This window comes from Neovison vison, chromosome 1 (genome assembly GCF_020171115.1).
Source record: "Neovison vison isolate M4711 chromosome 1, ASM_NN_V1, whole genome shotgun sequence".
Lineage (NCBI taxonomy): Eukaryota > Metazoa > Chordata > Mammalia > Carnivora > Mustelidae > Neogale > Neogale vison.
In genome coordinates, this window is record NC_058091.1 from 130,765,106 (window position 1) to 130,825,201 (window position 60,096).

The window sequence follows — 60,096 nt, forward strand, 5'->3', positions numbered from 1 at the left end:
ATTTCATGGATGAGCTCCTCTCAGCTCCATAAAATAGTGAGGTGCTGACATTACAAAACTATTACAAATGGAACAAATATATTAATCCTACTGGGTAAAAGTCACAATATTTTTTTTACCACATTGTTTCCCAATCCCCCCTGTCTCTTGGCATTTGCAACTCTAATTGAGGAAAGATAGTAGAAGTATGCAAAAATAAATAAATAATGAGCTAAGAAAATGCAAAGAAAAAAACGTGTAGTACATGATCAATTGTCAAACGCTTTGAGCTCAGAGGAAAGAGTGGGAGGAGGGAATGGGGAAAGAGAGAGAGAGAAAGAGCTGGGTAATGTGGTGAGAGAGAGTGTGTCACCTAGGAGTGTGGACGTTAAGACAGGTTTTTATAGACTCTTATTCCTGGCTCTGCTAATTACCATGTGAGTGACCAAGGACAGATAACCTGACCCTGCTAAGCCTCCATTTTATCATCAATAAAATCAGGATTTTAATACCTCCCTCAGAGTGTTATTGTGAAGATGACCATGACGAAGTGCTTTCAATGCATTCTGCTACACCCAGTCTACAGTATCTGCCAAGTGAACGGTAGCTACTATTTGTTCTATTAGATTGTCAATCCTGCCAGCATCAGAAGGATGACTTCTTTATGTTTGCTTCCCTAGAATCTAGCAAAAGCACAATGCCAGACTCATCATAAGTACTCAAAAACAAAACAAAACAACCAGTGTTTGCTGAATGAAGGAATGGAAGAGTAGACAGTAGATGGTGAGATGAATTTTGAAAAGGAACTACAGGCTTTGGTGACCTGGGAGGGGCTCATGAAGAAGCAATATTTGAGGTGAACTTAGAAGAATGTGTGGAAAAGGTAGGAGGGCATTGCAATGGGGGATGGATGTGAACCAAGGTACAGAAGTGAGAAAACACAATATTTGTAGAGAGTAGATTGGGATACAGTTGTAGAGGGCATGGAATGCCAGGCTGGGGATTATGTATCTTATCTGCTGACAGTGGGGAGTCAGTGAAGAGTTTGATAATGATATGGGGAGGACTTTCCGGAAGGTTAGTCTGGTGCTGGTGTGTGGTTGGAGTGGATAAAGGAATGGCCCAATCTACTCTACAGCAGGTGCTGGATGGCTTCTCTGGTGATAGAGGGCACAAGTGAAGCCTGGTGAGGTGAGAGCCAGACCACTCCTCACTCCTGGTGAGGAGTGAGAGGCCACTCCTCCTTCTCCTGTCACTAGGGTGGTCTTGTGGACTTCTCCTTGCCACTCTGTTTTCATTTGACCAGAAGCAAGAAGGTGGAGCCTGGGAAGTAGAGTCAGAGAAAGCTGCTTGCTCTTCTTACATTTCCAAGAAAGAGGTCTGTCTCTGTGGAGGAAATTATTTTTCCCGGATAAAGGAACGATCTCTGGGAAGAAACACAGAGAAAGGAAGAAAAAAGAAGGAAGGGAGGGAGGGGGGAAGGAAGGAAGGGAGGGCGAGAGGAAGGGAGAAAGAGGGAGGAAAGAAAAAAGGAAAGTGCACTCTTTTCTCCTTAGGAGAATTCATTCATTTACTTATTATGTCTGTTAAATTAAAAGAAATATCTACTTTCCTCTTCTAATAAACACCATGTTTACTGACCGCTGACTGTGTTTCTGCAGTAACTCTCTGAGAACCATAATGCACTTTTTTTTTCCTGCACTGGGGACCAAACAAGAAGAGTGTTTAACTCCCTAAATGCTCTTATCTAAAATCTGGAGAATGTCCTGATTACCGAAAGTTTCATAAAACATACAAAGAACCAGAGTAGCTTTGGACCTTTCCGAAAGCAGCTCTGCAAACAGAAGGGAGCAATGCTTCTGACAATCTGAGGGAAAGTGATTTCCAGGCTAGAGTTCTATACCCAGCTAAATAATCAGTCAAGTATGTCGTGGAATAAGGATATTTTCAAACACACAAGTTCTCCAGAAAGGTATTTCCCATGCACTTCTTCTCAGTAAAGTTGGTGGAATGTGAGTGCTATCAAAACGAGGGAATAAAACAAGAGAGTAAAACACATGGGATCCAGAAAACAGACGGTACAACAAACATGGCAGGGAAAAGAAGTGAAGGGAGCTCCCAGGTAGACTGTAGAGAAGCAGGTCTGAAGAGCTGTCGCTCAGATTAGAGCAAGTCAGAAGATTTCAGGAAGGAATTTTTTTTTTTTTCTGATTATATAGCTACGGAACATCCATCACCACACAGAGTTACAAAAAATTTTTTTTCTTGCAATGGGAAATTTAAAGATCTACTCTTTTAGCACCTTTTATAATTGTAACACAGTATTATTAAGTATAGTCACCAGGCTGTATCTTGCATCCTCATGACTTATTTATTTTGAATCTGCAAGTTGGTACATTTTGATCCCCTTCTCTGATTTCACCCACCTCCCACCTCCCCAACCAGGAAGGATTTTTTTTAACGATTTTATTTATTTATTTGAGAGAGAGAGTGAGAGAGAGAGAGAGAGAGAGTACATGAGCAGGGGTAGAGGGAGAGGGAGAAGCAGACTCCCCTGCTGAGCAGGGAACCCAATGCAGGACTCCATCCCAGGACCCTGGGATCATGATCCAAGCCAAAGGCAAATGCTTAACCCACTGAGAAACCCAGGCACCCCAGGAAGGGTTTTTTTTTTAAGCAGATGAAATTAATAGAATACTTGTTGTGAATCTTTGTGTTGAGAAAATATTTACTCAACTAGGGGAGAGTTGAGGAACAAATTAATGATAATAGATAACTAAGCAAAAGCAAAAAAAAAGTACAGTTATGAATTCTGGGAGGAGGGGGAAGTTGTAAGAATAAGAATAAGTTTATAATAATTTTACTACTTAAAAAACAACATAGGAAAAGAATAAGTTTATAATAATTTTACTACTTAAAAGAACAACACAGTAGCATTATTCACAATAGCCTAAAGGCTATCAACAGATGAATGGGTAAACAAAATGTGCTCATTACATACAGTGGAATATTATGCAGCCTTTAAAAAGCAGGGAGTTATAACCCATGCTACAACATGGGTGAAGCTTGAAGATGTTATGCTAAATAAAATAAGCCAGACCAAAAAAATAAAAAATATTGTATGATTCACTTACATGAGGAACCTAGAACAGTCAAATTTATAGAGACAGAAAATAGAAGAGGAGTTAGGAGTTCCCAGGGGCTGGGTTAGGGGAAGGGAGGAAGGTATAGTGTTCCATGGGGACAGGGTTTCTGTTTGGGATGATGAGAAAGTTCTGGAGACAGATGGTGGTGTGGTGGTGATGGAGGGATGATTCACACACGTTGTGAATGTTCATAATCCCACTGAACTGTACACTCAAAAATGGTTAAAAGGATGAATTTTATGCCATATATGTATTTTTTATTATAATTTTTAAAACTGAAGAAAACCCCTGTAAGGTTCTGTACAATAAATGGAATTAGAATGATTATTCTCAGATTGTTGAATACTAAAATTTTAAGACTCAGGTATTGGGGAATCTCACTTTCCTTTTCAAAGCTAGATACAAAAGCTACCTTTTCCCTACAAAATCGCATACCTTTATTTTATAGTTCTATTATGAGAAATGTATATTCTAACAAGCAGACTCCACACTAAGCTAGGAGACGCACGTGGGGCTCAATCTCACCACCCTGAGAGATGACCAGAGAGGAAACCAAGAGTCAGATGCTTAACTGATTGAGGCATCCAGGGGCCCCTCTAACCCATACATTTTAATGTAAACAATCTGATCACACTATATATTTGGCTTAAAATTTGCCTTTAAAAAAAAAAAAAGAATGACTCTTGAAATATTTATTTATTTATTTATTTATTTATTCTTTTTAAGTAGACTCCACACCCAGCATGGGGTTCGACCTCCCAGCCCTGGCATCAAGTGTTGCTCACTGCACCGACTAAGCCAGCCAAAGGCCCCCAATTTTTTGTTTGTTTGTTTTACTTTACAATGCGTTTGTCTTCTTTCTACATTGATGACTATCTGAATGGACTACATCCATTTTCTTAACATTTATTTTTAATGATAACAATGGGATCAAGATATTTTCCATGTTAATGTAGTTCCCTCTTACAAAGACAAATCCCTTTGTAGTTATAAAAAAAAAAGAGGCTTAAAAAAACCCTTTGGTATATTACCAAACTCAATATATTATATTTAAGAAAATCCTTTGGCATAGTACATATTTTCTCAGGGCTACGAACCCAAGAGAGATATTGATTTTTGTTTTAAGAATACAGTAATTCTAATGTTAAATCATGAGATTATTTTTTCCTTATTTGGTAAAACAAAATAAAAGGTTGTTTAGAGATGACGGGTGACATTTCTCCTCAGTACCTTGGTGGGAAAGGACTCCAGATGCTTCACTCGATTCCACCTGAAGCCAAATTACCAAGCAGGTAAAACTCCAGGGAGCTGCCAGACAGGTTTAGCGAGAATGATGTGTAGCTCTCCACACCCACCTTTGCAAGACCAAACTGCTTCACGGGGTTTGTTGAAACTGCCATGGAACTGCGCTATAATGATTTTCTAAATTTGAAACCTTTCTGTCTGATGTCAGCATGGCTTAAATGTTTCAGGTGAAAATTCTGCAAATCATGAAAAATGTACAAATCAAATCCAGTTAGGATTCTTGCAATGAGCTCTCATTTACAGCAGAAGAAACAGTCCTATAGGTTCTCCTCCTGATTTGCCTGATTTTTTTCTTGAATTCAAATCTTGCTGAAGGGAAGGTTTCTCGTTTGGAGGTGAGTGTTCAGTTCATTCAGTTCTGGGGAGCTGATTAAGGAAACCAGAAATAGCCCAGGCTCTTAGAGCTTCCGAAGTTTGAATGTCTATGGATTACTAAAGGTTTTAGGAGAAAAACCTCTGGTTTCAGATGTCTGCAACCCTTATACCGGGCACGACAGAGAGATTGCTGGAAGACCCTGCAAGGACTTGCTGCCCCCACCCTCCATAGGGCAGGATTGTTTTCTTAAACATGTTTGGTGGCTATTGTAACTGCCTTCCTTAAGATGATGGCTCACTGCTTCAGATCTGCCTCTCCCTGTCTCATTTCCCAGCCACAGTGGATGCTATTTGGTATTGATGTGAAAAATTCTAGAATGGCGTGAATCACTCCTACTGGAAGCTTCAGGATATGCGCCTTGCCACTTTAAAAGATCCTTTTTAAAAACAAACAACAAAATGGCATGCATCTTTTAAAGCATTGCCGATAAGACATTTTAAATGAGGTTGGAAAACGCTCACGGTATAATGCTAAATTAAGAAGCTGGATACAAATTTGTATCTAGAATCTGACATCAGGTTAAAAAAAAATTCACTGAAAAAAAACTGGAAGGAAATCTACCCAAAATGCGTAGTGTGATTGCCTCATTCAGATGGTGTAGTTATAGATGAAATTTTCTTAGCTTCTCTGCATCCCACGTTTTCTGAGTTTTTTACAGCAAACAAACAAACTTTTACAGTTGTCAGGGGGAAAACCCCAACTTAAGATTCATCCTTCTAAGCAAGCCTTTTCCGTGATTTGCTAGCAAACTCTCATGTCACATCTAGGTTTTACCCCCCGCCCCATTCCCCACAGGCAGGACCCTGATAAGGACTGCAACTTCTCATTACCTTGGTTGTTTCTGTGGGCAGTGCAAGAGTTTGAACAGAGTTTCTTCCCTGAGATGTGTGATCTGACCAAGTCTCTGACAAAATGAAACTATTGGGACCCTAGATTATGAGAATGCGTTAAAGCTGAGAATTTTCCCCACCAGCGCCTGTTCTATTGAGAAGCTCACTCTTGGATTTTTGTTACTACTAGCACTTGGTTTAGGTTTCGTATTTTGTCTCCTGTGTTAGATGCTTCAGATGTCAAGATAATTAAAGACAGGAGCTAATTCTTTAAACTCCCTTTATTCTTTAAACCCATGCGGACATTTCTCTCTGCAGCAAGGAAACAACGGAAGTACAATAAATCCTTCCTGATGATAAAATGATAATGGTTGCAGGAATGTCCTATTTTACCTATGAATGTCTGGAATTTTGGAAGATGGTCACTTCAGAGACTAGGTGACATGTCCTTTGCGTCATTCTCTCCTCAAAGTTAGATGGGAGATCATTTACAGCTTCATTCCCATTCTGATTTTAGGTTGTTTGTATAGGAACCCCTAATTTCACTTTTTCTAAATGATGGAAGCTGTATTTATACAAAAATCAACCCAAACAAAACAGAAACATGCACTGTGATTTGCTGACACCAAGTAAAGCACTCACCTCACCTATAGGAATAGGACTAAAAATAATGACTAAACTTTTTTTGGTGTGACTTTTGCAGAACAGGCTGATGATTTTATAGTGACTGCTTTTCCAGACATCCTATGTGTCTAGTGTAGGAAAATAACAATTAATCGGATTGTTCCTTGGTTTTAAATTGATACCAAATTACTGCTCAGAAATGTATGCTTTCATGTCTGATTGTGCAGGAATTTTGACATAGTGAAAAGGGCATGAGGCCAGAAATAGAATTGTAATATTTTAGATATTAAGTAACTCAGAAAAGGTTCTTAACCTGTCTGGGACTCACTATTTTCTTTTATTAAAATGTGGGTTTTGGGGGCGCCTGGGTGGCTCAGTTTGGTTGGGCGCCGTCGTATCGGGCTCCACGCTCAGCGAGGAGTCTGCATCTCTCTCTCCCGCTGCCCTTCCCCCTCCCCACAGCTCATACTCGCGCGTGCTCTCTCTCAAAAAAATGATTAGAAAAATCTTAATAAAGTAAAATAAAATGTGGGTTTTGATTTATATGGCACTTGACTTGGGGAAATCTTTCTGGGGCCACAGCACTAGAAGGCATAGGGCAGGTGCTGTGGGGGGGACAGTGGGCTCACCCCAAGCTATTACCAGTCTGACACTATGAGCACCTGTTCTCGCTGTTGGCTGTTTCTCACAGGGCTTCCTTTGTAAAGAGAGTTCCGAGGCTCTTAAAATTTTGAGAACAACCGGTATAAAGACTCTTTAAGACAGCTTTTATTTCTGAAATTCTCCATGGAACATCAGTTTGGAATTCCTTCCATAAAAGCTAAGTAGCTATTCATAATTTTCTTCACGTGGCTATTAGCACATGATGAATCCATGCGGTGTTTGGGGATAACTGGGTTTACCAGCAATCTTCTGCATCTTGACTTATTTATAGAAGTTTCAGTAAGTGTTCCTGTCCCGATGTGGTGGACAGACAGTTCCTCACAATCATGATAAGCTTAAAATATTACTTTGAGGGCATATTTAAAAGGCTAACTTACTTGGCACCTATATTATATTTATTGACTGCGTGTCTTATCCACTAAAAATTAGTGAGCTATTGTTTAGCGTGGTAGGTGAGAAGTCATTTGGCCAAGGGTGTGAATGGTCCCTATGTGGTCCAAAGCTGTGCTCACCATCATCCATACCCTTAACCTCCAGCCACTCAACCTTGCAGCTTGGGGTCTTAAAGCAAAAGAGGTTTGGGCAGGAAAGCCTGAGTGGATCCCCAATATCTGTGCTATCCAGTTAGAGGCAGTCAAAAGAAAAAAACCAAAAAAAAAAAAACCAAACCAAAGCAAAACAACCCCCCCAAAACAAAAACCAACCCCCCCAAACCCCAAAACCAAAACCAAAACCAAAACCAAACAAAAACCAGACTCTTAAAACATAAAAGATAGCACCATTTATTAGATATGACCTGTGCGAAAACCAAAACAAGTGCCAACAACAACAAAGAATCTTTTCACTACAGTGACAGAAAACGTATTTGAGAAGTTTCTCTCAGTTTTTAATGTTTTTAAAAGTTAACCCCCTTCCCTTGGTAAAATCAAATAAAAAAATTCTCCTATTCCAGAAGGACATTTGAACCAAGGATAATAAAGAGAGTTCTGGGCTAATGTATATGTTTTGCCAACATTTTCCTACTTCCGAAATGAAATTTATGTGGTTTATCAAATTGCTTTCTTGAATGAGTAGTTTCTAAGGAGGAGAGCTCAATTTTATTTTGGGGATTCTGAGAACCCAGATTTAATGATTTCTGGAGGATTGTAATTTACTCACAAGAAAGAAAAAGCAAAGATTAAACCATCTGATATTTTAATAGGCATTTTCTTTACCTCACGTTATAGTTCCAATCCTAGCTTCTGTAGTTATGATTTGTTAAAATACCACTTCCCTGGCAGAAGAAACAGCTATTTTAACTCATGGGCTGTAAATCTTTTCTGTGGCCCAGGGATATCATTTCACCAACAAAGAGATATGAGAGAGTTCCCATGGGGTTTTGAGCAAGTAAATGATCCCTTCTAATCTCATTGAAATCAAGGTGCTCCGTTTAGTTTTAAAAATATGCTCAGGATCTGACTGATGCCTCTTAGCTAACCACAAGGTCATCTCTAAGGTCAGCCAGAGAGAAAGTTACATGTCAGTGATCTGTCTCTAACAGTACAAGGGGAGGTATCTACAAGTGGCCGGGGGAAAAAATAGCTGACCTTAGTTAGGTCAGCTAGTGAGGGCTTTGCCAGATTTTGGATGGGGCACTTTATAAGCCTCATTGTAAGAAATAAGCTAAACCCTTCTGCTGTGCTCCCAGGATTCTATAAACATGTGTTTGTAATAATGTATCAAATGTACTGGAATGATTTGTTTTCATATGGCAGGCTTGATATCCTACAGAAAGGGAGTCCCGCCTTATTCATCTTCCTGTGATCATTCGCTGAGCCTATTGTGAAGCGCATAGTAGATGTTTATCTTTTTTTTTTTTTTAAGATTTTATTTATTTATTTGTCAGAGAAAGAGAACACATGCTGGGAGAGAGACAAGTGGAGCAGGCAGAGGAAGAAGCAGACTCCCCTCCCTGAGCAAGAAGCCCAATGCAGGACTCCATCCCAGGATGCTGGGATCAGGACCTGAGCTGTAGGCGGGTGCTTAACTTATTAAGCCACCCAGGCTTCTCACATTGTGGATGTTTAATAACTGCTTTTTTTTTTTTAAGATTTTATTTATTTATTTGACAGATCACAAGTAGGCAGAGAGGCAGGCAGAGAGACAGAGGAGGAAGCAGGCTCCCCGCGGAGCAGAGATCTGGAAGCGGGGATCAATTCCAGGACCCTGAGATCATGACCTGAGCCAAAGGCAGAGGCTCAACCCACTGAGCCACCCAGGCGCCCCTAATAACTGCTTTTTAAGTGAATGAAGGTTAAACATCTGCAAAAGGGAGTTTTATTGATTCATGGGGGATTAAACACTAAAAGCTAAGATTTCTATCTAGTCAAAAGCTTTTGATTTATACCTTAGCTTAGCTTTATACAATGTTTCTGCTTTCAAGAATGTTCATATATTATAAAATTAGCAGGGCAAGATTATTATTTCCATTCTGCATGTGAAGAAATTGATCTCCTGCCCAAATAAATTGTAGCACTCAGATCAGAACTCTGATTTTCTGATCTCCAGCCTTCAATGTGGGACCTTCCACGAGGTGAGCTTATTTAGACAACTCATGTGTATATGTCTGGATTCCATCTATCATGTCAATCTTTTATTTCATCTATTTATCTTCCTTTATCATCCTTGGAGAAAGATAAACGGAAGCCATTGTCTTCCCAAACCTGATATGTTTGGTTAGCTGAAAGCAATCCCCTTCCTGGAAATGCCCTAAAGGAGCTCAGGAATCTGTAGGATAGGCTACCAAGTAACGGTAGCCAGAGGTGTGTAATTGGTGGGTTGTACTTTTCACCTCTTCCCCTGTTTGTAAAGACATGGAACAGCCCTGTGAGTCTGGGTGGCGTTTGGGTCCAGTGTGAGTTAGGTGGAGCTTTTGTCATGAATGGGCTGTGGTTTACAGATTTGTCTCGTTTTTTAAGGAGAATTTTCCTGTGCAATTGCATGATCTTCTCATTACACAGCATAAGAATAAAGAAATCCCTGAGGATTTTAAATTGAAGATTTACTATATTTTTTCAGGGCGGTGACAATGCCTCATTCATCTTCGTATTTTCCAAAATCTAACTCCGGCCCTCCATACAGTAGGTTATAATTATTTGCTGAACCAATGAGACACAGAGAGGTAACAAAACACCCCAAATTAAATTACGTGCCTTATGCACCCCAAATGGCTTTTCTTCCCTCCAGCCAATGGATATTATGGGCCATTTGTGCTGATAAAGACTTTGAGCTAAAGAGTCAATGTTCAGAAGAAACACCGTTCTTGTCTGTACATCAGAGCTTGTGTGATCATTTGAATTTGAACTTTATCATATTCCCATTTATTAAAAAGGAGTCTAAACTGAGACAGTGATGGGAATTACTGAGTGTGCTAACAGTGGTAAACTTTGACCTCATGGTATTTAATCTGGTCAACTCTGAGGTTGATTGAGAAGAACAAGAACAGCACGTTTTGTTGGAGATTTGTGCCTAAAGAGTGAGGTGTGATTCGGGGTGCTATAATATGGGAACTTTTAGAAAACTTCCTATTGCCTTTAGGACATGTAAATGTAGTTCCATTTTCGTTCTTTCCAGTTCACATTTTGGGATATATTGTGTAGGAAGGTAAGTTAATGGGCATTGCTTGGGAAGAGGATAAATATTTATTATAAAGATCTTTAAATGGTGTTTATTAAAAAGTAATCTAACAGTTCTCCAGATGATAAAAGCAGTTTTTTGCGGATTGCCTGACTGGGTCTGCATCTCAGCCCTGGTCTCAGAGACTACAGTGTGTTTCACACCTAACTAAGAGGGGCCCTGGAGCAAGTTGCTGGAAGGTTCTGACTTACTCATCTGTACCAAGTGGATATCTCTGTCCAGGATTCTTTGCTGTTCTCATACTGAAGTCCCAGGAAGGCCACTGACTTGTGGGAAAAGCTGATTTTCGAAAGGGATGGATCCTGGGAGAAGGTGCTCAGGGGCGTGAGACAAACGTTCAGGGACGTGAAAAAAAACTTATTTTTTTTTTTTTTTAAGGTTCTTTTAAAAAAACCAAACAACTGGATGTGAAGGTGGAAGTCTTTGCAACTTATTCAAAATGACCACCAACAGGCAAAGTAAAATAAATGACAATGTGTATTTTCCTTTTACTTACTGCAAAATGATTAGTGTGTTCTTTTTAATCTTCACAACAAAGAAATTAACTATTTATGGGGAAGACTTCCCCAGGAAGTGGTGGCTCGTTTTACACATCGGGAATCGGACTTTTGAGACAACTTTTCTGAAATCCCGGAATAAAAGAAGATTCCAAAAAAAGTTCCCTAAAATGAAACCTCACCATCTAAGCGTGCTCTTCTCAATTATGTTTCTGTTCAAAGCTTGGCTGGCACCGTTTCCAGGAATTAGCAAAAGTATGTGTTTAATAAGTAACCCTCCAATCGAATGGCCCTTATTTTTTTTTCGTCTTATTTCCGCCCCAGGGACCGAGGAAATCCTGAAAAGCAGGGGCCGCGCTGGCCCGGCCGCCGCAGCCACAGCGCTGAGCAAAAGGCCTCCGGCGCCGCACGCCCTCCCCTCGGTCGCCGCGCCAGGGGCGCTCGGGTCTCGGGGACCCCGCCCCTGCCGGCGTTCCCCGGGCCTCGGAGGCGCAGGGCGGAGCCTCGGGCCGGCGGGCGCAGGTGGGGAGGGGCGGCCCGAGCGCGTCGGTGACACCCGCGGTGGGGCGGGGAGGCGCAGCGGCCGCACCCCGCCCTGGGAAGAAACCCGCCAGGTGTGGCCTGGGCGCCGGGTGCCAGCGGGGAGGAGACTCGCGCCCCCACCGACCAACACCAACACCCAGCCGCGAGCCCGCTCCTCTGCGCCCTCGCCGCCCTCCGAGCCACAGCTCTTGCGCCGCTCCTGCTCCCCGCCCGTCGTCGTCCCCGCGCCCGACCTCCGTCCGCCGCACCGCGCTCGCAGCGGCCAGGACGGCCCTGGTGGCCAGGAGCGTCCCCGCGACCTACTGCGCGCCCGCCCCGGTTCCCAGTTTGGGGGCCTTTCCTTCGAACCCCCCACCCCACATTCTCCGAGCCCGCTCGCCCTCGCTTATGCCTCGGCGCTGAGCTGCTCTCTGAGTGCCCGCCGACATGAGCTGCAACGGAGGCTCTCACCCGCGGATCAACACGCTGGGCCGCATGACCCGCGCGGAGTCCGGTCCCGACCTGCGCTACGAGGTGACCTGCGGCGGCGGCGGCGGTGGGGGCGGCGGCGGCGGCGGGGGCACCAGCAGGATGTACTACTCCCGGCGCTGCACGGTCACCGACCAGAACTCGGACGGCTACTGGTGGGTACCGGCCGGCGGGCAGACACCGGGCGCCCGGGCCCGCGGGGTCTCCGTGCTCTCCTCTCCGAACCCCAGCACGCTGGGACAGGGAGGGACGAGCTCTCCTCTGGTCGACGAAAAGAAAACAGGTCCTGGCGGAGGAAAGTGGTTTTGCTCGAGTTCGTGAAAGCACTTCCTGCTGGCGCTGGGCAGCAGCCCGGTGTCCTCCCGCCCAGTGCGCAGCTCACACCCGGGTGGGTGGGTGTGCGAGCCCGGAGAGGAGCGGTCCTTCCCCGCAAGCGGGTTCTCCGTCCCAACCTTCTCGCTTCCCGCGAGCCGGGGCAGGAGGGTGGCCGGCGAGCGGTGCAGGAGGACGCAGCGGGCGTGCGGGTCACAGGGGTCTCTGCCTCCAGGACTCCTCCCCTCCACCCCCTGCGCCGCGGGGCCCAGCGGGCATCCCCTTTGTCCCGGCCGGCAGGTGGGAGGTCGGGCGGGGCTGTGACAACAAAACCCAACCTAACCTACTATTACCAAAAGTAGAACAGTAAACGAGCGGGGATTCCGGCCTGACCTGTAGGCAGGGCTCGGATTCGGGGCTCCTCCGCCTCTGGTGGCTTATCCTAAATTCCTGGTCACCCCGAGACCACCCCTCTCAGGCGCCTGGCGGCTCCGCCACCCAGGGCTTTTGTAAGGAGGCTGCGCGTCCGGAGGCTCTGGGTCGCGTCTCAAGTCAGAAGGCCCCGCCTCGGTCTCCCCTGCTACCCAAACTGAGCTTTCGGGCCGGAGCAGTCGCCAGGCCCCAGGTCCGGGCTCAGCCAGAACACGCCTGCCCCCTTGCCCCGCTGCGCCGCAGCCCCCGTACCTGTGGCCCTGAGCCTGCGCCCTTGGTTTCCTCCTTTTAAAAAAGCCCAGGAGGAAGGACCTCGGTGTATTATTGGTAGCCGAGTGCGGGCGCAGGGTCTTCGGGTGGCAGCGGGGACATGTGGCGGGGTGGGCGCTGCTTCCCATCCGCGCCAGCCCGCGACGCTGGGGGCCTCTCCCGATTCAGGTACCCCGGAGGGACCCCCGGGATGTGGGGAGGGTCTGTTTCTCAGAATCATTGCGGAAACCGATCGCGGGGGTCGTTTGGGAGGTCGGGGGAAGATAATGAGGCTGCTTTTACTGGGTCCGCAGAGCTGGTTGCCAGATGCCCACGGGAACCGTGAGAATTTTGCGGTCGGCGCCCTCCCCGCTCCCCTGCGAGCCTTTCCCCAGCAGGGCTTTTGGGAAACTGGCCTGCGTTCCAGAAAATTATTTACCTTGCCTGTGGCCTTAGGCTGGGGAGGAGCAGCCTGAATACACTCCAGGAGTTTTTTGTTTTACCAGCAGATTTGAACGCAGGGACTGCTCGAGTTGCAACCTGTTTTCTGCTTCGGTTTATTTATGTCTTTATTTTCCCCGAGCATCTTGGCAATTGATTTCCTCTTTTTGAGTTAGCAAAGAATTGTCTCGATCTTGGAGCTCTTGTTTTTTGGACATAATGCACCCCGGGGAATTCCAGGAGATACGTACCGAGTACTAGGAAAAATGGGGAGAAAGTTTTACCAGTTATTACTTTGGTTTTTAAGTTTGTTTTAGTTTGTTTTAAAACTTAGCCAACCGATTAAATCTGACACTTTACTTTTCCCTCCCAGTCTTCCTGTATTTGGGAAGCACGTTCTTTTAACCCACACATTTATAGTCAAGTCGTAATTTCGAAAGGATTCTTGGGCAGCAATTTTTCTTTTCCGGCATTTTATGAATCAAGTATTTCATTTTGATTTTGTATTTAAAAAAAAATGATTGTGTTCATTCAGAGTCCGAGTTTTTTTTTTTTAATTGACAATAAGCATTACTGGTTATTGGACTATTTTGCTCCCTCGGCCTCTTGTAGAGGTAAATTTGTGAAGAATTATGTATCCGCTAACGAACTGTAAGGATCCTTCACGGAGACACTAAGTTTTGAGGAGGATCAATGTTTTCCCATAGTATTATACCTTGTGTTCTGTTTTTCCAGCCTAAAAGCTGTTTATGAGTATGTCAAGTTTTACCTCTCAGGGAAGGGAAGACAGACTGAAGTTTTGAATTACGTAATTTGGGGGAAAGGCGTTTCTTTCTGTGCTTTGAAAGAAAGCCTCCCCCCTCCCCCCCCCTCCCCCGCCTTCCCCCCCTCCTCCGGCAGCGGGAAGTCTTGCTTGGGGGCTGGAGTCATCGTGGGGCCCTTCTTTCTTGATCCAGTAATGGGGATTCTCCCAGCATGCCTGGCCAGCCCATGGTGCGGCTGACCCCTCTGGAAAGAGAATTAGCACACACATACACACACACACACACACACACACCCAGCAACTGCTGACTTGTGGATCTTAAAAATAAGGAGAACTGACTGAAGAGAGACAGGACTTGCCCTGACACTTTTTTTTCTGGTGTTTTTAATGGTTTTGCACGGAGGGACTTGTTGTCCCAGACCATGTACTTTGTAGAAGGAGGATTTCATCTCTGACCCGACTGCCCCCAAATGAAGGAGGATTAAGAATTCACTAAGTGCTTTTCTGCCCCCAAAGTCTTTCTAAATAAAGGTTTTTGTTTCTTTTTAAGGCACAAAAACTGGCATGGAAGCTGTTGGTTGAATTTAAGCTTGTCTATTTAAACTGCCACTTTATTGTCTGAGTGATTATTTTTTTAAATAAGTGCAATTTTAAAGAATTGGTGTTTGTATCTAACCTTTCCCTAAGTAAACTAATTTGAGTGTGTAAAGAGCCTAAATCTCCTTTTTACTTTCTAAGATGACTTTAAAACATCTTCCTGTGTCTGTGCTTTATATTAAGAACACTGTCAGTTCTTAAGACAGTATTTTATCTCATTTGTGGTTCTTCCTCCTTCCCTGCCCACCCATCTTTTGTGTTTTCTTTATTGTAGGCTGAATGGAATCAAAACTACTTTCATTTCTTTTTCTTTACTCAGTGTTTGAAAGTTCGGTAAATGTTATGTGCTTGATGATGTAAGAAGTATATTTTTGAAAATTTAAACTGTGGATTTTGGTTGTATAGGATGTTATACTAATATGCTTTTCAATTTAGGCAGATCTACCCCAGTCTTGTTCCTTCGGTTAAAAGAAATGACAAACCTGTAGTGAAATTTGGAGGCCAAGCGACAAAGTCCCACAGTTGTATATTTCCCTGATCAAAGTGTGGATATTATTGGAGGATTAAAAGCCAAATAGGGTGATTAAGCTTCAGAAATATGTGGTCATAAAGTTAATGCTTACTTTTCTCCAGAACTCGTGATTTCAAAGCCAAAATACACGTGAACCTTACTTGATACAAAGTTTGTTTTAAACTATCTTTTAGGGGCGCCTGGGTGGCTCAGTGGGTTAAAGCCTCTGCCTTTGGCTCATGTCATGATCCCAAGGTTCTGGGATCAAGCCCCACATCGGGCTCTCTGCCCAGCAGGGAGACTGCTTCCACCTCTCTCTCTCTGCCTGCCTCTCTGCCTGTCAAATAAATAAATTAATTAAATTAAATAAAAAATAAACTGTCTTTTAAAAAGAAGCCTCTTCCTTAGTGAGAGATACACGGGTCCATTTGCACTGAATTTTAAGGCTGTGGAGGGTGCAAAGGTGTACAGAAGCGTCATTCTTCCACTTTGGAGACCAGTAGAGTAAGACTTGCCCTAAATCCCCAAGTCCACTCATGGCGAAGTTGGCTAGGAAACTCAAGGCTACTCCCCTCTGCCCTCCTGTGAGCCTGTGCCTTTAGACCATGTATCTTTTGTAGTAAACTGGACAGCCCTGTACTTAAACAATGGAAGTATCTCAGTTCCACTCATTCATTCATTCATTCATTCAGTAAATATGGAACATGTGGTGAGTGTTAGGTGTCAAAGAGAGTCAAAGGTGAAAATACAAAAACTTTTTTTTTTTCCCATGACAAAGACTTCTTGAAAGAAATGGAGTTCCTTAAAGGAAAATAAGCACCATGATACAAAAGGATGATGGACAGGAGAGTATCAGTGATTCCAAGGCTTCCTAAAGATAACATCTGTAGTGGCGGCACTAGTGAGATTTTATAAAGAAAGTGATGCTGAATTAGACTTGGGAGTGTTTCAGCAGGTCAGGATGGATGGGCAAAGAACATTCCAGAAGGAGAGAGGAGCATGAGAAAAATCTGGGAGGCAAAAGACCAGGAGCACATTCAAGGCCTGTAGAACAGTCTCCTTTCTGAGTGGGAAGCTGTAAGACATCAAGGAGGAAGGGCAGGTTGGGACCAGCCCTTGGGACACCTTGACTCCATGGTGGGGAATGTGCATAGGCAGAGGGGAGCCATTGCAGGTTTTCACGGAAGCCGAGGGGTAGTGTCCTGCACTGAAGGAGCAGGGAGCTCAGACTGTCCAAGTGAGCTGTAGGATGGTTTCTGTGCAGCTGTGTGCTGGGTCTGGAGGAAGGTGGCTTAAGGAATCCATCAGGCAGTGAAGGAGAGAGGTGATGAAAGTCTGCTTGAGGGTGGTGGCCTGACCGTGGGACAGGAAAGTGGTTGCGGCCGGTGGAGTGGCGGCTGCCCCTGATAGCTGGATGCGAGAAGCCAGGGAGAGTCTGAGAAAACAGGCTTGGAGTCCAGTGACTCACAGCAGGGATCTTCTCAATATTTTTCCGGGAAGCGATTGCAAAGTAAGATTCAGTTTAGCTTAATCTAGAGCAGATAACACTGACATGGTTATTAACTTTGAGTAAGTTCCATCTTTTATAAAAGTATCAGATCAGTGGTTAATAATAGTTACCATCACCCGGGAGACACCTGTGATGTGCCAGGTATCTTCTGTCCATTATTGGAAGGTTCCCATTGTACAGATAGTAAACTGAGGTTAAAGCAGTGACTGTGACGTGGCCCGGGTCACACAGCTAGTGAGTGGTTGAGCTGCGTTTGAATCCAGGATACCGCAGTGGGTCAAGAAATGATCAAAAACCTTGGCTATTAGAATTATTTTTTGTACTTGAAAACTCTTCTAGCTAAAATGCTTTTACTCTGTTGCGTTCCTGTGAAATATTTATTTCGTAACCATTGTACTCTTCTGTTATTCCTCTGGTAGGGTTTCCATCTGCTTAGGAAGAAACACAGTGTGATGCTGCCTTCAGCCAATGCCTGTTGGTCAGCCCTACAGAACAGCTTTCAACAGCAGTTAACTTGGTCCTCTAAATATGGGCATAATTTCATCGTAGTTCAGGTGACTGAAATGTCTTGGGAAAGAGAAAAAACCTGCTGATGGCCCTGATGGCTCAGAGCTGACTACCTAGGGTGGAGCAAAGGCGGGCTTGGGTGTGACTTGGGGAGTCCAGCTCAATCCTCAGCCAACCAGTCTTTCCAGATGAGGAGGTTCTAGAAGGCGTGCTTCAGTCTGGAGGCCATGCTGCTTACGGCCTGGCCCCACCCTTCCCTTTTCTCTTTCTCTGTCCTGCACTCCATGGGAACCAGTAGGTGTGGTTCTGATAGTGAAGGTACCGCCCCACAGACCCCCAAGTCTCAGTGGGCCTCTCCTTTGGGGCAACATCCTGGAGAAATGTTAGCACAGCCCAACCATTTACTTCTTAGCGCCCGCACCTGGGACTGGACGGGTCCAGTACCTGGGAAGGGCCTCTTGAAGGTGAAATCCACACTTCATGAAATTGATGATGCTTTAGCAAACAGATTTTAAGGGCTTGCTTGGAATCACATTGACAATTTTTTATTTATTTGTTTTTTAAAGTTTATTTATTTAGTAATCTGTATACCCAGCGTGGGGCTCGAACTCACAACCCCACGATCAAGAGTTTCATGCTCTTCCAATTGAGCCAGCCCGCTGCCCCTGGAATGAAATTTTTTTGACATGCAAACATAACGTCCATTGCTTCATCTGGCACCTCAAAAAAGTTGAAAAGGAGCTGACTTCGTGAGGAATAACCAGATAACCTATAAATATATATATTTTTTTTCCTCAGAATGAATGGGAGGTTTCTCATAGGGGAATAATTCAAAATAGAAATTCTTATGGCATTAAGGACCAAATATCCATGTGTCATCCCCACTTAATGAAGGAAAAGAGGGCATCTTTTTCGGAATTTTCTTATCCCTTTAGTAAGTTTTGTGCTCTTAAAATGTGTCACTCTCTTTAAATCATCTCAAACTTTTAATTTCAGGTCTTGTAATAATTTTAGGAACATGTGAAATGCCTCATATTTAATACCTAATCCATTTCTTCTTTCTTATGTTTTTGTTTTGTTTGGTTTGGTTTTTGTTTTGTTTTTCTTTTTTGCTTCTCACCTTATCCCAATTGGTGCAAAGTATCCTTGGGCAAACCTCAGAATTACACACTGAGACAAAAATACAAAATGCAAGATAAAATCGAAATCTCAAAATCCTATCCTCCTCACGGCAGCTGCAGTGAGGACTGGGTTTGTGCGGGACGTGGCCAACCTTCCTGGCTCCCCTTAAGAATCCCGTCGAGCCCAGAAGGTGGGTGTGTTCCTGTGTGTTGCAGAGGCAAAAACTCCAGGCATGGTGAGTTAAGTCATTTGCTCCGAGTCACAGGCTGTACAAGCAGGAGTGGCTGAGCAGGGAAAGGACTCTTGGTCTACCGACCTCAGAGTATTCATGAAATTAATGTTATGTCTTCTGTTTGTCCCACAATGCTCCAATCCACTGAAAGCAGTGTGAGAATCATAAAATGGAAAGGAAGTGGAGCTTTTATTACAGACGGCTTCCAAAGCTCCCGGGTGAGGACAAAATGAAGGCTTGGAGAAGACCCTATTTCTAAAATTTATAGGAAAAAACCCTTTTCTCACATCGTTGGGGTGGGAATGGGGGGTAGGGGACAGGGCAGGTGCGCTACCTGACTTGGATTTGGAAATCAGGGTAAGGACATGGTGGTCATATCCTTGGATCAGTCTTTTATTTACCTTTGTTTTTCTTTTTCGTTACTAAACCAAACAAACATGCATTAACTACCTTCTGTCTGCAAAACGAGGTTGTTAGGTGCATGGAGGAGTCAAGGGTGACTAAGATATGGGACTTTGCTCTCCAGGACTGGGGTACGCAGGTGTGTAATAACTAGTGCAGAATAAGGGCAGAGGTGGGAACACAAGAGCTCCAGGCAGGCGGCATGTGGTCTGTGACTTCCAAAGGATGGACACATGACCTCTCCGCTGCGTAGCACATTTGATGTGTCTTGGAGGTGTGATACCGTCCTTCTGTGAAAAAGTAAAATGATCACTTTTTCCTCTTTCAAGATCCTTGAAAGAAACTCAAATAGTACATGTTAAAATGCTTTGAAAATTATAAAGAGCTTAGCAAATGGGCTTTAAGATCCCTATAAATGCATCACACAATTCTAATTTCCAACCAGTATTTATGGAGCTTTTCTAAGGTCACTATTCATTGAACCTGAATATATAAGGAAACATAAAATGCCATTTCTGGTACTTGTTCAGGATCCTAGGTTGATGGAATGAACGAAAGAAAGGCAAGAGATAAAGATGGTGGCAGAGAGAGAGAGAGAGGGAGGAAGGGAGACAGAGGAAGGAAGAAGAGGAGTCCAATAGGAGAAAAAGTGTATCCACAAAAAGAAATGCAGAATTCATTGGCATGGGCCACGTGTGTAATGAACAGCATAGATATTATAAAATGACTTTAAAAAACAAAAAGTAAATATTTTAAAAAATTACCTTGTAATGCTGCATGCCTCTGTTCAAAATATTTGTCTTCTGGTTTTTTTCCTATAGTATTCTTGGCAGTGTTAAACTAATGTCTTAAAACAGCTAGTTCTGAAGTCCTATTTTTTTTTTAAAGAAAAAAATGTTTTTTGTCGGTAGTAAAATAAAAGATAACTGTCTAATATTATTCACATATTCGTGTGCTTTGTCCCTAATATTTGGATTAAAATCCAGAATGCATTTTCCGTTTAGCCATTGTTGAAGGGATCTTTATGTAAACTGAACCACTACTTGCTTAAACAAGTTTCAGAATGAATTTTTTTTTAAGGATTTGTGTAGGCAGGTTCTTTGTTGTATGAATCGTTTGCCTTTGTAAGTTTGAAGATAAAAACCAGAATTTCAGAAAAGTTGAGGACAAATGTTATTTTTTTAAGGACAGCTATTAATTTTAGAAGTCAGTATTTTTTGACTGATCTGACCCAAGTGAGTTTTGTTTTCTTGTAGGCCTTTTTTTTTCCCCCCACATGACATTTTTCATCTTCCATGTCACTGAGTCACTGAAATGGGATTTAAAACGTGAACTTTGAGCTTGTTAGTTCAATTCCCACCGTGGTTTAAAATCTCTGCACCCCAACACCTATATGTACCCGTAGTGGAAAGTTCTTTCCGGCCAGGGATTTTTAAAATCTTTCCATGCTTGTTAAATAAGTACATTTATTTAAAAATTATTTCTTCACCTATGATAGAATTGTGCATTTTCCCAATCCCTGGATGAACTTAAGAGGAAACTTCCCTGCCATGAGACAGAACAAACGTGTATAACATTCTCGGTAGGAAGGAGTTCATTTGGTAGTTTTAAGAAACAGTTACAGAAGAGTGAACTAAAGACATCTTAGGTATCATCTTGCCTAGTGGATGAGAAAACCCAGGTCTAGACATTTCTGATGTTAAAAGAAAAAAAGTTCCAGAATTGTTATGTGATCAATACAAAATATGATTTGACTCAAAAAGCTGTGAAGGGCGCACAACTGTAAAAAAAACACACATGTTCCCCGAAGCCAGCCCTCCCGGCTCTCCTGCTGAAGAATCCTGCACCGCACAAGGTCAGGGGCCTGATGCCAGACCCACTCCATGAGTCACAATCCTTTTGCCTGCCCTTCCTCCTTGATTTCAGTAGATCCATTTCTATGGGGATCTTCCCTTGGGCCAGAGACCCTCAAACGGAACAGGAAAGTGGATTCTCTTATCCCTAGTCACCAAACCTCCGTGGGCCCAAGTCTCCCTCCCTTTGTCTCCTGTTGACAGACTGACCTGTGGGAAAAAGCGTACACCCAGTTCCCTTTCTCACCTAGCTCTGTTTCCAAAGGTTGTTCTGGGCCACACGTCGGACCGAAGTGAGAGTCTTAACAGATTAAAGAGGGGATGTGTAGATCTTGCTTTAAGAGCCAGGCACAGTCTTGAGAAGTAGTGTGTCAGATGGAACTTGGTTAATTAGGTCATATTTTTCCTATATACAAACAGCAAGGCCAAAGAGTCTCTGTTACGTTGTTCTGACACTTAGCTTTTCCTTTTTTGTTGACCCTTAAAAAGATTCGATTTTCATGCATTTCTCTTGCTGTATAGTTGTCAGTGTATTCACTTAATTGCCAAGCGACACATATGGGGTTTTAGTGGCTATCTAGGGCATGTGTGGTGAACATAGGCAGGTCCTTTTGCAAAGCGTGAAGACCTTTTTTTGAGAATTATTAGCAGCATGAAGTTACCTGGGTTTTTGTTGTTGTTGTTGGTTTTTGTTGTTGTTGTTGTTTTAATTTAAATTCAGATGTGTGCAGGGGAGAGGAAGCAGTGAAGATGGCTTCTTAATTTATAGAGATGTCCACTGCTGTCCAGACAAATGTCTTCTAAAAGTAGGAGGGAACCAAAAAAATGTAGAAAGTCCATCAGTATTTTAATCCAACATATAAGTTCCTCACCTCCCTTTTTGCTGGATACAGTTCACTTTTGTGTCATGTAACTAATAATTGGTTTTGAAGAAGCTGGTGAGTTTTATATTTTGTCAAGTGAGCTTAGAATTGAGTGTCATAAACTCACCCTTCAAAAGACTTGTATGTACACTGTGGTCCATTCATTCACAGCTGAGTTGGCCTCCCTGCCTTTCTCTCTCTCTCTCTCTTTTAAGATTTTATTTATTTATTTGACAGAGAGAGATCACAAATAGGCAGAGAGGCAGGCAGAGAGAGAGGAGGAAGCGGGCTCCCTGCTGAGCAGAGAGCCCGATGATGCGATGCAGGGCTCAATCCCAGGACCCTGGGATCATGACCTGAGCCGAAGGCAGAGGCTTTAACCCACTGAGCCACCCAGGCGCCCCCTCTCTCTTTTTTTAATGCATTTTTATTTTGGAATGATTTCACATTTACAGAAAATTTGTAAAGCTACTGGAGAATTTTCCTGGACCCTTCACCCAGTTTGCGATACTTTTTACAAGAGCACAAGTTATTAAGTCTTTTAAGGGACTCTGACTTTCCATTGCCCAAAGAGATAGCCCTTTCGTTTGTATGCTGGGGACTGGCTTTCTTTGTGGGAATCACTCTGTGAACAGGATCGCTGAAAATGCTTCCAAACAAAGGTACTCTCATCCCCGTTCAAGAAAGAAAACAAAGATAATTACACAGGACCTTCCTGATTCCTTTTCCATCCTAGGGTTCTAAATGAGCTTTCTGTATTTCCCAGTTTTTTTTTTCCCTTTGTCTCTTGAATTTCTTTCCTGTGATTCTAAGGCGATTGGAATTTTGCACAAGTTTTGACAACTGATGGAGTCCTGCTTACATCTCAGCGATGTAATGTGCCAGATTTCCTGTATCATTCAGCATGGAAGGAAGAGAAGGCCGCATTCATGGGGGGTGGGGGGTGGGGTGTGCTGGTTTTGATGGGTGGGCAGTCCGGGCTGCGCTCTGCCCGGGCCTGCCTGGACCAGCGGTGTCATCACCCAGGAGTGGTTCCCAGGGAGAACTTGGGTCCTCACCCACATACATCAGCTAGTGCTGGCTTGTAGGAGCCTCGCTTCCAGGGAGGGACGGCAAGATGTGGCAGGGAAAGTCAGTGCTTCTCCAGTGTGAAAAGATGTAGAATCAGGTGCCATGGAAGAAATTTCTTGCGATTTCACCCCATCTGTGCATAATAGTATAGCCTGGATTTTACAACACCCCCCTTTTATTAAACAGTGAAAATCTTTCTTTACAGCACACACAGACACACACCCCAGCCCCCAGGTACACACACTTGTAGGAGAAAGTGAATGCATCAAACAGGCGTCGAAGAGTTTTTTTCTGCAGGTGTAGGCTTGCCCTGTCCAAGGGGCCTGGGTGCCTCCAGGGCCCTGTGAGGGACTCAGGCTTCTTGCAATGCATTTGGGAGACCTTTTCCTGAACATTAAACCATAATTCAACATGCATTAAATCTCTCTTAAGCTAAGCTATAGGAGGCTGTGCCATGATTTAGAGTATCCCGGCAAATGATCAAGCAGGACTATTTTTATCATACCTTTTCTTTTGACTTCTATCTGGAACACATTACATTCCTGGCATCTCTTTCTTTAAAATATAGTACATCTACATTTCACCACCTTTCTTTTAAGATTTCTGAATCTACCAGAAAAGTGTTTTGGGGACACACCTGGGTGGCTTTCTCTGTTAAGCACCTGCCTTTGGCTCAGATCATGATCCTGGGGTCCTGGGATCGAATCCCCAGTCCGCTCCCTGCTCAGCAGGGAGTCTGCTTCTCCGTCTCCTTCTGTCCCTTCTACCCAGCTCATTCTCTCTCCCACTCTGTCTCAAACAAAATCTTTAAAAAAGAGGGTTTCATTTGAGAGATACATTTGGGTGATTGTCCTTGTAGAGAAGAATATTCCATAGGGCCATCTTGGAAGGAAAAGTGACTTGTTTTTGTGTTAGAGTTGTTTACATTTCCCTTCACTTTCCTGACACCGTATTTCTTCATCATTATTGTCTCATTGTGATAGCAGAAAATACTTCTTTAGAATAAGCTCATCTTGTGCCTCTAGCAGTTTTCCTCAGCCAGACTGGCCAGTGAAACTTTCATACTCTGGGTCTGATCCGTTGAGGTCTTCCCTTGGAGGGGCTTGTGCAAATAATCCTCATTGTGGATTATTGGGGGATGAAGCGGGAAAGGTGATAGATAAGCTGCTAGAAATGTGTTTTTACAACTCAAGGGACTATTTCTAGGTTGGATCTTAGACCCGGAAAAAAAAAACCTTTAGTAATTATTAGGCTAGTTAGTAAAATTAAAAAATGTTCTATAGATTAGCCAATCATATTCAGTTTTAAATGTCCTGATTTTGATAATTCTACTGTGGTTATGTAATAGAAAGTCTTTATTCTTAGGAAACATATGCTGAAATATTTTGGCTTAAAAGCTTATGATGATCTTCAAGTGGTTCAGACAAGCGTGGGGATCTATAGGTAAATACACCTGCAGAGAGGGAAGAGGAGGATACAGGAAACATGTTAGCATTTCTGGCTGAAGGGTCTATAGGAGTGTTTTTGTTGCATTTTTGCAACTTTTCTGAAAGTTTGAAATTGTTTTGAAACCGGAAAAAAAAATTCATGCCTGCTTTTTTGTGTTTGCTTCATCAGTCAAACAGGGACGATGTCCAGGCACCAGAACCAGAACACCATCCAGGAGCTTCTCCAGAACTGCTCGGACTGCCTGATGCGGGCAGAGCTGATCGTGCAGCCGGTGAGCTTGCTTGTCCCGCTCCATTGGCCACATCTCGCTTTGTTCCCCGTTAGCGTCGCCTTATCCTTCTGACCTGTGCTTCCTCACTCACAACCCTCCTTCTCATACTTAGGGTTTAGAGATTATCTTTTTCTAAACGGACTAGAGAGGGGTGTGTATCTTCCTAACCTAGTGGCGATGTTGGTTTAACAATGGAAACTGGGGCTCGCAGGGTTTCCCCCAGCAAATATTTACACAGATGCCCACCCTTTTGGCTTTGCAACAGCTCCTCATTTATTATTGTTTGCTTGATTATTGTAGCGCTTTCTCTTCCTAGAAATGCAGCCTGACTTGTGTATATTGCGGGTTTGTGTTGTACACCATCAATTTAAGAAGTTAGCTTTTTTCTTTAGGAAAAATTACCATATTGGGAGAACAATTCTGTTTGAGAAACAAAGGAAGGAAGGAAGGAAGGAAGGAAAATGAGAGAAAAAAGAAGGAAGAAAGAAAGAAAGGGAAAAAAAGAAAATGCAATTGAAAATTGAGGAAAATGGTAGCATTTAACAAAAACCTTCCAGTATTTCTGGATATTAGCTTAGATTCTCATTGAAACAGGCTTAGAAATCCTGGACACTGTGAGGTTGTATGTGTCAAGTTTTTATTTTGAAACACTGTAGCTAGCATTCAAATTTGCTAAAACTAGACTAGAGAGTGGTGGGGCCATAGACCCCTTCTCTCTCCTTCCCCTGATTTATTGCACGTCCCCGTGAAGGGACTGAGTTCTAGCCTCCCCGATGCGGACCGGGAATCTGGCCCATCACAAAGTACCCCGTTAAATAAATATAAAGAAGGATTTTAACCAAGTGAATTTGCAAGGTTCTGTTTGGAGAATATCTTAATGTTCCAATTTCTCAATTTTGGAGATTTGGGGTGGATTCTGGTCTATTTCACCCAGTTAAAAAAATAACTTAACTTTAGTCCCTGTAAAAGGATATTTGGGACTTGGCAAATGAGCTTGGTTCTAGTTCGGGTCGTTTCAAGTCTCTGACTTGGAACGCACTCCTTCTCACAGAGCCGTGATTCCTTTACCTAGAGCAAAACGGGAAACTCCTGCGACTCAGACTGAACACGTGCACGCCCCAGACCTGGACACGAGGTGTAGTGGCTATGGAAATGCTTTCCATGTGGTTTCGAAAATTTACATGGCATCACGTTCTCAGTGTATTTTTACTTATGTGCACGGAAGTGGAATAACGTCAGGGAAATGTAGTGTGTTTGCTGCCATTTCTGTTAAGAGAAAGAAGGTTCATTTGGCTGAAGCCCGATTAAAGCAGCAAATGTAAAATTCTAGGGAAAGCTCCTATATGGCCCTGTGGCAGCAGGCTTTTGCATGGGAAAAGAGGGTGGTTTCCTTTTCTAAAACAATTTTTAATTAGAAAATATTGATAGCCTCACAAGAAATTGTAAAAATAGTACAGAGCACTTCTCGTGTGCCCATCACCCCTCCCCCAAAGGTGACATCTCACATAAGGGTCACATGTCATCAGAAGCAGGAGATTGATTGGCCCAAGACAATGAATTAGATAGCCTCCTTTTTTTTTTTTTTTTTTTAAAATTTTACTTATTTATTTGACAGACAGAAATCACAAGTAGGCAGAGAGGCAGGCAGAGAGAGAGGGGGAGGCAGGCTCCCTGCCGAGCAGAGAGCCCTATGCGGGCCTCGATCCCAGGACCCTGAGATCATGACCTGAGCTAAAGGCAGAGGTTCAACCCACTAAGCCCCCCAGGCGCCCCGATAGCTTTTTTTTTAAGAACGGAAAAACTTTGTTCCCATAAGACGGAGGAAAATCGCAGTTCGTGTGTAAAAGACCTTATCTAGCATAATAGTACTATGTTCTTACCCCAGTGAAATTCCCATTGGCCGAATGTTGTTTGTAAACAGGAAAGATAGCATTTAACACATTGAAGAAAGGGAAAACTCACTGTTCCATAAATATACTTTTAAAAGCCTAGTAAAAATTTAAAATACAGTCCACAAATTTTGCTTCATGAATCTTCCTCTATTTACCCACCTCTCTCAAATTAATAAGGTAATTTCCAGGCAGGAATACTTTGCAGTCACGTGCAAAATGGAAACTTACACTGTTAAGTTCACAGCAGACGCTTTTGCTGCCATTAACAAAAGTGAAGCTTCTCTCTCCAGCATTTTCTGCTCTAGTGTGAACACCCGTGAAGCTGTCTCTCCACGTTTCCTTCATGTGAATTCTTTCCTTTAGGAGCTGAAATACGGAGATGGAATACAGCTGGCTCGGAGCAGAGAACTGGATGAGTGTTTCGCCCAGGCCAATGATCAGATGGAAATTACCGATAGCTTGATCAGAGAGATGCGACAGATGGGCCAGCCGTGTGATGCTTATCAGAAAAGGTGTTGCCTTTACCCCAGAGCCTAAATGCAGGCGTCATAAACCCACTTTCGCCCGATCCCGTGGCCCAGGTCCTCCCTTGAAGGGAGCACAGCTATTCTAGGGGGAGGGCTCCCTTGCCTTGCTGTTCCGTAGCTACTGTGTACAGACGGACGGCACTCACTGCTTCCATCTTATGAGGCTGCCATGAAAAGAATCAGACAGACCCGCCCAAAGGAGCTGGCTTGTGTTGAAGGGTTGAGTTTGTTCCGTGATGTTTGCTGGACTTCCATCTGGGGAGCAGCAATGGCCTTTGGTACAGCATTTGCCTTTCAAGGGTCCAATACCAAGTCAGGCTCAGTTTCATGTGTACAAAAATGAGACCTGTAGAGTTGGAAAAGCAGTTTAAAGCAGAAACGGGCTGTCTTGATTTTGTTGTCATGGTACGTGGGGCCCAGGATACGAGGCAAATTCCCAGGGTGAAATTTAGGGGGAAAGCAGAGGTTGCTACCAGGTTAGGCAAAGCCAGCTACACTTGCCGTGATGTTTCAGGCTCTGACCATCACAGTAGTGAGGTTTTTATATGGGATTGCAATTCAAGTCAGATGGTAAAGAATTCTCCAAATCCAACATTTGTGACCTCCATCCTGGCAATGAAGGAGATTCAGAAAGGGGGACATTTGCCTAGAACATGAGCCCATAGGCAGTTTTCCTGCAACAGTGTGATTGTTTTCCTTTCTTTTCAGACTGCTGCAGCTCCAGGAGCAGATGCGAGCCCTTTATAAAGCCATCAGCGCCCCTCGAGTCCGAAGGGCCAGCTCCAAGGGTGGTGGAGGGTACACCTGTCAGAGTGGCTCTGGCTGGGATGAATTCACCAAGCGCGTCACCAGCGAATGTCTGGGATGGATGAGGCAGCAGAGGGTAAGCACCTTCCTGATGAGGTTGGTTCTCGAATGTTCCAAGCCTGAGTGGGGCAGAGGTATAGAACGTGGCAGGCTCAGCCCCTGCGGTCTGGCCACAGAGTGGTCTGGGATTTCAGCCAGCGGCGGAAACCTGGCATTTTCCGTAGTTTCCTTATATATAATTTATTTGTAATTTTTTATTTTTTAGAGAGAGAGAGTGGTGCATACTCACGAACAAGTCGGGGAGGGATAGAGGAAAAGAGACTGAGAATCCGAGGCAGGCTCCATGTTCAGTGTGGAGCCCAATGTGGGGCTTGATCTCACAATCCTGAGATCATGACCTGAACCAAAATCAAGAGTCGGATGCCTAATTGACTGAGCCTCGCAGGTGCCCTGCCTTGTGTACAATTTAAATCGAAGGCTTCTATTTTGAAATAAATAAAACTTCCGACAGGTTTTTTTTTTTTTTTTTTTTCCCCTCTCTTGTGGCTTGGGGTAGGAGCCTCATGGTTTTCTGGTCAAAACTTCTCTCACAGGTAACACTTAGATATAATTTAATTAGTAGATTTTGAATGTCTAGCTTTTACGATTCACAACCTGAAAATGTGTTGGCCTTTATGCACCAAAAAACCTCATTGTTCTATTCATTGTTCTATCTGAATGGTAGGTGACCCCATCTGTGTTAGTGATAGGTACTTAAAAAAACGTGTTGTGGAGATGCATTTAAAATGGTAAATCCGAGAGCTGGAAACGGTAAAACTGGATATTCTGGTTTGGGCTCATCGGTTGCTTCCCTTATATTTTTGAGGTGTCAGTTGTTCTTAGGCAACCCTTACGGCACAGGTGTGGGAGGGGAGCGAAATAATGGCGACCGGAGTCTATGCTGAGCCTTTCCCCGCCATGGCAGTTTCTACAAAGTGTTTCCCCTGCTAATTATTGTTTTGTTGTTTTATGTGGTCATTATGCCCTTTAATGAACAGGTGGCATTAGAAATATGCCTTAATCTCGTCGCTGGGAATTGTATCATGCAAACTGCCTGCCAATGAGCCACCCTTCTCTGGAGATGGGGGATGTGTTAGGTTGATTGATCGGACAGACATCATTTGTGGTGCCATGCGGTCATAGTCGTAAGAAGCATTAGTCTTACTGTTTGTCGTCAGCCCAGTTTAGTAGCGGTTCTAAAGTTTTCAGCCACTCGAGATTTGGGGGGATGTATTCTTTCCTAAGTGGGTTTATGAGTCTACATGTTCATTCATTCAGTTAGTTAAGCTTTCCCCCTCCGTGTTATAAAGACGGTGCGGCCCTATCACAGAAGGTAGGGCTTCTAGAAGAGAAAAGTCCATTGTAATCCCAGAAACCAGACTAGAGTCCTAGTTTTCAGATTCCCTTTTGATCTTTGAACACACATTTCTAGAACTCTCTATATGTACTGGAACCTTACCAGAAAGTGAGTGTTCAGAAATTCTTGAAAGTGGATATGATTGACGAAAACATGGACACCCACATGCCACATTTCTATCCAGAGCACGCAGGGTTAATTGCTATTGGAGCTGTAATAAAATCCTGAGCAGCTAGGGCTGGGGGAGGGGTGGTGCTCCAGTCCCTGGGGAAGGAAGGGAGCCCTGAAAAGAAGACTTGGCAGAGCTGATGGGGCTTAAACTACGTAGGTGATGTTAGGTGAGACCACCTTTGAACCGAATTACTTAGGAAACCTCCAGTCCCTTAATTTCTTCTTAGTCAGTATGACAGTTACCTGGAAGGACAGCTCATAATTGGTCATTTTCTGCCTGCATGTTGGGTGTAGGTTCGTGACACTCCCTTGTTGCGAAGGCTCAGCATTTTTTAAGTTTTGGGAAACTTAAAAATGGCCTCGTCTCCTGGACTCAGTTTTGTGTCAGGCAGGGGAGTGTTTTTTAATAGGTGCAATTCATGAGCGAAGCTCTTCAGATCAGCTGGCCTCCAGGGTTTCAAGGGAACTAAAACTTGTTCGATCACTTCCTGCCCGTTTGCTCTGGGATTCTCTGGGGCCCTTTCCCTCTTATCCTTCTTCCCCCAAGCATAGCCCGCATTCTTTCTCACTCCCCTGAGGGACTGAGCTGCAGGCCAGGCCAGCTGATAAGGGAGCAGTGTTCCTCCTCATGATCTGTAGGCAGTCACACATCTCCTGTGCCAGGCTTTTGTTTTGTTTCCCTGATTTGTGCTTCTGCTGATGGACGGGTCAGATACTGCACCCCTGGCTGGTAATGAGGGGCGGGCACGGGAGCCTGGTCATCTCATTAACTTCCCAAGTGCACTCACCTGTTTCTGCTTGCCGAGGAAGAGAAAGGGCGAAGTCCTAGGTAACTTTCGGCAGTCTGGCTGAAATGGCTCCCCTCTCTGAAGGCTTGCCAAGTGTATTAGGACATGGATGTGGCTTAGAACAATGTGTGTTATGTTCTTGCCGCAATACCAGACTGGAATGTTTGCCCTTGGCATGTCTAAGAGATGACACAGGTGATTTGGAAATTTACATGAGCTCATGCGAAAGACCGATGAGCTGATAGACTTGTGGATCAGAATGCTTGATTCTTATTATGGGATGTTCTTAAATTCAAAGTAGGGGAGACTCAAATTGGAAAGGGAGTCAGATTTAATGTTTAAAGAGTTCACATACACCCACCATCTTAATATTGCCAGCATTAATTGAAATGAGCTTTGAGTATGCTCTGTAGCAACTTCTCTTTGAAATGGGCTACAGAGAGTTCGGCATCCTGAAAGATGATGGGAAACACTGAATTTAAAGCGTTGACAATTACAGGGATCAAAACAATTTAAAGGAATAAACAATGCAAAATACTTTTAGGTAGGTTGTTTAGCTTGGGCCATAGTACATGACTAAGCTTAATGAATTATCTCACGGTTGAAAATGACTGAGTATAGAAACTTCTGTCAGTAATTTCTAATGTGTCATACATAGATATGCACACCTATTACACACACATACACACACACACCCTGCTTGTACACAGGTAGATTTTTTGGTCCCCCCCCCCCGCCAAAGGACATGATGTAGCTTTCAGGAATCTCATTCCTCCATCATCTCTCTTCAGCTGTGTTGAGCTGGGGTTCAACAAGTGGGGGGAAGTATTGGGCCAGCCCCGTTCTCTGTTGGAGAGTTCCAAGCCTTTACACAATTTTTTTTTGGTTTTGAAAATACTGAATATATACATCTTCGGTTTTATCAGAATGGGAGTTATATATGTCCCTTGGTGCTCGGACCCCTGATGCGAGGGGTAGGGTGAGTTGGATGCAAAGCATCGGGCATGAAGGCACACTCTCTTTCCCCCGGCAGGCGGAGATGGACATGGTGGCCTGGGGCGTGGACCTGGCCTCTGTGGAGCAGCACATCGACAGCCACAGGAGCATCCACAACGCCATCGGGGACTACCGCTGGCAGCTGGACAAGATCAAAGCCGACCTGGTACTTGGAGATGTTTCAGTTGTCGAGTCTTGGAAAAGCATACCGAAGCATTGTGTCGTTCCTCAATCCTGGGCATTTTTGGCTGAGATATTAGCCCAAGATGGCTCCCCCAATGGACTGGAAATTTCTAAAAATCCCATTTCATAAATGGGGAAGTGGACTCGGTAGACCTAGTAGAGATTGTGTTAACTCTTAAGGAAGACATAAGCAAAAGGCAAAGGGCGTACCCGCCCTTTGGTTTTGTGCATAGTTTGTAGATGAGTGTTTTTGAGGTGGGGGGGGGATGGTGGGGTGTTTTTGTTTGTTGTTTTCAGCAAGCAGAGCATCTCTTCAAATAGAGCACAGCAATTGTAGAGTTTGAGTTTTGTGGGCTTGGCAAATCCTTTCTTATATGTCTCTTACCGACACTCTTCCTTGAAGCTGGGTCAAGAATTGCATCATGAAATAATCACCTGGTTTTTATTTTTTTTTAATCTTTTGAAAAAAGAATTTATTTATTTATTTATTTGTCCCAGAGAGAGAGAGAGGGCAGGGCGCACAAGCAGGCAAAGTGCCAGGCAGAGGCGGAGAGAGAAGTAGGCTCCCTGCCAAGCAAGGACTCGATCCTAGGACCCTGGGATCATGACCTTAGCTGAAGGCAGTGGTTAACCAACTGAGCCACCCAGGCGCACACTACCCCCCACCTTTTTTTTTTTTTAAGTTTTTATAATCACCTGGTTTTTAGTGCCCGGTTCCTACCCAGGTCTCCATGCTTTTAAATCCCTCTTTTTTTTTTCCTTTTCTTTTTTTTTTTTTTTTTTTTTTACTTTGACCAGAGATACTCATGCTCACTTGTACTGCCTTTTTTTTTCTCCCCTTACTTTTGTCCCCCTAAGTCTCTGACAAATTTCTCCCTCTTTTCTCTAAGATCTGGGGAGTTCTAAATTATATTGTCACACTTAACATTTTTCAACAAGTGAGTCCTCACGTGACAGTGATCGACCCTCTACTTTGTGGAGATGGTACCACTGCGCCAGCGCAGGGAGAGGCTTGCCTTCAAGTCCAACCGGGAAAAGGTCCCTGTGGGTAAACGTTTCTATAGAGCAAACACTTCTTTCTACCGAGTGATCTGAAGTCATTATCTGACAAAAGGGAGGTTCAGAAGGGCTGTGGTTGGTATACACACCCACAAGGGGAATTAAATAATTACTCACTGTTTGCCTTCTAGCGGGAGAAATCTGCCATCTACCAGTTGGAGGAGGAGTATGAAAACCTGCTGGTAAGCTGACTGACTGCTGCAGTCTCTGTGTTCAGTCTGGTTCCGTTCCATTAAAATGCAGCCCGCCTGGGCGAGAGGAACCTGACGGCCGAGGGAGTATCTGGGTATATGTGCGGTGCCTGGAGATGCTACTTCTGGTCTCCTGGCCGGTTTCCTTGAGAAGTGAGTGTTAGACTGTTTTCTGGAAACCGTACCCGGTGCTGTTCTATCCTAAGTTGAGAGTCACGTAGATAGCACCTATTTTAAGTACTTAGAGTTAAAGAAATAAAGCTTTTCCACTTGTGACTTGCAACCTTTTTTTGAAGTATAAGCAAAAATAAGACTCGTTTTCCCCAGAGAGGGGTTTCTTAGCCCATTATCATCATTTTTTAAAAAAAGATTTTATTTATTTATTTGAGAGAGACAGAGATCACAAGTAGGCAGAGAGGCAGGCAGAGAGAGAGGAGGAAGCAGGCTCCCCGCTGAGCAGGGAGCCCGATGCGGGGCTCGATCCCAGGACCCTGGGATCATGACCTGAGCCGAAGGCAGAGACTTAACCCACTGAGCCACCCAGGTGCCCCCATGATCACCATTTTATGACAAAGTGGGAATCAATTCACTGGTCTGGTAAGAAGAAGAGCTGTTGTCTTTTTTGTTTTTTTTTAACCTATTTGTGTCACCTTCACCTTTTCAGTATTTCCTTGTGGTAGTGATCCTTTGTATTGATTGATTGATTTTAAAGATTTATTTAATTTTTGAGAGAGAGAGACAGAGAGAGAGAGAGCGTGAGTCAGGGGAAAGGCAGGGGGAGAGGGAGAGAGAGAGAGAAGCCGCAGAGCCTGACTCGAGACTTGATCCCAGGACCCCGAGATCATGACCCCAGCTGAAATCAAGAGTGGGACGCTCAACTGACACAGCCACCCAGGTGCCCTGGCGGTGATCCTTTTTAAATAGTGTAACTAGCAGGGACACAAGTGTCCTATCAAGTCTGGCCGTGGCTGACCGTCCCTTGAATTTTGGGGGTGCGGAAGAGGGCAGGAAAAGCTTTATTTATCTTTTTAAGATTTGAATTTTCCCCTTGTAATCTGAAACTAATTATTAAACCCAAACCTCAGTGTCTGGGTCAAGATCCTTCTGAATTAGGCTCTTCCAATAATCTAAAATTGTTCCCTTGTTCGTCGTAGGTTTGGATGGGTCTTTTTTACATACTAGAGGGTCACTGAACATTTTATTGGTTCATGTGATTTAATTGGTTAATTAATTAATTAATTAAATTATTTTTTGGTGAAAGGGACCACACAGACCAATCTCTGGAATCTGCAGAGAATCCCATTAACGTGCCGGCTGTCACCCTAACGCTGCTTTTGAACTTCCCGTGCAGAAAGCGTCCTTCGAGAGGATGGATCACCTGCGGCAGCTGCAGAACATCATCCAGGCCACATCCCGAGAGATCATGTGGATCAATGACTGCGAGGAGGAGGAGCTTCTGTACGACTGGAGTGACCGCAACACCAACATCGCCCAGAAGCAGGAGGCCTTCTCTGTAAGCTCGCCCCTCCCGCCCGTAGACGTGAGGCTCCTGCCTGGGGATGGATGGGGATGAACCCAATCAGCTACTTGGAATCCAGCCTCTGCTGAAGTGGTCTTGGGGAGCCATTCCTTTCTGGAAGCTTTTCAGGGACTCCAGAGAGGCGATGCATTGCTTAATATCCCGGAAGCCCGTAGAGAGGGTCATCAGGCATTCCGATATCCCAGAGTATGGGTAGCACAGTAGGAGGGGGATTAGAACCCACAATTAGAAGATCTCTGCGTTACTTGTCACCGTCCCTTTACCTCCATTACCTGTGGATTTGGGCAAGAAATGTCACCAGTATGCCCTCTGCCAGGTACTGGGTGACCTCAGACATTCTCTTTGGTCTTTTTTTTTTTAAAGATTTTATTTATTTATTTGACAGAGGGAGATCACAAGCAGGCAGAGAAGCAGGCAGAGAGAGAGGAGGAAGCAGGCTCCCTGCTGAGCAGAGAGCCCGATGTGGGACTCGATCCCAGGACCCTGAGATCATGACCTGAGCCGAAGGCAGCGGCTTAACCCACTGAGCCACCCAGGCGCCCCCATTCTCTTTGGTCTTAAAACTGCTCTGATTCTGAAGGAAACCATAACATGATTCTTTGAGTTGTTAATTTCCACAGCGCAGTTTTGAGTTCTGACTTCCCTTGAATACGGCAGAAATGCTGGAAGGCTAATGGTGACTTGCTTTGAAGGGTCGGTTTTTCTCTCATTTACAGATACGCATGAGCCAACTGGAGGTTAAGGAAAAAGAGCTCAATAAACTTAAACAAGAAAGTGACCAGCTTGTCCTCAATCAGCATCCGGCTTCAGACAAAATTGAGGTAGGCTTCATGTGATTTATATTTTTAATTAGAGGAAAAAAAAGGGAACTTTTCATATATATTTTGGGATCAACACCCTAGATTGGCAGTTGGCAAGTTTTTCTGGAAAGGACCAAATAATACACATTTTAGGTTTGCAGACCATTTGGTTTCTGTTGAAATTACGTGACTCTGTCATTATAGTATGAAAGCAGTCATAACAATATGTAAGTGAAGGAGCATGGCTGTGTTCCAATAAAACTTTATTTATAAATGCAGGCAGTGGGCCAGATGTGGCCCTGGGGCTATGGCTTGCTGACCCCTGCCCTGCAGAGGCTGCCATCTGTGGGCTGTGCTCAAGGCTGACATTAGCTGGTATGACATCAACTGTTATGGCCATACTGGTTGTTAAAGAACAAAACAAAGTGTTTTCCTATCAGTTGGTGAGAGTCACTGCCTTAAGACCCATAAGCCCTCTGCATGGGTTCCTCGGACGTACCCATCATCTAGCGGCAGAATAGGGACAGGGTGTCCTGGAGCGACCCTGTGACAGTTCTGCCTCTAGTTTCTGCTCTAATTCTGATTAGTCAGTGGCTATGCCATTTGAGTGAGTATTTTGACCAATACTCCTAATGGTATCTATTTGCTAAAACTGGTTTTTAGGTTGAATTGCTACCATACCATGAGTTCCCTGTTGGGAAATTCTGTTTTCACTCTTTAGAAAAACGTTTGCTTGAGTGGGTATTCTATAAAGAAATGTTTTGTAGATTTTACTGGGGGTCACATACCTGTGAAAGGACAGATGTCCTTATATGCCTGAGCGGTGACGTGACAGCGGATGTTTTCTTGCTTCAGGCCTATATGGACACTCTTCAGACTCAGTGGAGCTGGATTCTTCAGATCACCAAGTGCATTGACGTTCACCTCAAAGAAAATGCTGCCTACTTTCAGGTTTTTATGCTTAGTTGTAATTTAATTGTCGTTTAGGTCCTAATACCTTATTTTTTGGAATGTATTTTGTAAAAGCACGAAAAACAACCTTGGAAATATTTTACAAATACCACTTATTGGCTTTCAGTTTAGAAGAGCATAGATTGGTGACCTGGGCACCCGTCGCTCAGATGGCTCTTACTGTCACATGACTTAATACCGTTTCTTAAGCCACCTGTTAACTAGACCCCAGAAAGGTAGTCCTTGACCTGGAAGTACTGGAAATAGTAGGAAATACTAGACATTGCTGAGTGCCTTTTCATGAACACGCAATCATGCTCATCTTTATTTATCATCTTTATTTTTCTCAAGATTTTATTTATTTGACTGAGAGAGATAGCGAGAGAGGGAACACAAACAGGGGGCATGGGAGAGGGAGAAGCTGAGCAGGGAGCCTTAGGCGGGGCTCGATCCCAGGACCCTGGGATCATGACCTGAGAGGAAGGCAGACGCTTAACGACTGTCACGCTCATCATCAACAGTTCTTTGAAGAGGCCCAGTCAACCGAAGCCTACCTGAAAGGCCTTCAAGACTCCATCAGAAAGAAGTACCCCTGTGACAAGAACATGCCCCTGCAGCGCCTGCTGGACCAGATCAAGGAGCTGGAGGTACCATCGCCAAATGAAAACAGAGAGAATACTGATTACTTGATGTGGAAGTTCCTTTGGGAAAAAGCATGCTTCAAATTCTAGCCCCTTAGGCTTTTCACGCAATGACGTTCTTTCCAGCCCACTTACTTCCCAGCTCTGTAGCTTCCGAAGTGGCTAAAAGTCCCTGCAAAGGGGTTAGTTTGTGGCTTTTTGGAGCTCATGCCACGTGAGCAATGTCTCATCTGTCATGTCGTAGCAGCTGGGCTGCTGTCCCTTACAGGTCTTCTGTGACGTTCACAGAGTTATCGGCGTGATGAAAATACGATCTTATTTGCAATTGCAGAAAGAACGAGAGAAAATCCTCGAATACAAGCGTCAGGTACAGAACTTGGTCAACAAGTCCAAGAAGATCGTGCAGCTGAAACCACGGAACCCGGACTATAGGAGCAACAAACCCATTATTCTCAGGGCTCTCTGTGACTACAAACAAGATCAGGTGGGCACCGTTATTTGGGGGTGAAGCCCAAGTTTTCCCCTTTCTTTACAGTGAGAGTTTTGCCAAAGAGGGAGGAGAGTTTAATCCAGGTTTCAGTGGGCAGCACAGTAAATACCTTTCTTTCATACACAAAGCAGCAAGCCGTGGAAATGCAGCAGCTCTGTCCAGAGTCCTTATCAGAGTCTTTAGGACAGCAAGTATTTAAGGGCTATTTTATTTTTAATTAAAAAAAATTTTTTTTTTGGTAAAGATTTTGTTTCTTTGAAAGACCAGAGGGAACAGAAGCGGAAGGAGGGGCAGTGGGGGGGACAGACTCCTCACTGAGCAGGGAGCCCCACGAGTTGGGGGGAGCTTCCCAGGACCCTGGGATCATGACCTGAGCCTAAGGCAGATGCTTAACTGACTGAGCCACCCAGGTGCCCCTAGACTATTCATTTTAAGTCTTAATACTTCTCTTCTTCTAATACACAAAACTTTATCTGTGAGTATTCTTTAAATCTTAAATTCTAAAATCTTTAAGTTTCTTGAAATCTCTTTTAATTTCTGACATAAAAGAAATGAGAGATATGACCATTATGCTGCAGGGGAAGTGACGATCAGTGCAGATTTTCTGTCATCACAGAACACATCAATTCTGTGGGCTCTGCAGTACCTACAAGCATCTATATGGAACGATGACTTGGTTTTACTAATTATTTGTGTAATTCCCACAGCTCTGATTTTTTTTTTTAAGATTTTATTTATTTATTTGACAGAGATCACAAGCAGGCAGAGAGGCAGGCAGAGAGAGAGGAGGAAGCAGGCTCCCTGCTGAGCAGAGAGCCCGATGCAGGACTCGATCCCAGGACGCTGGGATCATGACCTGAGCTGAAGGCAGAGGTTTTAACCCACTGAGCCACCCAGGTGCCCCCACAGCTCTGATTTCTTATAAGAATTATGGAGGGTTTAAGAAACATGATCAGTTGCTTAGATGAGTGTTGTAAAACAGTGGGGTTTATTCTGGCAGGAAGAAATATTTTAAGAACTTACATGGAGAGGAGAAGTCGAAATACAGATTGAAATACGTAAATATCAAGCTCGTTACATTTACCAGTGAGGACAGTTGTCATATCCAAAGTGTACCCCTTTCAAGAAGCCAGGGAGTTAATTTAGAAAGTGAGGTGTTCTGATGTTGGAGTTAATTTAGAAAGTTGTTTTTCTGGGGGACCTGATGCCAGAATTTCTTGTTTTTACTTCTAAATTTTAAGAGAGAATACATGTGCCAAGTGAGTCCCACATCGTAGATCTAATATGTAAAATATGAACTCACAAAAATAGGAAAGCTATGGGGTGAGTTTTTGCTTTACGAAAGGATTTCTCACTTTATAAATGGATTCTCTGGGCTTTCTTTGGAAAGTTACTTTACCTAAATCACTATAGACAGCTTTTAGGCTCCTGTGCATTGTTTAATGCATCAGTATTGTTGGAATGTGTAAAGATCATCTTCATTTAAAGAAATATAACAAGGGCCACCTGGGTGGCTCAGTCAGTTAAGCATCTGACTCTTGATTTCAGCCCGGGTCTTGTTCTCACTGTTGTGAGTTCAAGCCCCACGCTGGGCTCCATGATGGGCGTGGAGCTTATTTAAAAAAAAATAAAATAGAAAAAGAAAAATAATAAGGTAAAAGCTCAAATGGTTTGTACAGTTTTATCTCTAGTTCTTTCTTTGAGAAAAAAAGGTAATCATGTGTACTCATGAGTAAAGCCAAAACACGGGGCCGCTTGCCTTACAGAAAATCGTGCACAAAGGGGATGAGTGCATCCTGAAGGACAATAATGAGCGCAGCAAGTGGTATGTGACGGGTCCCGGAGGCGTGGACATGCTCGTCCCTTCCGTTGGTCTGATCATCCCTCCTCCAAACCCTCTGGCCGTAGACCTCTCGTGCAAGTAAGTTGTTGAAGTTTCTAGTAGCCACAACAGGAATTTGAGTGTGGAAAAATAGGGCACATGCTTGTACAAGAAACACAGACATGCCCTGTTTCACAAAAATCCCCTCCCATGAAAAAAGGAGCTTCAGGAAGGTCCCTTGCATTGTCATGCAACTTTATGTTGAAGAACTCTAGTTTTTATTGGAAGGTAAAAGAGAATGTCTGACTGTAGGGGGGCTGGAGGAAACTTTTTAAAATACTGAATATTTAATATGTAAATATTAAACAATACAGTACTGCCCAAGCAGTGGGCCAAATTAGAAATCAAACAGCAAACCAAAATATGTCTCAAAACAAAAGAAAAACTCCACAATATTCCAAAACCTATGGGGTGCAGCAAAAGGAGATATAGTAGTAAAATTTATCTATAAATGCTGATATTAAGAAAAAAAGTTCAAATAAACAACATTATACCACAGGGAACTAGAAAAAGAAACTTAGCTGTAATTTACTAGAGGGAGGAAAAAACAAAGAAAAACAGAAATAAATAAAATAAAGACTAGAATAAACAATAACATAATATTGAAAGTTGATGATTAGTTTTTCTAAAAAGAGGAACAAAATTAGCAGTACTTTAACTACAGTAGCTAAGGGGAAAAAAAGAGAGAAGACTCAAAAATCAAAATTAGAAATGGAAGAGAAAACAGTATAAAAATTAACTACAGAAATATGTAGTATGATTAACAGATTGCTGTAAAGAATCATATACTAACAAATCAGATAACTTAAGGAAAAAAACCCAGATAATTCCTAAAAAATGCACAAGTTACCAAGAGTGAATCATGAATCTTGAATCCAAGTAACAGGAAATTTTCTTAGACCAGTAACAAGAGTGAAAGTGGAATTAGGAATTAAAAATCTCCCAGCACAGAAAAGCTCAAGACCACATGGTTTCATTGGTGAATTCTACCAAACATTTAAAAAATTAATTAATGACAATCTTTATCAAGATCTTACAAATAATGGAATAGAGGAAACAGATCCAAAATCATTCCATGAGGACCTTACGACCCTGACCAAAGCAGGATAAAAATAACATAAGAACAAAACAGTCTAGTTTGTCCCATATAAGAATTGCTACTCTGACTTTCTTTTGAAATTTACATAATAAATGTTTTTTATTTGCATAATGTTTCTCTGCCTTCTCACTTTCAATCTGCAGGTGTATTTCAGTCTAAAATGAGTCTCTTGTAGGAAGCATATAGATGGGTCTCCTTTTTTTTTTTTCCATTCTGACACCCTGTGTATTTTGATTGGAATATTTAGTCTGTTTACAGTCAAAGTAATTATTGATAGATATTTATTTATTGCCATTTTATTACTTGTTTTGTCATTGTTTTTGGAGATGTTCTCAGATTCTTTCTTGAGTTTGTGACTTTTTGTCTCTTCTTTGTGCACAAAGAGTCTCCTTTAATATTTCCTGCAGGTCTGGGTTAGTGGTCATCAACTCCTTTAGTTTTTGTTTGTCTGGGAAACTCTTTATCTCTCCTATTCTGAATGATAGCCTTGCTGGATAGAATATTCTTGGCTGCAGATTTTTCCTATTCAGCACTTTGACTATATCATGTCACTCCCTTCTGGCTTGCCAAGTTTCTGTTGAGAAATCTTCGGCTAACCTTACAGGTTTTCCTTTGTAAGTTAAGGACTTCTTTGTCTTGCTGCTTTTAAGATTTTTTTCTTTCTCACTATATTTTATGAATTTAATTACAATATGTCTTTGTGTTGGCCTGCTTTTGTTGATTTTGGTGGGGGTTCTCTATGCCTCCTGGATCTGGATGTCCGTGAAGAAACAATTCTTACCATGTTATCTTGAAGGCATTGTTTCAAAGTTCTTCTTCCATTCTTAGACTATCACTAATTTTGCAGGTAGCCACAAATATAAAAAGCCCTTCGTTTTAATACCTGCTCATGAGCATGGAAGTAGAGCTTTCATTGTACAGATTGCCCCTGGCAGATTCTTGTCTATTTTTTATCATGGAAATCCTCAGCCTTACACGGAATAGGAAGGGTAGCAAAATGAGCCCATATGCTCATTTCCAAGCTGCAGTAGCCATCGGCATCCCATGACTGGTTTCTCCCTGTCATCCTGCATGGTGTTAGACCTCTGTCAATTAAAAAGTTGCTGACAAACAACACGAGAACAAAGAAATGTATATTTTGACCCAAAGTTCGTTATCTCTACTAATGTAGATCATCGAGAATGAGCTTTGGGGAAGCAACTTAGTCCAGATCCATTGAAATGTTGAGTGTTTAAAAAATATACATTTAAAAAACATACATTTACTCTCTTCATTCTTGTTGTAGTTTTCTATGTGGTGTGTAAGCATGGCAAGGTTTCCTGTTTGGGTCAGGGTTTGAAAGGCGGGCTTCAGCGTGTTTTCTTTCCCCTTGTGCCTTCTAGGATCGAGCAGTACTATGAGGCCATCTTAGCTCTGTGGAACCAGCTGTACATCAACATGAAGAGCCTGGTGTCCTGGCACTACTGCATGATTGACATCGAGAAAATCAGGGCCATGACCATCGCCAAGGTACATCCTTAGGACCATTCAGGCTGCTGGCGGGTGCCCCACGCTATTCCCCAGGGTGCTTGTTCCTGCCAGACACACCGACTAGCAGCTGAGGCTTTGGTATTTCATCTGGAGAGTTAGCTCAGCCTGCCTGAGTGGTTAAGGTCCATCCCACAAAGGATGGGAGGGAGTCACACGCAGCTGGCTCTGGTACAGATGGAAGTACAAATTAAAGTTGCCTGGCAACCAAGTAACAGAAGGGCCCATGGAAAAGGCATGAGGTCCTGTAATACCCTGGATCTGATTCTCCTTTGAAGTAATAGAAAGCTAGGTCATCGATTATTAACTGGATATCTCAGAAGTGAAAGGTGGAGTAGAGTTCTCAGAATAACACCCAAAACATTAGTTCTATAGACCAGTGGTTTTCGAGTTGTGGTCTGAAGAATTCCAGCTTCAGGGGGCTCCTCTAGCAATGACAGGGCCAGCAGAGAGGAGAGAGGCACAGAATGGATAAGTCTATTACTCCCCCTTTTCTCCATTTTCAGTTATTGCAGCTTTGCTGGAACCTGCTTTAGATTTGCAACTTCTCAGTAATATTTCCTGTGACGAATAAAATTCTGTAGAAAAAAAATAGACAATGCACTGCTGTAGCCCTTAGGAGTAATCTTGGAGTTCTCAAGGTCTATATGTGTGTGTGTGTGTATAAAATATAATGCAATATATATATACATATATATTGTATCTCTCAAATAAATAAGTAAATATATATATACATATATGTATATATATGCACATACATGTATATATGTATGTATATATATACATATGTACAATAAGTAAATAAATAAGTAAATATATATACATATATGTATATATAAGTAAATAAGTATATAAGTATATAAATAAGTAAATAAGTATATGTATATATGTAAATATATACATATATATGTATATATATGCACATACATGTATATATATGTATGTATGTATATACATATATACAATAAGTAAATAAATAAGTAAATATACACATATGTATATATATTTACTTATTTATTTATATATATTTACTTATTTACTTATATATATACATATACATACATATATACATACATACATATACATATATACATGTATGTGTATATATATATACATACAGATATGTATATATATATATTTACATATTTATTTGAGAGAGAGAGAGAGCACACACTATAGGGGGAAGGGGCAGAGGGAGAGGGAGTCTCAGGCTGACTCCGCACAGAGCCTGATGTGGGACTCAATCTCACAAGCTTGAGATTGTGACCTGAGCCAAAACCAAGAGTCAGATACTTAACCAACTGTGCCACCGAGGTGCCCCAAAGACCTTTTGTATCCTAATGGGCCTCTGACAAGTATTGCCTTAAGGCCCCTCTAGCATAGGGCATTTTCTGGCACTTTTCTTGTTCACGGCATGGGGACGATCCAACACTCCTGCCTGGTTTACTTCCAGCTGAAAACCATGCGGCAGGAAGATTACATGAAGACAATATCTGACCTTGAGCTGCATTACCAAGAGTTCATCAGAAACAGCCAGGGCTCAGAGATGTTTGGAGATGACGACAAGCGGAAGATGCAGTCTCAGTTCACGGACGCCCAGAAGCACTACCAGACCCTGGTGATCCAGCTCCCCGGCCACCCCCAGCACCAGACAGGTTTGGGGCATCTTTTTCTTTGTCTCAACCACACACACACCCATCTCCAACAGAAAGTAATTTGCATACAACTAGTTTCAGAATCCAAAATAACATATCTAAAGTCACTTATACTCTAAATATTCAGAATCAAATCAAAGGAGGGAGCTACAGTTTGTGCAGTATGGGTAGTTTTTGAGGCCAAGCACCCTTCTAGCTAGGAATTCTCTGACGTTTGCGGTCCTAACATCTTTTTACAGTCACCACCACTGAAATCACTCATACTTCCTGCCAAGATCTCAACCATAATAAAGTGATTGAAACCAACCGAGAAAATGACAAGCAAGAAACATGGCTGCTGATGGAGCTCCAGAAGATTCGCAGGCAGATGGAGCACTGTGAGGGCAGAATGACCCTTAAAAACATGCTCCTCGCAGACCAGGGGTCTACGCACCACATCACAGTGAAAATAAATGAGCTGAAGGTAGGCCTCCAGCATTGTTTCAACCAATACTAGCTATATTTGTATTTATCTGTGAACTAATTAAAAAACCAATTGGTTTAAATATTTATAGAGAAGAAGCATGAATTTTCAAGAAAACAGGCTTCTGGCAGGATTTCCTTTTTTATCTCCTCTGCTTTCAGTTTGTAGAAGGTTACCAGGCTGGGGATTAAGCCACCTTTTTGTTCGTTTGTGGGTTGCTGGATCAGGGTACAGCATTTCCCTTTGTGGGACATAGGGAAAGTTTTCATAGACATTAATTTGGTTGCTGCCTGATACCACCTATGGTATGGGCTAAACAGATAGAATTATTTTTATTTATAGACAGAAGACTGACACGGAGAGATTCGATGGGGTGAGGCAGGTGTTGGTAAAAGCTCAAAGCCATGGACAGATCTGGGACTGCAGCCTCGGTGTTTGAACTCCCCTCTCCGTGATCTTTTCTGCTCAGCCATGCCTGGGCACTGCACTGGGAAGTGCAAGTTACATACCCTACAGAAGAGGGCCATGTTTACACCGTGCTGATAAGGCCTCCCCAAAGAATGAAATGAAATGTCAACTCTGTCTCTCGAGGCTTTTCCATTTAGTGGGCTTGTTCGGGGCAAAAAAAAAAAAGGACCCTAAGAATCGAATGGCTACATCTAGCACTTTCCTTCTTTTTTTTGAACAGAGTGTGCAGAACGATTCTCAAGCAATTGCTGAGGTTCTCAACCAGCTGAAAGACATGCTAGCGAACTTCAGAGGTTCGGAAAAATACTGCTACTTACAGAATGAGGTCTTTGGGCTGTTCCAGAAACTGGAAAATATCAACGGTGTGACAGATGGCTACTTAAACAGGTAAACGTGAGTGACCTCGGTCAGTCACACACATTCTGCTGTTCTCAGGCTTCATTTTGTCACAGTTCATTTGCATTCTCTGCCTGACTCACTGCAGCCTTGCCTCCCAATTACTCGGTTCACTACAGGCTCCCTCACATTCTTCTGTGCCTCAGGAAGAGGGTCCTCCAGCCTCGGTGTTCCTTCCACCAAGGTGAAATCTAATGTGTCTTACAGCTGAGGTATATCTGTAAGAGTCAGGACTTTGAAATCTTCAGTGAACACACAATGGCTGTCTGAATCGTGGTGCAGGGGTGGGGTAGGGGAGGGAGTCTGTTGCTCCTGCAGTTGGTGCAGGGGTGGGGCGTGGGGAGTCTGTTGCTCCTGCAGTTGTAGAATAGGCAAAATGAATTTTTTATCGGCTGTAACATTCTTTCATTAATAGCAGCCAGAGCCAAATGTTCAAAGTCTAATTATGTCACGGACAATGTTCTTGGCCTCCTTGGCTCCTTGCAGCTTATGCACAGTGAGAGCTCTACTCCAGGCTATCCTGCAGACAGAAGACATGCTGAAGGTGTACGAAGCCAGACTCACCGAAGAGGAAACCGTGTGCCTGGATCTGGATAAAGTGGAAGCTTACCGCTGTGGACTGAAGGTAACTACAAGTCACAGTCCGTTATCACAGTGCCAGGGGTTAAAGGAAATAATGCAGGACTGCTCAGTGCCCGATCCCGAGGCTTTGGTAACTTTGTAAGGAGTCTTGAGGATTTTTGGATTTCGCTGGCCACACGTGGTTGACGTTGGTCATTATCTCTAGAACACTTGCTTTCCAGAGTGCGCTAGCAGGAACTATGTGCACAGGTAATTTGTGGTGAGATTAGTTTGCGGAATGCAGAGTTAAACATAATTAAACTGGTCTCTTTATGACAGGACTTTTCTTCCTCTTCAAGAACGTTCGTATGTGTTATAATTATTTAGGAATGGAATACAGTATGGTATTTAGCATTTCTCAAACAAATGAATTTCTCACACTGAATCTTTTGTCAATGGGGTAGCATCAGGAACTAGATCATGGACATAAATATTGGAAAATGCAATCAGTGACTATGTCTTCCTGGATTGATTAGCACTTAAAAATACAAGTGTTCCAAGAGATTAACTTGTACTCTTTTCTTTCTCCTGTGACAGAAAATCAAAAATGACTTGAACTTGAAGAAGTCCTTGCTGGCCACCATGAAGACAGAGCTACAGAAAGCCCAGCAGATCCACTCCCAGACCTCACAGCAGTATCCACTCTATGACCTGGATCTGGGCAAGTTCAGTGACAAAGTCACACAGCTGACAGACCGCTGGCAAAAAATAGATAAACAGATAGACTACAGGTGTGCCAACCTCTTTCCCTGCTTTCTTCCCGTTTGCTTGTTCCAAGATAACATCACTTGAAGTGATCACTGTCAAAGTAGTGGTTTGGTTTGGTTTGGTGTGTAAGTTAGGAACAAGGGGCACTCTGTTTTTGGAGGCAGCTTTGTTGGAAATGGGAAGTGGGTACATCACAACAGCCCAGCTTGCATCAACCCCTAACAGGTGCTTTCCAGGCTCTTAGAAAAAAAATGGAAGCCATTGATCAGGTTCTTGTAGGCCCTATGAACTCTTGTTAGGACGGTTGGAAGGAGCAGATGCTTTGAGTGAGTGTTCTTCTGAAATTTAAGAAAATTGTGTCTTCTACCCCCTCATTCCAAATGAGGATTTAAAAGTATCCTGAATTGTGATGTCGTTCCTTTTAGTAACTGCTTTTTAAAAATATCTTTATTGACTAAAAAAGAACACAGCCCTCTTTATTGATAGCTAGTTCACATGGCACACAATTCCCCACTGGCAGTGTACAGTCTAGTGAATTTTAGTGCATCAGAAGGGCATCACCATCACCACAATCTACGTCTACAACATTTTCTTTACCCTGAGAAAAAAAAGCTCTGTTCCCATTAGTAGTCATTCCCTGTTACCTCCCAACCCTCTGGCCCCAAGCAACCACCCGTCTTCCCTCTGTCTCTGTATATTTGCCTATTCCAGACATTTTGTAGGAATGGACTCAGCCCATATGTGGTCCTTTTTGAGTTTTTCCCCACTCATCATAATGTTTTCAAGGTTCCTCCTTGGGCCAGCATGTCTCCGTACTTCATTCCTTTTTATGGTTGAATAATACTTTATCGTACGGTTGTACCACATTTTATTTATTCCTTCATCCATTGGTGACTTTTGGCTATCATGAAAGATGTCCCTAGGAACATTCATGGATAACTTTTTGTATGGGTGCATGTTTCCAGTTCTGAGCATGTAGCAGGTAGAATTACTGAGCGATAACGTGTGATATCATGTGATAACTCTGTTAAATACTTTCAGGAAAGGTAGCATTGGTTTAATAATTTTATTCTTTCTGTTTCCTCCAGACTGTGGGACCTCGAGAAACAAATCAAGCAACTGAGGAATTACCGTGATAACTATCAGGCTTTCTGCAAGTGGCTCTATGATGCTAAACGCCGCCAGGATGCCTTGGAATCCATGAAGTTTGGTGACTCCAACACAGTCATGCGATTTTTGAATGAGCAGAAGGTACAAGCCAGTATGTCATTCCCTTAGAGAACGCTGCGCGTAAGCTGTTATTTTCCTCTGGTTTTCTCAGCAGTACCGAGGTTCGAAAGGGTATTTAATAATATTTCTAGTTCATCTTGTGACTGGCTGGCAGATGGCCCAAAGGAAAAATAATCGAGATACTTACAAAGAAATCAATTATTAACTAGAAATAATGTAACATTATAGTAAAGTATCTTTATAAGTTGAGTCCTTAGGATCAGAGAAGAGCACAGATTAGAAAGCTTCCTCTTAGAGAAAAAAAAGGTGACAATTGTGCTTCTCTTTGCTGAAGAGAAAACACCCTCATCTCCTAAGGTTTAGCTGTGAGAATGTGAGGTCACTGAATGTAGTAATAAACTGAGGGAAAACAGTTGTTTATCCATGTAATAATATTTATATAAAATTATTTGTACACCTTATTGTTTATAAATATTTTATTTTTGTATAGAACTTGCATAATGAAATATGTGGGAAACGAGACAAATCAGAAGAAGTGCAAAAAATTGCCGAACTTTGTGCAAATTCAATTAAGGTATGCTGGTTTCACAAAGAATGTTGGCATTTCATCAAGAATAATATTAACTGTGTTTACTTCAGCAGCACATGGACTGGAATTGGAGTGAGACAGAGAATATTAGCATGGCTCTTGCACAGGGATGACATGCAAATTTGTGAAGTGTTTTATATTTTAAAAATCTATACTATTAACTGCATTATTTTCTGATTTACTTTAAAGTGTGCACACCTCTTTTTTTAAATTTTAAAGATTTCTTTTTTTTTTTTTTTTAGAGAGCATACACACATATGCACATGCTTGAGCAGGGGGAAGGGCAAAGGGAGAGGGAGAGAGAGAATCCCAAGCAGACTCCAGGCTAAGCACAGAGCTTGATGTGGCGCTCAATCTCATGACCCTGAGATCATGACCCGAACCAAAATCAGTACTCAGATACTTAACCAACTGAGTTACCCCGGCGCCCCAAAAACTATAAACTTCTTGAGGATAGCAATTAGGCTTTCATGTAGTCTTTCCTGAACAGACCATAAAAATTTGTTAACCTTTAACTTGAATTCACTGCACATGGGCAACATCTGTGGGGGTGGGCTGGTCTTCATTCTTTACACTGGTAGTATGTGTAAAAATCTCCGTTTAGGATATAAAGATGTACCATTTGGTTTAATAATGTAACATTAGCTACTTGGACACTATCCGTTCATGATAGCCTCTGGGTTTGGTCATTAGAAATACAGCTTGTGATTAAAAACCATGCAACTGTAGCTGTCAGTGACTTGTTTGGGTCCATTAGGTATGTTTATCTTAAATTTTTTATTCGGCAGGATTATGAACTCCAGCTGGCATCATACACCTCAGGCTTGGAAACTCTCCTGAACATACCTATCAAGAGAACCATGGTTCAGTCTCCCTCTGGGGTGATTCTGCAAGAGGTAGATATGTCATTACCTGTTTCCTAGTTGTCCCCCCTACATCTTTTTTCCCTGCCCCTTTCCTCTCTTCCCTGCAGACCCCGAATTCACTGTTTGTTCCAGGGGGTCCACTCAAAACAGGTTTAAAAACAGTTTATGCTCCCTTAGTGTAGGTCATCAATATGTGATGCATTTTAGGAAATGGTCAGTGGAAGTCTGAATCTAGAGTTTATATGCTAAAATCTTTGCAGGACCTGGGTTAAAATTCAAGGCTTAATGAGGGAGGCTCTTAACAAGTGGAAAATGTCTAGCAGATTTTTAAAAGACAGCTTCTTCCCAAAGACATCAGAGAGCCTCACTGGTCAGATGGCTTCAGAGAAACACCCTAGGGTTGTGAGGTTGGAATACAATATTATCATCCCTTGGTTGTACCTCTAGATTTTGGAATTAGCACACATGAACAAGGGGAGTTCTCTCTTTAAACGATCATTTCAATTTTCAATTAAAATTCCTTTCACTCCTTTTTTTGCAAGGCTGCAGATATCCACGCTCGGTACATAGAACTACTTACAAGGTCTGGAGACTACTATAGATTCTTAAGTGAGATGCTGAAGAGTTTGGAAGATCTGAAGGTAATTTACTTACTTGATTTCCTTGGAGGATCAGAAAAGAAAAAGGAATAGAACCTATTATTATTGCCTCATTATAATCTGGATTTGGACACACTCACTGTAAACACTCACTGGTACATAGTTTGTTCATAAGTCAGGTGTGAGTTCTGTGATCTGGGATGAGGCTGTGAATGGAGTTAGGTAATATTTATAAAATTCTAGCTATATTACCTTACAAAAAAAGCCAGTAATTTCCTTTATTGTTTGGTTAAGGGATTTGCTTTATTTACTTTGTTCGTGTGTGTGTTCAGTTAAGGAAGAGAATGTCCTGGATTGGCTGGATTTGGAATTTTTATGTTGAGTAATTGTTTCATTTACTCCTCATTTCTTTTTTTTCTTTTTTTGACTTTTTAAATTATTATTATTTTTTAAAATATTTTTTTATTTTTATTTTTTTAAATAAACATATAATGTATTTTTATCCCCAGGGGTACAGGTCTGTGACTCGCCAGGTTTACACACTTCACAGCACTCACCATAGCACATACCCTCCCCAACGTCCATAACCCCACCCCCCTCTCCCAACCCCCTCCCCCCAGCAACCTTCAGTTTATTTTGTTAGATTAAGAGTCACTTATGGTTTGTCTCCCTCCCAGTCCCATTTTGTTTCATTTATCTTCTCCTGCCCCCTTAACCCCCCCTATGTTGCATCTCCACTTGCTCATATCAGGGAGATCATATGATAGTTGTCTTTCTCTGATTCACTTATTTCGCTAAGCATGATACTCTCTAGTTCCATCCACGTCGTCATAAATGGCAAAATTTCATTTCTTTTGATGGCTGCATAGTATTCCATTGTGTATATATACCACATCTTCTTTATCCATTCATCTGTTGATGGACATCTAGGTTCTTTCCACAGTTTGGCTTACTCCTCATTTCCAATACACACATTGAGTTTCTATGGAAACTTTCTACCTTGAGAGGAAACATAATTCGTGAAACCTCAAGCTTTTGATCTTGGAAGAGATGGGCTCACTTACAGACGAGGCAGGGGAAACTCAGGGTGTTGTATCATTTGCTAAGATTGTACAGATGGTTGATGGAAGAATTATGATGAGAATAGAGATCTCATGAATTTTTGTGTAGTAGCTCTCGCCTTGTATCACTCTGTATGTGTGCTTCTGTGTGTGTGTGGTGTGTGTGTGTGCCCACGTGCAGGTGTGTAAAGAGAGAGGAGACCCCAGGATGGGCTGGGAGGGGCGACGAGCAGTTTCCGTCTTACAACGGGAGATGTTTTTCTTTCAACCTAATTTCTGCTTTTACTTCCCCAGCTGAAAAATACCAAGATCGAAGTTTTGGAAGAGGAGCTCAGGTTGGCCCGGGATGCCAACTCTGAAAACTGCAACAAGAACAAATTCCTGGATCAGAACCTGCAGAAATACCAGGCGGAATGTTCCCAGTTCAAAGCCAAGCTCGTGAGCTTGGAGGAGCTGAAGAGGCAAGCGGAGCTGGATGGAAAGTCTGCGAAGCAAAACCTGGACAAGTGCTACGGCCAAATAAAAGAACTGAACGAGAAGATCACCCGGCTGACTTACGAGATCGAAGACGAGAAGCGGAGGAGGAAGGCAGTGGAAGACAGGTTTGACCAGCAGAAGAGTGACTATGACCAGCTGCAGAAGGCCAGGCAGTGCGAGAAGGAGAGCCTGGGCTGGCAGAAGATGGAGTCTGAGAAAGCCATCAAGGAGAAGGAGTACGAAATAGAGAGGTTGAGGGTTCTTCTGCAGGAGGAGGGCGCCCGGAAGAGAGAATATGAAAATGAGCTGGCAAAGGTAAGAAACCACTATAATGAGGAGATGAGTAATTTAAGGAACAAGTATGAAACAGAGATTAACATTACGAAGACCACCATCAAGGAGATCTCCATGCAGAAGGAGGACGATTCCAAAAACCTGAGGAACCAGCTTGACCGCCTCTCGAGGGAAAACCGCGACCTGAAGGATGAGATCGTCCGGCTCAACGACAGCATCCTGCAGACCACGGAGCAGCGGCGGCGGGCCGAGGAGGACGCCCTGCAGCAGAAAGCCTGCGGCTCCGAGATGCTGCAGAAGAAGCAGCACCTGGAGCTGGAGCTGAAGCAGGTCCTCCAGCAGCGCTCCGAGGACAACGCTCGACACAAGCAGTCCCTGGAGGAGGCGGCAAAGACCATCCAGGACAAGAACAAGGAGATCGAGAGACTCAAAGCCGAGTTTCAGGAGGAGGCCAAGCGCCGCTGGGAGTATGAGAATGAACTGGCAAAGGTAAGGAACAGTTACGATGAGGAGATCATCAGCTTGAAGAACCAGTTCGAGACGGAGATCAACATCACCAAGACCACCATCCACCAGCTCACCATGCAGAAGGAGGAGGACACCAGCGGCTACCGAGCCCAGATCGACGCCCTCACCCGGGAGAACCGGAGCCTGTCCGAGGAGGTGAAGCGGCTGAAGGACACGCTGGCCCAGACCACGGAGACGCTCCGGAGGGTGGAGGAGAGTGCCCAGCAGCAGAAGGCCACCGGCACCGAGGTGTCGCAGAGGAAGCAGCAGCTGGAGATCGAGCTGCGCCAGGTCACCCAGATGCGCACGGAGGAGAGCCTGCGCTACAAGCAGTCTCTCGATGATGCCGCCAAGACGATCCAGGACAAAAACAAGGAGATAGAAAGGCTCAAACAGCTGATCGACTCGGAAACCGGCGCGCGGAAGTGCCTGGAGGAGGAGAATGCGAAGCTGCAGAGGACCCAGTACGAGCTGCAGAAAGCCAACAGCAGCGCCGCCGAGACGATCGGGAAGCTGAAGCTGCAGGAGCAGGAGCTCTCGCGGCTGCGGATCGACTACGAGAGGGTGTCCCAGGAGAGGACCGTGAAGGACCAGGACATCGCACGGTTCCAGAGCTCCCTGAAGGACCTGCAGCTGCAGAAGCAGAAGGTGGAAGACGAGCTGGCCCGGCTGCGGAGGACCGCCTGCGAGGACTCGTCCAAGAGGAAGAAGCTGGAGGAGGAGCTGGAAGGCATGAGGCGGTCCCTGAAGGAGCAGGCGATCAAGATCACCAGCCTGACGCAGCAGCTGGAGCAGGCGTCCATCGTGAAGAAACGCAGCGAGGATGACCTGCGGCAGCAGAGGGACGTGCTGGAGGGCCACCTGCGGGACAAGCAGCGGACGCAGGAGGAGCTGAGAAGGCTCTCTGGCGAGGTGGAGGCCCTCCGGCGGCAGCTGCTCCAGGAGCAGGACAACGTCAAGCAGGCTCACCTGAGGAACGAGCACTTCCAGAAGGCAATCGAGGACAAGAGCCGGAGCTTGAACGAGAGCAAGATCGAAATCGAGAGGCTGCAGTCGCTCACGGAGAACCTGACCAAGGAGCACCTGATGCTGGAGGAGGAGCTGCGAAACCTGCGGCTGGAGTACGACGACCTCAGGAGGAGCCGGAGCGAGGCGGACAGCGACAAAAACACCACCATCTCCGAGCTCCGCAGCCAGCTCCAGCTGAGCAACAGCCGGACCCTGGAGCTGCAGGGGCTCATTAATGATTTACAGAGAGAGAGGGAAAATTTGAGACAGGAAATTGAGAAATTCCAAAAGCAGGCTTTAGAGGTACTCACAAATATTTGATCACAGCTTCACTGTCTTTTAAATCGTTCGCTCTTCTTCCAGCGGGTCTCGGCCATGCTCCTGCTCCCGGGAGTGGATACCCCCGGACTCTCTGCTTTTTCTGCTGCTTGCTGCGCTGCTCCCTGTCGTAACCCAGGCCACTGCTCTGCCCTAGTGTAATTTCAGTGCCGTGTGCCCTTCTCTGCTCCCCTTGCTTTGATGCCCCTCTGAGTGGAACCGCTGTCTGGCCATGCCTTTCGAACAGTAGTGTAACAGCTCAGAGCTTGTCTCCTGAACGGTCCACTCTATTTTCTAGAAGATAGCTCTTCACTTAATGAGCTCTAACCTGCATTTTTCATGAATGTTTCTGATAAAAGCCATATTAAAGGGGCTTAAAAATCACCTTTTCTTTTTTGCTTACGCGCTTTTTCTGCATGCATTATCCAATTCTCTTTTGATCATTATTCAAATCTATTTTGATCACCACCCTAATATGTTTCTTTTTGTTTGCCTTTTCTTCTTTTAACCCCTAATTTACAAATACCTTCTTTAAGTTCTAATATGATTGGCTTCTGTAGACAATATTTGTGTGGGGCTGGGTGTGGGGTGTGCATACATCTGTGGATGTATTTTGCTTTATTAAATATGTTAGTGTAGAGGTAACAGGTGGGATATAGGTGTTAGCAGGTGCGATAACCGGGAAACAAAACTCCCTATATTTTTTCAAACTGTAATTCCTGTTAAGAACAAGAGAGGTCTACAGCTTCTCCTAGTTCCTTCTAGAACAATAGTAAGTATGAAGCCATTTATCAAAGTGGCAACCTATATTTACGGAACTTTTATTTTGTACATTTATAAGATAAAATAGCAGTATATCAGGGAACACCGAGGAAGGGAAAATAAGTAAACAAGTTTTTTTTTTTTTTAATGTAGGAAAAGAGATTGAATTATGATCACCATATGATACAATCACAACATTATTTCTTCCCATTTCTCTCTTTTTAAATTGCAGGCATCGAACAGGATTCAGGAATCCAAGAACCAGTGCACTCAGGTGGTGCAGGAAAGGGAGAGCCTTCTGGTGAAGATCAAAGTTCTGGAGCAGGACAAGAGCCGGCTGCAGAGGCTGGAGGACGAGCTCAACCGCCTGAAAACAGCGCTGGAGGCGGAAAGCAGGCTGAAGCAGCGCCTGGAGTGCGAGAAGCAGCAGATCCAGAATGACCTCAACCAGTGGAAAACCCAGTACTCCCGCAAGGAAGAGACCATTAGGAAGATCGAGTCGGAGAGAGAAAAGAGCGAGAGGGAGAAGAACAGCTTCCGGAGCGAGATCGAGAGACTGCAGGCCGAGATCAAGAGGATCGAGGAGCGGTACAGACGCAAGCTGGAGGACTCCACCAGGGAGACGCAGTCGCAGCTGGAAACGGAGCGCTCCCGCCTTCAGAGGGAGATCGACAGGCTCAAGCAGCGTCCCTACGGCTCCCACCGGGAGACCCAGACTGAGTACGAGTGGACCGTCGACTCCTCCAAGCTGGTGTTCGATGGACTGCGGAAGAAGGTGACGGCCATGCAGCTCTACGAGTGCCAACTGATTGACAAAACAACCTTGGACAAACTGTTAAAGGGGAAGAAGTCCGTGGAGGAGGTTGCCTCTGAAATCCAACCTTTCCTTCGGGGTGCGGGAGCCATCGCCGGAGCATCTGCTTCCCCAAAGGAGAAGTATTCCCTGGTGGAGGCCAAGAGGAAGAAGTTAATCACCCCAGAATCCACAGTCATGCTCCTGGAGGCCCAGGCAGCTACAGGCGGTATAATCGACCCCCACAGGAACGAGAAGCTGACTGTGGACAACGCCATCGCTCGGGACCTCATCGACTTCGATGACCGCCAGCAGATATACACAGCAGAGAAAGCTGTCACTGGTTTTGACGACCCGTTCTCCGGCAAGACGGTCTCTGTTTCGGAAGCCATCAAGAAAAACCTGATCGACAGAGAAACCGGAATGCGCCTGCTGGAAGCCCAGATTGCTTCGGGGGGTGTGGTGGACCCCGTGAATAGTGTCTTTTTGCCAAAAGATGTAGCGTTGGCCCGTGGGCTGATTGACAGAGATTTGTATCGGTCCCTGAATGATCCCCGAGATAGTCAGAAAAACTTTGTGGATCCAGTCACCAAAAAGAAAGTCAGTTACATGCAGCTGAGGGAACGCTGCAGAATCGAACCACACACGGGGCTGCTCTTGCTGTCGGTGCAGAAGAGAAGTATGTCCTTCCAAGGAATCAGACAACAGGTGACCGTCTCTGAGCTGGTGGATTCCGGTATACTGAGACCATCCACTGTAAACGAACTGGAATCAGGTCAGATTTCCTATGATGAGGTTGGTGAGAGAATTAAAGACTTCCTTCAGGGTTCAAGTTGCATAGCAGGCATATACAATGAGACCACGAAGCAGAAGCTTGGCATTTATGAGGCCATGAAGATTGGCTTGGTCCGACCTGGTACTGCCCTGGAGTTGCTGGAGGCCCAAGCAGCCACTGGCTTTATAGTGGATCCTGTCAGCAACTTGCGGTTACCGGTGGAGGAAGCCTACAAAAGAGGCCTGGTGGGTATTGAGTTCAAAGAGAAGCTCCTGTCTGCAGAACGAGCCGTCACTGGGTACAATGATCCCGAAACAGGAAACATCATCTCTTTGTTCCAAGCCATGAACAAGGAACTCATTGAAAAGGGCCACGGCATCCGTTTATTGGAAGCACAGATCGCGACGGGTGGCATCATCGACCCGAAGGAGAGCCATCGTTTGCCAGTTGACATGGCCTACAAGAGGGGCTACTTTAATGAGGAGCTCAGTGAGATTCTGTCAGATCCAAGTGACGATACGAAAGGGTTTTTTGACCCCAACACCGAAGAGAATCTTACTTATCTGCAGCTGAAAGAACGGTGTATCAAGGATGAGGAGACAGGGCTCTGTCTTCTGCCCCTGAAGGAGAAGAAGAAGGAGGTGCAGACGTCACAGAAGAACACTCTGAGGAAGCGTAGAGTGGTCATCGTTGACCCAGAGACCAACAAGGAGATGTCCGTTCAGGAGGCCTACAAGAAGGGCCTGATAGATTATGAAACCTTCAGAGAACTGTGTGAGCAGGAGTGTGAGTGGGAAGAAATAACCATCACTGGATCCGACGGCTCCACCAGGGTGGTCCTGGTCGACAGGAAGACAGGCAGTCAGTATGATATCCAAGACGCCATTGACAAGGGCCTCATTGACAGGAAGTTCTTCGATCAGTACCGATCCGGCAGCCTCAGCCTCACTCAGTTTGCTGATATGATCTCCTTGAAAAACGGTGTCGGCAACAGCAGTGGGATAGGGGGTGGTGTCAGCGATGAGGTTTTCAGCAACTCCCGACATGAGTCAGTGAGTAAGATTTCCACCGTCTCCAGTGTCAGGAACATAACCATCCGGAGCAGCTCTCTGTCTGACCCGCTGGAAGAATCGAGCCCCATCGCAGCCATCTTTGACACAGAAAACTTGGAGAAGATCTCCATCACGGAAGGAATAGAGCGGGGCATCGTCGACAGCATCACGGGTCAGAGGCTTCTGGAGGCGCAGGCCTGCACGGGCGGCATCATCCACCCAACCAGCGGTCAGAAGCTGTCACTTCAGGACGCAGTCTCCCAGGGCCTGATCGACCAAGATATGGCCACCAGGCTGAAGCCCGCTCAGAAAGCCTTCATCGGCTTTGAAGGTGTGAAGGGGAAGAAGAAGATGTCAGCCGCAGAGGCAGTCAAAGAAAAATGGCTCCCCTACGAGGCAGGTCAGCGCTTCCTGGAGTTCCAGTACCTCACTGGGGGCCTTGTTGACCCGGAAGTGCATGGGAGGATAAGCACGGAAGAAGCCATCAGGAAGGGGTTCATCGACGGCAGAGCCGCTCAGAGGCTGCAGGACACCAGCAGCTACGCCAAAATCCTGACCTGCCCCAAAACCAAATTAAAAATATCCTATAAGGATGCCATGAATCGCTCCATGGTGGAAGATATCACCGGCCTTCGCCTTCTGGAGGCTGCCTCTGTTTCATCTAAGGGCTTGCCTAGCCCCTATAACATGTCTTCTGCCCCAGGCTCCCGCTCTGGATCCCGCTCCGGCTCTCGCTCTGGATCCCGCTCCGGCTCTCGCTCTGGTTCCCGCAGTGGGTCCCGGAGAGGAAGCTTTGATGCGACCGGGAATTCCTCCTACTCTTACTCCTACTCCTTCAGCAGTAGCTCTATTGGGCACTAGTAGTCAGTTACTTGCTATTTTCTTGGGTTCGTTTACGTGAATGTTCACTTTATTAAATACTTTACTAGAAAAAGACCTAGTGCTTGCGGTATAGTGATAGAACTTTCTGTGATTCTGAAGATATAACCCTGGTTGAAATCAAGTAGTAAAGGCTGTTCTGGCTTTTTATCTTCTTAGCTCACCCGAAGTACGTAATGTGCCGAGTGTAGTACGTATGACGTGGTAATCAGTTGTAAGGATAGCACAAATTGAATCTAGAGTTTGTTCCTTCCGTGTTTAGATTTTTGATCGATGCTTGTACTCTTTTAGCCTATAGTATGTATTTCTGTTCTTGGAGATGAAATTACGCTGATCATGGTTATTTTAGTCCTCATTCTGTTTCTCATCTAAATGCTTCCATTTTTCTGTATTAGGAGAGAATTACCCCTCCCATTCTCCCTAGAATACTCCACCGCAAACCCAAACATTTTGGAATAAGTCTCCTTTAGTTTTAGATTGTGGATTGTGTAACCTATATGCTCTTAAATGCACCCATTTGGTTTGGCATTAATTTGACTGTACGTGCATGATAGCAGTAATCTTTGCTTCTCTTTGGCCAAAGTTTTCTGTTTATTTTGCTCGTCATTTACTATGTACTTTAAAAAGGTGTCTTTATGAAGTTTGCTATTCTGGCAATAAACTTTTAGACTTTTGAAGTTTTTGAGTTTTGATTTCATATGTCTGTACACCCAAGGTATTTATCAGCATCTTTCTGTTAATTATGTTAAATTATTTCTAAAACCCTCTGTTTACTAAATACCTATTCAGAAAGACCATTAGGGCAACTGGGTGGCTCAGTCGGTTAAACAGCTGCCTTCAGGTCAGGTCATGATCCTAGGGTCCTGGGATCGAGTCCCACATCTGGCTCCCTGCTCAGTGGGGAGCCTCTCCCTCTGTCTGCCGCTCTGCCTACTTATGCTCTCTCTCTCTCTCTCTGGCAAATAAATAAATAAATATTTTAAAAGAAAGATTAAAAAAAAAAAGACCAATGAAAAAAACTATTTTAGTTCTGAATTCTTGCTGGAAGCTGGTCTTTTGTAGTTTATTCAACATCTCTCAAGTGCCTGTTGTGTGCCAAGCGGTGTACAGAGGTCAGGCCACAGATCAATGCCCCGTTCTTGTTTATTCTGGACAATAAGTTCTAAGGAGCATGGGCAAAAGTCACCATAATCCCATTAAAAAAGATGAAGTGGCTCAGATTCCATTTGGGTATTTTCCAAATACATGGGGTTTCCTTTTGTCCCCTAAGAGGAAAGAATTTTCATCAAATCTATAAAAACAAGTCCTAAAGAGTTCTTGACTCTCTGTTGAAGGACAGTGAGATATAAGCCTATTCTCTGTATCAAAGAGAAACTTTTGAAATTCAGACATTTGTCGTTAAATCAACACGACCTTTCTGAATACTTAACTACGTCTAGGATTAGGCTAGGTACTATGAGGATTCAACAGAATTTGCGAGCCACCTGACTTCAAGACATTTGCAGTCTGGGTGGGGACAGGAGACACATATAAAGCAATCAGAGGGACAACTTTCCTATATCAGCAGTATGTATTAATATACTCAAACATTTTTTATTGTGTTATGTTAGTCACCATACAGTATGTCATTAGTTTCTGATGCAGTGTTCCAAGATTCATTGTTTACGTATAACACCCAGTGCTCCATTCAACACGTGCCCTCCTTAATACCCACCACCAGGCTCACCAACCTCCCATCCCCCTCCCTTCCAAAACCCTCAGTTTGTTTCTCAGAGGCCACAGTCTCTCATGGTTCGTCTCCTCCTCCGATTTCCCCCCCAATTCACTTTTCCCTTCCTTCTCCCAATATTCTCCATGTTATTCCTTGTGTTCCACGAGTAAGTGAAACCATATGGTAATTTACTTTCTCTACTTGACTCAAACATTTTATAGTATAGGTGAGAAAATAGGAAAACAAATGGGTTGCTAATTGTGAAGAACAAAAAAGATCATATGTAAGATAGTACTTAAAATCTTGGGGGCTTTGGGGACTTTGGGTGAAAAACAGCATTCATTTCCTCCTTGTCTTACTTACCTCCTTTTCTTCTCCTTGCTCCCCTCCCAAGCTGGAGGACTTGTAATTAACTTCATTCAGTAAGTATTAAGCTCTGTGTGCTACACATTGTGCCAGAAGCTATGAATCCCATGGTAGAAACACATGGTGCAAAAATAGCCCTCGTAATATAAAAGGGAGAGGGAAATTTGTGGTAAATGCTGTGTTGAGCAAAATGAAGGAAGATCTTCAGGCTAGAGCTAGGAAGCTGTATCAGTCAGCTTGGGCTGCCACAACAAGGTGCCACAGACTATGTGACTTAAATTCATTTTCTCATAGTTTCAGAGGCAAGAAGGTTGGTTGCTGGTGAAAGGTCTCTTTCTGGGTGGTAGGCAGTAAGGGGCAGGGAAGGAGCTCCTGGATGTCTTCCTTATCTTAGAAGGACTTCAGTTTTATCACATTAGAGCCCCATCTTTATTACCTCATTCAACTTTAATTACCTCTATATAGTCCCTATGTCCAAATACAGTCACACTGGAGGTTAGGGCTCCAGTGTATGAACTGGGATTGGGGTGGGGATAGCACACAATTCAGCCTATAATAGGGGCCTAATCTAGAATGGGTCAGAAGTTCTCCCTGGAAAAATGGTGATTAAACAGATTAATAAGGGGCACCTGGGTGGCTCAATTGGCTAAACATTTACCTTCAGCTCAGGTCATGGTCCCAGGGTCTTGGGATCAAGCTCTACTTAGGGCTCCCTGCTCAGTGGGGAGCCTGCTTCTCCCTCTGCACTCCCCCTGCTTGTACTCTCTTTCTCTCTGTCAAATAAATAAAATCTTTAAAAAGTAAAAAAAAAAAATTAAGCATCAGTGTAAAGCAGTTCTTCAGGTTGAAAGAGTATACCCCCAGGCT

General features: G+C 43.8%; 1 protein-coding gene and 1 non-coding gene across 4 annotated transcripts; both read left to right on the top strand.

Moving 5' to 3' along the window:
- The first annotated feature begins 11,979 nt into the window (after positions 1–11,979).
- Positions 11,980–57,829, top strand: LOC122912595 (desmoplakin). Of its 3 annotated transcripts, none has more exons than XM_044258567.1 (24): positions 11,980–12,261; positions 24,589–24,691; positions 26,947–27,095; positions 27,819–27,993; positions 31,306–31,434; positions 32,642–32,692; positions 34,053–34,214; positions 34,958–35,062; positions 35,897–35,992; positions 36,514–36,639; positions 36,965–37,117; positions 38,890–39,044; positions 41,487–41,613; positions 43,085–43,286; positions 43,526–43,749; positions 44,438–44,604; positions 45,100–45,238; positions 45,772–45,965; positions 47,031–47,193; positions 47,663–47,746; positions 48,550–48,657; positions 49,170–49,268; positions 50,582–52,876; positions 53,886–57,829. In XM_044258567.1, exons 1-24 carry the CDS (start codon positions 12,065–12,067, stop codon positions 57,132–57,134), a joined length of 8,652 nt encoding a protein of 2,883 aa, XP_044114502.1. In that variant the 5' UTR covers positions 11,980–12,064; the 3' UTR covers positions 57,135–57,829. The 3 variants fall into 3 exon arrangements, with proteins under 3 accessions (XP_044114502.1, XP_044114519.1, XP_044114510.1); XM_044258584.1 differs by having other exon boundaries at positions 11,981–12,261; positions 50,582–51,079; XM_044258575.1 differs by lacking the exon at positions 11,980–12,261 and adding an exon at positions 13,206–13,288.
- Positions 47,799–47,905, top strand: LOC122897984. Its single transcript, XR_006382756.1, has one exon. It is a non-coding gene; the product is annotated as a U6 spliceosomal RNA (small nuclear RNA).
- Positions 57,830–60,096: the final 2,267 nt, after the last annotated feature.

What these genes read in the sequence shown, in the direction of transcription:
- LOC122912595 (XM_044258567.1), top strand. Translation starts at nt 12,065, where the DNA reads ATGAGCTGCAACGGAGGCTCTCACCCGCGGATCAACACGCTGGGCCGC. An exon ending in ACAAGATCAAAGCCGACCTG is followed by an intron (nt 31,435 to 32,641) that starts GTACTTGGAGAT and finishes TTTGCCTTCTAG; the next exon opens with CGGGAGAAATCTGCCATCTA. An exon ending in TGAAAATAAATGAGCTGAAG is followed by an intron (nt 43,750 to 44,437) that starts GTAGGCCTCCAG and finishes TTTTTTGAACAG; the next exon opens with AGTGTGCAGAACGATTCTCA.